This window comes from Genypterus blacodes, unplaced genomic scaffold (genome assembly GCF_046128005.1).
Source record: "Genypterus blacodes isolate CSIRO-AG114 ecotype Tasmania unplaced genomic scaffold, CSIRO-AGI_Gbla_v1 ptg000346l_1, whole genome shotgun sequence".
Lineage (NCBI taxonomy): Eukaryota > Metazoa > Chordata > Actinopteri > Ophidiiformes > Ophidiidae > Genypterus > Genypterus blacodes.
Window position 1 is genome coordinate 1 of NW_027467130.1, and position 68,590 is coordinate 68,590.

A 68,590-nucleotide genomic window follows, 5' to 3' on the forward strand; every position below is an offset into this window, starting at 1 on the left:
AGAGAGAGAGACAGACAGAGAGAGACAGAGAGACAGAGAGAGAGAGAGAGAGAGAGAGAGAGAGCTCAGTGACCTCAGACTGCATCTCATCCTTAACTACATCAACACAACAGCAGATTGATTGAGTGTATTTTTCTCTGTCTGAGTCTCAAACTGAGCTGAGCCTTAAGGATCAGACTCACCAGAGTCCCTCTATGATCTCGGCGCACAGCAGAGCGCTGCCCAGGCCCTGGACCAGGTTCAGTAAGGACAGGATGCCAGCGTAGACGTAGAAGCTCCGCTTAGCTGCACAGAGCAAACACACATCAGACACACACACACACACACACAGGGCGACACACAGAGCCTCAGAGTGTAAACAGGTGTGTGTGTGTGTGTGTGTGTGTGTGACTCACATGGCAGAGAGATCCTGTCCCTCACTGGAGTCTTAGGTAAGATCACGATCAGAGAGTAAACCTGTGGAACACAGCGTCAGACGTTAGTGATCGGTTATTGATCGAGTCAAAACTTCAGCTCAGCTCCGGCGATGTCACTGACCAGGAAGAAGAAGCAGGAGCTCGCCAGCCAGAAGTGACGACCTCCGTGACCGTAGATGTTAAAGTCCTCAGCCGACAGGTGCCGGTCCTGGGTACAGGATCTCCAGCGTGCCCTGACACAAGCACACACACACAACCAACCATTATACACCTCACCCAACACACACACACACACACAGAGGCAGAGTGCAGCCGGCGTGCTCACCTGTGTGATGGAGTAAGCCAGAGACAGGACAGCTGTGATGCCCAGCACACGCTTGATGCTGGATTTACTCTCCAGGTGACCTGAGAGAGGAAGGAAACACACACACACACTCAGCCTGTAGAAGAATCCAGGGCTGAAAGGGTTAAACACGAGCACAGCTGTTTCACGTTTCCTCAAATATCAGAAAAACAGAAGAGAAACCAGTGAGGAGGCAAACGAACCGAAGGCCAGACCGAGTATGACCACGCTGAGCTCTATGGCCAGGAGGAAGAAGCGCGTGATCTCCCACAGCACCTAGAGAGAGAGAGAGAGAGGGGAGAGAGAGAGAGAGAGGGGGAGAGAGAGGGAGAGAGAGAGAGAGAGAGAGAGAGGAGAGAGAGAGAGAGAGAGAGAGAGAGAGAGAGAGAGAGAGAGAGAGAGAGAGAGAGAGAGAGAGAGAGAGAGAGAGAGAGAGAGAGAGAGAGAGAGAGAGAGAGAGAGAGAGACACACATCAGAGGCACGTCCAACGATACTCCACAGAGACGTGACGGGCGGATCACAGGCCTCAGCGTTACATAACCACTGCTGCTTCCCAACAATGTAACAGAGTGTGTGTGTGTGCGTGTGCGTGTGTGCGTGTGCGTGAGGAACAGAGGGCCCGGCGCTCTGAGCTCCACATGGCTCTGTGTCTGGTATGTGAGGAATGTCAGCCTCTGCTTCCCTCCTCCAACACAAAGGGCCTGCAGTCTCTGGTCTCCGTCAGAGAGAGAGACACACAGAGCAGAGGACAGAGACACTCATGGGACAGAACATGATCCGCTAAGCTGTGTCCTTTATGACGGACGGACCTGAACGCACCACTGAGCAGACAGAGGCTCAGGATTCACCTTCATGTATACAAAACCATTCTGGAACTACTTTAGAGCTTAACGACGCAAACAGCTGTGAGAGAATGTGAAAGATTGTGGGAACCTGTAGCTCCGCCCACCTGCACGCACACACGCATGCATACGGTATTTCCTCACCTTGTCTATGATGGTGGCAACACTGGAGGAGCTCACTGTCATGGAGACGATGGCCCGGGTGATGCCGACAGCTGCTACAACAAAGACCTGAGACACACACACACACACACACACACACACACACACACACACACACACACACACACACACACACACACACACACACACACACACACACACACACACACGTTGTGTCATGGCAACACATCGTCTCCTTCAAGTGTTGTCAATTGATGTTTAGTGTAGTGTAGGGTGTGTGAGGCTGTGTGTGTCTGTGCGTGCGTGTGCTGGACCTCACCAGCAGGTAGAAGGTGATGAAGATGGGGCTGGAGGTGAGTCTGATCTTGGCCCGGGCCGACGGCAGCTTCCACATGAGGAAGATGAAGAAGCCACGTTGGGCACCAGCAGCAGGATGTCCCAGAACCTCACCCTGAGACAGAGAGGAGGAAGAGGACGAGGATGAGGGGGGGCTCAGCGAGGTCATGAGCACTGTGTAGGGGTGTGTGTGTGTGTGTGTGTGTGTGTTACCTGGAGTCCCCCACATCCTCGTACAGCACTCTGAGGCACTTGTGCACCTTTGTGATGTTGGTCTCAGAGTCGGGTTGCCAGGTTGGGAAAGCCGTGGTGTTGCCCAGAGGCGTTGGTGAGACGCTGCCATTGTACTGAGCAAACCTCACCACAGCCGTCACTGTGGGGAGCATGGTGACGCAGCCTGCAGCACACACACCAGCACACGTTAACGCCATCAACACACACACAAACACTCCTAATGTTTGTATACTAAAGGCAATGAAAGGAGACAAGGTTACACACATCAGAGCAGAAATGACGCCTGACACAACGGCCCTCCCCTGCTGTCCCTCTGCTGCTGGTGTTTTGCCTCAGGCAGCATTGTAGTGTTGCTGCTTGTGTTCTGTGCTGTTGTGATTGTGTAACTCAGTAAAGTTTGAGCTCCGCTGCGCCATTACGTCATCTCACCTTGTTGTTCTTATTATATGACGTGTATGTTCTGCTACTTCGACACAATGTTACCTCTCACTATCTAAAGATGCAGCAGAACATAAGACTATTACTCTCTGACTCGTCAGCATTTGTCTGCTAGCAGCATCAATAAAGTCTAATCTTTAACAAACGACATCCTCCTTAAGGTTTACCACTCAACGGGAGCCTCAGTCACAAACACGATGTAACAATAAGACATTAGACGACCCGCTGTGTTAAAAGTGAGCAGTTTAGAGTTTAAAGTGTTTAAACTGAAGCTAAACTCGTCTGTTGCGTTAGGAAGATGCGTCAGTAGCCATTTTAGCTAAACAACAACAGTCTGATTAACGAATAAAACGCTTCTAACCGGAGCCGTTTGTGCTGAAAGTGAATTAGAAGCCAACATGTCGCAGTCTAACGTCATAAAGCTCGGAGTGTTATTGTTTAATAGTGAAGGAGTCCGGGCGTCAGCTAGCTACAGCCGCTACATGCAGCTAGCTAAACACCTCAGAAGGAGTTAAGAAGGGGAAATGAAACCTTTAAGCTTCACAACTGACGGACAAAGTAGCGATGGCGACGCTTCTCCTTATGTTAGACGAATTTCATGTTAAATATGTGTGATTGGCAGCAGAGTCCCATCAACATAAACACGGAGCCTCGTCCCGGTCGCTGCCCGGCTCCGGGTCAAGGTCTTACCGGTTCGGACGCGTTTCACTCGGGGCTCCGTCGCCGTGAAGCTGCGTGACGTTCAGTTTAGGATCCACGCGGCGTCACGCGCGCTGTGATCGATCGATACATCGATCATTGACTGACACATCGCTGAGCTGGAAGCTTCACGGACCCAAATCTCCCCAGCGGTCAGCTGACTCTCGCTTCGCTGAATGAGAGCGGGAAATCTCGCGAGATCGGACTGGGGGCTTTACATTGGAGGCCTCTAGGGGTCGCTGCTGCTTCTTACATTGATAGAAGAGAAAAGCGGTGAGACGATCGATTGCTGATATTAGAGATGTTGATTTTATTTCTCAGCTGGAGTTAAGTAGTAAAACATTACAATCAAGAAATCACGAGTTTACAATGTCCAACTACGTGTGGCGTTCATGAATTGTGTCATTTCTGGACATCGTCAGTCAAATGACAAAGCTTATTTTAGTTTACATATACTGTAATTGATTGATTGATTTGATTGATTGGTATTTGAAATGTATGAAAATATGACATACAAATTATAAAGACACAACTAAGTTATATTAACCTCTTCAAACATTTTAACGGAAACCCTATAATTCCCTTTACATCGCCATCGGGAGTTCTTTCAATATGCTATTGTAAACTTTTTCACAACTGTTTTATTTTCTTTTTGTTGTTGACCTCAAGTTTCTTGCCTTATCTGCTGACGTGCTCATGAGCAGACGGTAATGCGAGCTTTGGGCTGCCCTGACATCATCCTGTAGGCCAGATGCACCGGCTCAGTCAGGTTGGCCTTGAATGTGTATATGTGAGTCCTCCCGCTGACGGGGCTGAGGTTGTAGAAGCTCAGCCTGTGGGTCTTGAAGCTCAGCCTGATCTCCAGTGTGCGTGACACCGTGGTTCTCTTCAGCGGCACATCGTGGCTTTGCTCAAAGGCTCGCAGCAGGTTATCGTGCCACATGAGGCACCAGGAGCTGCGGCTGCTCTCCAGGGCGGAGGGCAGCCCGCTGCGAGCCAGCTTCCCACTGTAGCACACACCGATGGTCCAGGGAGAACCTTCAAGCTCCACCTCCCAGCGGTGCTCCCCTCCATAGAAGCTCTGGCTGCTGAGCACCTGCAGGAAGCTGGTGAACCTCTGAGGAGATGGCTGATAGTGTTTCTTAGTGGCACTGAAGGTCACCGTTTTTAAGTCGTCTGAGAGGACCAGGTTGGGATGGGCTGTGTCTGGGTCAAAGGTCACCTCTGAGGGGTTGAGCGTGTTTCGAATGGACCTCTGAATCTCTCCGTGTCTTTCACTCAGCTCAGCTTTCAGGAGTTCCAGTTTGGGACAAACCTGAGCGGGGTTGATCTTTGATTCAACACGATCTTGGTCTTCTCCCAGAGGTTTGGCCATCAGCTCCTCTATGTGCGGTTGGAGGATCTGGATCTCCTCCCTGAACGCGTCCTCGTCCTCCTCAGTCAGCACGGACTCAGCTTGAAGCATAGTCCGTCTCAGCTGCTTGGTCAGATCTGAAGCTTTACCGACACGACTGCAGACGTCTGCCTCACCTGGATGAAGCTCTTCCTCAATCAGCTTCATCACCTGCTCACTGTAGCTCTGAGATGAAGCCTCCAGCTCCTTCAGCAGCATGGAAGCTTTCTCTCTCAGCTCAGCGTTGGCAGCGTTCACCTCCTCCTCACACTCCTTCTCTCTTCTCAGCAGCTCCTGTGCCAGCTCCAGCTTCAGGCTCAGCTCGGTCACATGAGAAGCCAGTCTGAACTTAGGTTCATCCATCTCTCTCTTGGATTTGCCACCAGAGACGGTGCACATTTTGGATCGTGACTCAGTGTGACCAGTATTGTTTCCCTCAGCTTGTCTAGACTCCTTAAAGTCCACTCTAGCACATCCTGGCGTCTCCTCTCTGACCTCTTTGGCTTTGTCTTGGTGGTGTTTTGGCTTCAGTCCTTCTGCTCCAGTGCTTTGGTTCCTCCCGGCTGTTACCCGGCTGACTTCAGTCTGGTTCATGGTGGAGCTGAGTTTCCCCACAGTGGCCTTGTAGGTCTCAACAGCGGTGCACATGGTGAGGTTCTCCACCAGGGCTTTGGTTCCTCCGTACTCTGCCTGGCACTCTGGGCAGCAGTGCTGGTCCAGGCCGGCTCCCATGGTCTGAAGGCAGCCAAAGCAGTAGACGTGACCACAGGGGAGAGAGACCGGCTCCCAGAAGAGCCGCAAGCATATGGGACAGGTGAGCTCTGAGACGGGGGCGTCTGGAGGAGCTTCAGAGGGCTCAGCTTCGGTCTCTGACATCATGACTCCACCTGCAGGAGCAGAGACAGAAAAGCATTTTAACCCTTTCATGCTTGTACTTTGAAAGATCCCAGTCACCATGAATCATCACTTTCTGAAACATATCTACATCCTGTTGATATAAGCCACGCCCCAAAAAGTATGAATTCATAAATTCACCCAGATTACTAGAAGCTTTAATCATAAATACTTTATAATCCAACACTTTTAAGCCTTTTTTATTTAGAAGACTAACAAACAAATGGTTTTGGTTCTGAAGAATCTTGGTCCAGTTTATCTGAAGACTAAGAGTTTATGTTCCCATCTTCTCTCTACTTATCGACACAAATGTTCCTCCAGACAGAGAATTCATTCCTTCTTGTTGTTTCTCTCCATGACCACACGCTTCCATCTCAGCTGTTTGGCAGGTTGCTAGGTCTAAACCGGTTCGACAGGTCCAACACGGTAAACAGCGTGTGTCGCGTCAAAACCCTGCAGGTGTTTTAAAGCATAAATGAACTAATTTGACTGTTTACTTCTGAGCGGGAGGTTAGATTTCCCGCAGCCTCATTAAGTGATCGGTCACTTATTTACTTCCGCACAATAAAACAAAGATAAAGCGCGCGGCTCGGATCAAAGTCCAGACTGATGACGGATGAAGGTCCGGGTCCTTCTGATCAGCTGGAGTTTCACTTTCCTGAGAAACGAAGCTGCTCTACGCCTAAACCCAAAGAAGCGTTACTGCTCAATGTAACGCCTCAAAGCTACTCTGATGTAGCGACTTTAAGTCCTTATTGGTCTCTGAGGCGATGTTGACTTCTGACATGTTGCCACGTGTTCTGATAAAAGTCTAAATGTCAGAATCTGCGTGTCCAAAACCAGGCTGGTTCTGGTCTAAACGGGCCCCGGTGCTGTTCGGTTCGGGGGTGGATCAGCTGGTTCCGGAGCTCCGGTCTTACCGGCGCTGCAGCAGTTGTTTGTCCGCCGTCGCCTCTTCCTGCTCTCGGGCTGTAAATCGCTCGTGCGCACTGATGATCTCCGCGTCCTCCGCAAAACAGCTTCAGCAGTGACATCACCACGTGTTGTAACTCACTGAGCGCGGCTGTGCGTAAGGGGAAGAGACACAACAACACACTCACACAGAGAGATTTGAACTGTAATGAAGTCGAACTATACACATTTAATTCGGAATGAACACCACAAACCTGTGTGTGTGTGTAATCCCTGAAGACACTGCACCGTCGCCACTCAGGTCCTCATATAGCCGCTGTCCGTCTCCCCCCTGCAGACCTGATCCCGTCATTACAGCATGGTTACTGTCTTCACCACTGAGTCTTGTTGCTCATATTGTTAAATGGTCAATGTCTTGTTGCCATGGTGTCCTGGCTGCTGAAGCTGTGTGTGATGATGTTTTCCTCGCTCTGCCCTATCTGCCGACGTGCTCATGAGCAGACGGTGATGCGACCTCTGGGCTGCCCTGACATCATCCTGTAGGCCAGGTGCACCGGCTCAGTCAGGTTGGCCTTGAATGTGTAGATGTGAGTCCTCCCGCTGACGGGGCTGAGGTTGTAGAAGCTGAGCCTGTGGGTCCTGAAGCTCAGCCTGATCTCCAGCGTGCGTGACACCGTGGTCCTCTTCAGCTGGACTTCTTCACCTTGCTCAAAGGCTCGGAGCAGATTTTGGAACCATACCAGGCACCAGGAGCTGCTGCTGCTCTCCAGGGCGGAGGGCAGCCCGCTGCGAGCCAGCTTCCCACTGTAGCACACACCGATGATCCAGGGAGAACCTTCAAGCTCCACCTCCCAGCGGTGCTCCCCTCCATAGAAGCTCTGGCTGCTGAGGACCTGCAGGAAGCTGGTGAACCTCTGAGGAGACGTCTGGTAGGGGAGCGTAGCAGCGCTGAAGGTCACCGTCTTTAAGTTGTTTGAGAGGACCAGGTTGGGATGGGCTGTGTTTGGGTCAAAGGTCACCTCTGAAGGGTTGAGGGTCTTATGGATGGACCTCTGAATCTCTCCCACTCTTTCACTCAGCTCAGCTTTCAGGAGTTGCAGATTGGGGAAAACCTGCAGAAAGTTGATATTTGACTCAACGTGATCTTCCAGCTCTCCCAGAGGTTTGGCCATCAGCTCCTCTATGTGCGGTTGGAGGATCTGGATCTCCTCCCTGAACGCGGCCTCGTCCTCCTCAGTCAGCAGGGACACAGCTTGAAGCATAGCCTGTCTCAGCTTCTCTGTCAGCTCTGAAGCTTTACCGACACGACTGCAGACGTCTGCCTCACCTGGATGAAGCCTTTCGTTGATCAGCTTCATCACCTGCTCACTGTAGCTCTGAGATGAAGCCTCCAGCTCCTTCAGCAGTATGGAAGCTTTCTCCCTCAGCTCAGCGTTGGCAGCGTTCACCTCCTCCTCACACTCCCTCTCTCTTCTCAGCAGCTCCTGTGCCAGCCTCAGCTTCAGGCTCAGCTCTCTCACATGAGAGGTCAGTCTCGATTTAGGTTCATCCATCTCTCTCTTGCATTTGCATTTCTTCAACGACAGAAACGGTTTTATCCCCGTATCATTGCGTCATGGAGTTGTGCTGTGAGGCCGATATGACATCGTGGCCCCGCACGAGTCTCCCTGCTGCGGCGGCAAGCTCGGGTCTCCTCCCCTGGTCTGGGTGAGTGTGTGTGTGTGATGATGGAAGAGCCACCGACACCATCAAACCTAGAGATGCGTCCTCTCTCACCGTGATGAGTCAAAGCTACATCGATGAGGTCACCTGACGCCAACAGTGACATCACTTCATGTTCTCACACACGACTGAATGATAGAGCGTCTAATAGAGTTTCTATCCTTCACCATCACATTCAGACAGGAGGAACACCAGGAGAGCATGTTTGTAGTTCAGTCTAGATTTATAAACATTTGGTTACAAAATGAACAGCAATGCTTTTCCAGTTTCCTCAGATTATGAAAGATCAAGAATTATTAGCAAAAATAAATATGAACAAGTCCACAGAACGGATAAGGTAGAGCAGCAGACACACCTCAGGCCCCCAGGTGTGTGTGTGTGTGTGTACATACACTGATTGTCAGTCTGAACCGCTTCCCAAAATTTAACTTAGCGTCAGAGAGGAAGACTGCTGTCATTCTCCCCCTACAGGCCGGATCCGTTACTACAACACCTGTTACCGTCTGCACCACCGTGTCCCACACACAAACGTCCTCTCACACTCATTTCAGGTCACACACACACACACACACTATCAAATAAAGTCTTACACCACATGATGACATGACATCACACGTGTTCACTCCTCACCCAACACAGACAGGAACACAGACAGGAACACAGACAGGGACACAGACAGGAACACAGACAGGCTATTTGGGTTTAGGTTCACCGTTTCCTCATAATGTTCATAAACTCAAACTACAGATTGCATACTTCCCCTCTATTCTAAGCTCATATAAAAGGTTTGATTTAGTATCTGACTCATTACATCATTATTAAAGGCCTCTGATGAGTTCAAGTCCTCTGCTTGTTTAGGATTTAAAGGCACTTTGAAGTGTCTGCACATCTTCCACTTATAAAGACAAAGAAACACCAAAAGGAAAATATTATGGAGGGAAATCAAACATACAAACATACACATACATGTGCTGCTGAGTCACCTTCAGAGTTGTGAGTCCTTTCATCCTGTGAGTGTTTGAAATGTTGTTGTTACATCAAAAAAAGCGTTGCATTTTAGTGTTTCTAGTTTGTTCAACCTCTCACAAACAGGCAACAAGCCTGGACATCCTGGTTATGTTAGTGTGTGTGTGTGTGTGTGTGTGTGTGTGTGTGTGTGTGTGTGAGAGAGGCTACAGTAGAGCATCCATGTCCAGCTCTGGCAGAGGTTCCTTCCAGTAGGAGAAGGAGCTGAACTCGGGGCAGTCGAAGGCCGAAGCTGTGCCTTTGACTGACAGCACGGGGAAGAAATGCTCCACCAGCTCACTGAGGTGGCTGTACCTGAAACACACACACACACACACACACACAACACATCACACAGCGTCCTCTTAAAGGTAAACACTCCCCCCCGTCCTCTACACCCAGCCGGCTCCTCCCTCCCCCCCTGAGCTGCAGACTTACGAGGACTTGTTCCCTTTGGTCTTCTCCAGGGTCAGCTCTCCTTTGGGGTTCACCGTAAAGGTCCTGGTCTCTGGCACCCCCACCTGCTTATAGGCGTAAGCGTCCTGCACAGAACAGAGCACAGCAAAGACGTACAGCTCATGAAGTCTGTAGTCTAGAATGGACCCTGAAAACAAACTCCACCTCCAGATGTCCCTTAGAGCCCAAACAGCTTTTTTGATAAAACGAGACACATGTCAATCAAGAGGCGGTGAAGCTCACGTTGGTCCTGTTTCCAAAGGCGGCGTAGAAGGGGCGGCGCTGAGGGTTGAACAGGTCCCTGATGTCGCCCAGACAGGCCACTTTGAAGACCTCAGGCTTCTTCTCAATCACCTCCCTGCACACATGAGGACATCAGGACTTCATCTCAGGCATACACACAAAGCAGCAGCTCTTCATGAAGCCACTAGAGGTCAGCAGAATACCATCTCTGTCCTGTAGATGATCTGAGCTCTCCTCAGTGGTACAGGCAACACAGACGTATGATGGAACCAGAGCTGAAGGTCCTGCTCACCTGTGTAGAGCTGAGAAGAAGCTGCTGGGAGCCAACAGCACCGGGCCCTTAGGCAGGACGGTGCCTCTGTCGTTGACCCAGTGCAGGTAGTCCTTAGTGATGCTGGACATGCCGATGGCCCGGGCAGAGCAGTACAGGAACTTGTAGCCGTTCCTGCAGGCAAAAGGAGCGAGATGTTAGCACTTCCTGTCCTGCTGTCCCTGTGTGTGGCCTGGTGTTTGTACCTACTGGTGGATCTTGTGGTAGAGCCTGGCGATGCCTTTGTGCGTCCAGTCTTTACCAAACTGAGGGAGGATGTGACCCAGAGCGTCGGACCTGAGGGGAGACAGAGAGCGACTGAGAGGCTGCTCAGGGTCACAGAGAGCCCAATGAGCTAAGAGGCACGGCGGCGGCGGCGGTGGCGTCTTTACTTTGTGATGGTGCCGTCTATGTCTGATATGATGACGTGGTCGTCCCAGTTCCACAGGTAGATGGTGGCCTCGCATCGACACGTGCCCTGGTACTGAGTGGTCACGCTGAACATCACCTTGTTGGCTCCTTCACGCAGGTTCAGATGCTCCTGAGGGACGAAGAAGAGGAGAAGAGGAGAGGAGGAGAGGAGGAAGGACACGTGAAGAAAAAAGGGCTCCTTTGGATGTTTACATGTGTGTGTGTGAGAGTGTGTGTGTGTCGTACTATCTGTTGGGAGGTGAGGCGTAGAGACTTGCAGTACAGCTGACTGATGCACTGAGCTGTGATGTCGTCCGTTGATAAGCTGACAGGAAGGACGGCGTGCTGACCGAGACCCGCTGCCTCGTCACTGTCCATGTCGTCCAGACTGGCTCTGTGGGGAACGACACGTGTGTCAGCTGTGTGTGTGTGTGTGTGTGTGTGTGTGTGTGTGTGTGTGTGTGTGTGTGTGTGTGTGTGTGTGTGTGTGTGTGTCTGTGTGTGTGTGTGTGTGTGTGTGTGTGTGTGTCTGTGTGTGTGTGTGTGTGTGTGTGTGTGTGTGTGTCTGTGACTCACTTCTCTATGGAGGGCTCACTGACTGGCGGCCCCTCTTGTTCCTGCTGTGAGTGCTTCGGCTGAAAAATGAGAAAGGCGTCGTCAAAATCCACCTTAAAATCCATTCCACCTTAAATATAATAAGTAATATGGACATTTAACTTGAAATAAGTGTAAGAAAATGTTCAAATCTAATTGTGATGTAAATGAAAGCATACTAATCTGTAATTAACTGTAATCAATCCACATTCAGGCTCAGCGTTTTCACTCAGTGATCACATTCCATCTAACAAGTATGATGTAATCCTCAGCAGCTACCTGGATGCTGTCCATGTCTCTCCTCCTCCTCCAGGAGAACCACCAGCGTCCAGACTTCTTGGGCATCTTGTCCTTCATCAGCCGCTCTATGGAGCTCTGTGTGGCAAATAGAGGGAGGAAACCATGGCAACAATGTGCTCATCAGCGTGCAGGTTCCTAAACATGTCAATCATTCTCAGGTTCATCTACGAGCAAACTAGATCTCTGCTGTTCCCTTTCCAGCTCTGTAGGTCTTTACAGATGTTCTCCTGTAACTCTGATGATGTCATAGCAGAAGGTTCCTTCAGGCCTTCAGAGCTGCTCACACACACACAGCCTCACACACACCTTTGGTAGACTCTTCTGGAAGGTAGACATGGAGAGCAGCATGGGAGCGGCGACGGCCCAGTTATAGTAGCTGTGAGGGAAGCAGACAGCTGGGATCAGAGACAGGAAACACAAGGAAACATCTGTTTGAAGCTGGAAGGAGACGTTAAGGGAAACAAGCTTTACTTGGCGTTGATGCAGATGACCAGGTTAGGATCCTCGATGATTCCTGGGTTACTGGAGAAGTCCTGATACGTCACTATGTGCTGCATGAAGCGCTCTGTGTGGAGAGCAGAGGACAAGATGAGACACACACACACACACACACACACACACACACACACACACACACACACACACACACACACACACACACACACACACACACACACACACACACACACACACACACACACGCACACGCACACGCACACGCACACGCACACGCACACGCACACACACACACCTTTGGTGATCTGGCTGCCGTCTCCCTCACAGCCGCAGAGCGACATGCTGACGTCCATGTTGTATGTTGTGCAGTCAGACAGGTACTCTGTGCCGCTGTCCAGGGCGCCGCTGCCCACAGACTGAGGCGACTGGCTGCTGCCCGAGCACGAGCCCTGCTCCGCCCCCAGCTCCGCCCCCTGCTGAGACGCTGCCTCGGCCTCACTGCAGCAACAACACAAGCCTCCATGATTGTACAATAACAACAATCACTCCCTTTACATGCAATCAATGAATCCATGCCTCCTCTCACCTCTTGGGGAAGTAGAGTGCAGCCACCTCAGGGTCCAGCTTGGTGAGGTCGTCCAGGTAGATGCCCGTGGGTCCTAGGTGGCGACTGCGTTTGCCTGGTGAAGAAGAAGAAGAAGAAGACGTGAAGGCGTCATCGTCTCCGCCCGCAGACAGAAGCAGCATGGACATGACAGACGGAGCTCAGAGGGACACGTCACCTTTCTTGTGCTCCGCTCTGGTGGCCGTCTCAGATGAGTTCTCTCCTCCTTCGGCAGCACCGATGTCTTCCACTCTCCCCGAGCTTCCTGCCGCCCCCTCTTCCTCCCCTCCCTCTGTGAAAGGGTCCACCCCGTTGTCCCCCTCCCTGGTGGAGACGCCGGCGCCTGTGGCTCCCTCCTCGCTCGGCTCAGACAAGAAGCTGCTCTCACCTGGAGGTCTGGTCCCGTTTGATGATTCTGTGTCTGGCCCAGGTTCTGTTACGGAGCTGGCAGCTGATTGGACGCCTATGTTCTTGTTGTCGGGTGCGTCAGCTTGGACTGAGCAGGCTTTGGTCTCTCTCACCGTCTCACTGTTTGTCCCTGTGGCGTTGATGACATCAGTCACAGAGCTAACAGACTCCACGCTAACCGTGCTTTCTTCACACGCTACAAAATCACCGCCATTACTCAGAGCAGCAGAGCGCCCAGAGGAGCTGAAGTCCGCCGGCGCCAGGCAGGACTTGAAGACGTCGTTGTTGGCAGATTGAGCGATGTGAGGACTTCTCTTCAGGGTCGGGGAGCTGGTTTCCATGGAGCTGCTACCCAGGTCCAGAGAGCGAGTCCTGGGGTGCGGCCTCACCACCGTGACCCGTCCCACACGCCCGCACCGGATCACGGGTTCACAGCCCATGTCGAAGGAGTCCTGACGCTCTATGGTGCGGAAGTGAGAGCTGGCTGAGGAAGGAACACGCTGCAACTCCACAGGGAGCTTCTCTGACTGACACAGCTGAGAGGAGGAAGAGGAGGAGGGGGAGGAGAGGGAGGCAAAAGGATGAGAGGGAGGAGGGGGAGGGGGGGAGGAGGAGGAGGAAGGAGGAGCGGGAGGAGAAAGGAGGAGAGGGAGGAAGAGGAGGTGGAGGAAGAGGAGGGGGAGGAGGAGAAGGAAGAGGGGGTGGTAAAAGAGAGAGACACTTGAGACACTCAGCATCTTTACACTTCACACACACACTCAATACAGAGACATGGAGGCAGTCAATAGGCGTGTGTGTGTGTGTGTGTGTGTGTGTGTGTGTGTGTGTGTGTGTGTGTGTGTGTGTGTGTGTGTGTGTGTGTGTGTGTGTGTGTGTGTGTGTGTGTGTCTTTACCGTGGGAAAGCCTCCCCAGTTCCACTGCAGCTGAGGCCCAGACGGCTTGCGGGATTTCACCAGCAGCTCAGAGTCGCTTTTAGGAGAGGAGGGCCGGCTGTGGAACACACTGCTGAGAGGGGACATGGGGTTCACTGGGTTAGACCGGGTCAGCTGAACCGGACCTGCAGTGATCAGGTGAAGGTCCCTCACCTGTCTGAGGGCGAGCGCTCCCCGTCTGAGTGGGACACGGTGTCTCTGCTGAGCCCCAGCTCCTCGTCTGGCTCCTCAGACAGAGAGTAGTACACAGACTTACTGGTCTGCAGGGGCGTGAGGGGCTCGTCCCTGGTGGGACTCTCCTGCTCCGCCTGATCCCTCTCCCAGTCTCTCTCCTCTGACGACGAGCTGGCGTCCTCCCACAGGCGAGTGTCCGAGCGGACGCGTTTACGTCGCCGTTTCTTCCTGCGTGTGCCTCCTCCGGAGACGAGGGAGCCCTCTGTGGTCTCCTCCTCCTCCGGGAGCTCGGAGGGGATCGGGGAGGTGCACAGATGAGCCGGGACCTGGGACTGAAAAAGGGGTAAGACGGTAAGACAACGTTTGTTTATGTTAACAGCAGATAACTACAGGCTGTTCCAAAGCAAACGTTTGGTCCGCCCTGTCCTGTGAGAAGACCCGGATCAGAGGACCTGGGAGTCCTGCTGGCTCAACATGGGGTTCAAAAGTTCACAAAGATAGGCGGCACCCTGATTATGGAGAGGCTTTAAAGTGAATAAGAGTGTTGACACCCGGCAGATCCTGTATTTGACTGGAAGGCAGCGCAGTGAAGCCAGAGCAGAGATGTGTGCTGGGTAACTGGTTCTGCTCAGGAGTGAACCATGAGTCTTCTCTTAGCAAGGCAGGTAAATAATGATGTCACACTGATACCTCAACTCAATATTACCACAAGTACCAGCACAGATCATGAATCCTTCTACTATCGGTCTCCTTACCTCCAAATTTTCATTTTCCTCCACAAAGAAAGCTTCCCCGTTGTCGCCCAGTTTCATGTGCAGGTCCACCACTTCTCCATTTATTTCAATATCCACCTAAAACGACATTACATGCAGAAAACATCATCACACAAGAGGCTACAGAGAGGATACGGAGCTACGACAGGTCCGGGTGAAGACGTACCACTTTCTCTTTGGAGCGCAGGACGCCCAGCTTGCCGAAGCGGACGTGGAAGGGGGAGCACTGGAAGGATCCGTCGGGCTGCCGGACCACGATGACATCGATGCCTCCGGTGAGCGTGGCCGGGTTCAGGCCGCAGTACAGCTCCTTCACCGTCACGTACACCGTCTCCGCCAGCTGGCCCACAATATTCATGGTTTGGGACTGGAGACAGAACACAGGAACACAGAAGCTGCTCAGAACCAAGATGGGGAGACCACCAGACGCCTTTACACCTACAAAGACCTGGTAAATAGTTCTAGGAACCAGGTCCATTCAGTATCAGGAGAACCAAGGTAGTCTCTAGCTCATCAATTCTCAGGTCCTTCTCAGGACCGAGAATGAGATTTCAGGGGTTCTGTACCAATTAAGTTCTGGTGAAAATGCTCAAAATCAGGCAAACTGGAACAGAACCAATTCTGTGTTAGTGGAAACGAGTCAACCGGGAATCTGCAGTGAGCCTGAGAGACGTGTCCTCACAGAGAGACGTGTCCTCACAGAGAGACGAGTCCTCACTGAGAGACGTGTCCTCACTGAGAGACGTGTCCTCACTGAGAGACGTGTCCTCACTGAGAGACGTGTCCTCACAGAGAGATGTGTCCTAAGAGAGACGTGTCCTCACAGAGAGACGTGTCCTCACAGACAGACGTGTCCTCACAGAGAGACGTGTCCTCACAGAGAGACGTGTCCTCACAGACAGACAGGTCCTCACAGAGAGACGAGTCCTCACTGAGAGACGTGTCCTCACTGAGAGACGTGTCCTCACAGAGAGACGTGTCCTCACAGACAGACGTGTCCTCACAGAGAGACGTGTCCTCACAGAGAGACGTGTCCTCACAGACAGACAGGTCCTCACAGAGAGACGAGTCCTCACTGAGAGACGTGTCCTCACAGAGAGACGTGTCCTCACAGAGAGATGTGTCCTAAGAGAGACGTGTCCTCACAGAGAGACGTGTCCTCACAGAGAGACGTGTCCTCACAGAGAGACGTGTCCTCACAGAGAGACGTGTCCTCACAGACAGACGTGACCTCAACAGCAACAAACGGAGGGACTGGAAGTGTTTTCACTCAACAACATTGACCTTTGGAACCCGATGGTGATGATGCCTAACCAGCTCCACATCAACAGAGAGGAGATCATGAGGAAGTTCCCAACTATGAAATCAATGAAAGTACTGAAGTGATGTTCTTAGCCACAACATGCCAGAAGAGACAGAAGTCCTTGGGTTGTCCCTCTGGACGTGTCCACGCCAGAGGGACAAGTAGAGCAAAGACATTATACTAAAGGAAATGATTCTTTTACTCCAAAGCGTTCCCTGCTCATCGTGCCAGAACGTGTCCAACTAATGAGCGAGTCCATTCACTCCCAATTCCACACTGATCACATCTGACCTAGTTTCTACCTGCATCAACACTGCCACATTCTCAAGACACGATTAACGAGACAAAATGCTTCTTTGAAATGGAAAACCATGGAAAACTTCCGATCTCACACTTGAACAAGAGTCCACTGTTCAGGTTAGCACAGACGACTGAGATAGCCACAGTATGAATACAATAAATCATGTTTCTCTTCTTCTTAGTCTTATTTCTTACTGCCACAATGTTTGGTACAACAAAAACAACTGTGTGCTGTGTGTTGTTGTTGTTGAGTCTTTGTGTTAACCTAAGCTTTGTGCTACTTCTCTTCCTGAGAGTGAACAAACACAAAACAGTCAGAAAAGCTGCGAAAGCGTACAGTAAAGCCGAACAACGGTCAGGCCTGTCCAAAGTCCCCTCCGTCTCCCTGTAGTTCTTACCCAGAGAGAAGGATGCATGCGTCCCCTCCCCACCGGCCTCTCGTCCCTTGATCTCCCCTCTGCCATAAGACTCCGCCGTGAGGACTTCACTACCACAGTAACCGTTTCGGGAACTAGGGAACCGTCTCACAAACTCCATTTCCACCAAGGGAATGTATTCCGCTCCATTCCCTAGAATCCTCAGCTGCCTCTCCGGGCTCAGGCCACTAAAACCCCCCATGTACAGTAGCTTAGCCCCAGTGCTAAGCTACCGCACTGGATCAGTGGTGACCAGCGGTGACGGTCCCTCCAGTCCTCTCTGCTTTGAGCCCTGAGAGAGTCCTGGTATATTCACTCACATGCCAGTGCTTCCTCTGTCGCCCACACTTTCACAATCACACACACACAGACACACACACACGTGCTCACGCCACTGTGAATTCATACTTCCCCACTCGCCCGGCACATGACAGCCAGACCAGCAGTTTCTGAAAGGCTTGTGCGTTCTATTCATGCACGCCGGGCAGCAACAGGCACGTACACACACTGACCCAGCCGACACATTCTGGGCTGGACCACAGCTTTCCCTGCTGAGATGAGAGATGAGGGACGCACCGGCCATCGTTCTCACCAGACGACACACCGCACGCTATCTCAAGCAAATCACTTGCAAATTCCAAAGGCTATAGAAGAAGGAGACAGCAGAGGAGGGGAGGAAGGTGAAACCCACACACACACAAACACACACAAACACACACCTCAAGCTTCTGGTGTTGTGTTCAGGTTCACCTCTGTCTAGGTCGCTGCCCGATCGGGCTTTTTGATGTGTGTGTGTTTGATTCAGATGGATTCTCCAAAGTGCTGAGTCAGCTGGAATAACAAGAGAGCACAGCGCCAACAAAATGGAGGTAGATTAGAAGAAGAAGAAGGGTTGATAAGCTAGATCAAAGGCTCCTATGCTATTTTAATCATTTGCAAGTATCCTGCTACTAAGACCATAATAAATCTACATAAAGCCCTGCAGGGTCAACATTTAATAAGATTGTTTTTTGGCAAATTTGCCTGTATTAAGGAAGTTCTTCTGTGGCTTCCTTGGGAGCTTTGTCCTGGGTTTGAAGAACCCTTTGAGTCATCTCATTCTCTTGACCCCTGACCTTTGTTTTTACGGCCTGACAGGGACCTGCTGCTCATGCTTTCTATGGTGATCCAGTTTCTGGCCTACAGAAACGTCCTGAGAGGCGATTGCAGGAATGCTGCTCGTCACAACTCCACACACACACACACACACACACACACATGCTCCAATGTCTCTGAACCCACCGACCCCTCAACCCAGTGGTGACAGGAAGTACATGTTATCTGACTTTAGTGCAGATTGCTTCTCTCCAGCCAGTCTTTGACTCATGCATGACAGAAGAGAGCAGAGCTTACTCCTAAAGTTGTGTTAAAGTGTGTGTGTGTGTTTCAGCTATATCGTCATTCATGATGTCATTAACTGTGACATCTGTCCTCGTGTCATTATCATCTGTGACACCATTCATGTCTCAAGATAACATCAACATCCCAGAGCCCCCCTGCATGCGTCTGTGACCTTTGACCTCCATCACCTCACACACTGGTACACCTCTAATCATGACTCAGGCTGTCATCCTGTCACATCATCACTAATGAGTCAAAGTCAAATCTCAGGGTTTATGACCGGAGCAGGCACAGCAAAGAGCTTCAGACATGAGGGAAGACAACTACACAACTACACAACTATAGCACCATAGAACTACACAACTATAGCGCTATAGAACCAATACATCAACCGGCTTCGTCCCATCTCACAAACACTCTCACCTGTAGGGCTCTGGTCGGACGTGTCAAACACTCGCTAAGTGCTAACTCGCTGCTAACGCTAACAGACTGAGGCTTTATCGATAAACTAAGTCAATGTTTTATCGTTTTAACTGACAAAGTTACTTATCCAGCGAACGGAAGTGAGATGAGCTTTGAACAGCTTGACGACTTCTTATCAGACGCCGAACAGAGCTTAAAGTGACGTCACACACACAGAGTAACTCTCGCTGAGCGCAGAAGTGTTTAATATCACACACATGTTTATTATTTATAAGTTTATATCATGAATGCGCGTGCACGGCTCTTACCTTTCCTCTCACTGCAGCTCACACTGAAGAAAACACCAGCTCCCAACGACGCTTCCTAGTTTAATGCGCATGCGCAAAGCAGAAGAAAGGGAAAAGCAATAGCTTCAGTAGCCAATCAGCGCGTTGGGAAATATAAAGCCCCGCCTCTCTCCTTTGTAAACAAAGCGTGAAGGGATAGAAGGCTTGAAGCTCCGTGGCGACAGAATATTGTGTTTTAATCATAGTTAGTAACTTATAGCTAATATAAACGATAAAATACAGTTATAAAATACAGTTATTAAGATAAATACGACAACAAATCAGCACATCTGTGACGTTTATAATCATCACAAAGGGATACGTGTGTAACGTTCACTGTCATGATTCACATCGCCGCGGGCAGGTCCTGATGTCTACTGAAAGACTGTGTGTTTGGGTTGAATAGTGTTGCTATGGTGACCTTACAACGAAGTACTTAGATGTTGAGAACCAGATGTAGAAACTAATCAGCTGACTGCTCTCTGCTTGTTGGTCTTAGAGGTGTTTCTTTACCTTCTTATGCTGCTTTGCTCTGTTTCACAGGTGCGGCCACGAAGAAGGAGAATGTGAGGAACAAACCTGAAGTACTGATGAAATAAATGAGTTTAAAAGAAGAGGAGGCATCATTTGTCCAGCAGAGGGCGTCAAACCCCCTCAGAGAGCTTCACACGCCTCCTCCCGCTGCTCTGCTGCTTTGTTGCTTTGTTGCTTTGTTGTATCCAGTTTCAGTTGTTAAATCTCAATAAAAGTGAGGTATCTTTTCATAACGTTTACTGTTTAATAAGACGCGACTATCTACACAAACACATGGAGCTATGAATATATGATAATATCATAATAGTTTGATCCGTGTGATCAGCTGTCTGTCACTGAAGAGGTCATATACTTATATTGGCAGTCTGTGCTGGTTAAATAAGGAATGAAATGTTTTTCAAACGCTGTCATTTTGATGGATCACGTGTTGTCAAAGGCCTACAGCTCATGAAAATAACATTGTGTTCTTTTAAAGATATAAAACCTAAAAAGAAGTGAGCACATGCTGAAGTGTAAACGTCCTTTTAAGGAGGCGACGTTACAAAGCCTGAATGTTTAATCTGTCTAATCTTCTCCAAACAGTGCAGCTTGATAATGATTTGACAGTAAACATGGTGTGGATTAGAGACACAGACGGATCAGAGCTCTGATATTTGACACAATCGTGTGTTTCTTTCCTTTACCACAACAGGAGAAAGTTTCTGCAGCACACACACACATCTGTTGCAGCTCCTCGGGGCCCAACACTAACTGCCTATTTAAGGAAACTCTATAGTCTTAACAACAGCCTCTGCCTCTTCAAACTGCTCTGCCTCTGCTCACATCTGCGAGCTCCTGCCCCTCTCTCCAGCGTGCAGAGCCTCCCCTGGATGTTTGGAGCCTTTTCTCTAAATAAGGCAGCCTTATCGTGGTTCCTGTCGTTTCATCCTTTTCCCCAAACATCCCGAGCAGCAGCGTGTGTGTGCTTCAGGAGCAAAGCTGCAGCCTGTGCATTCTTTTGCCTTGTATGGAGAAATGCCCTGGACTGGGACGCCTTTGTACGGGGCAGGCTGTCCTCTCCATTGGCCGGAGCAGAAAGGGGAGGGGCACACCGGGAGTCTGATGCTTTAAACAAACTTTTCAGTGCGTCTGCCTGCTTCCCTTCCCACTGCTGAGTCGGATCCAGACACAAGGAGGGCGAAGGACTCAAATCTTTTTTTTTACCTGAAGCCAAGGTGAGAGAGATTGCTGTTTCTATGTGTGTAATGCATGATGGGACACACACACACACACACACACACACGGTGTCCCCCAGGCTGGTGTGGATGTAAGTGTGAGTGCAGTGGCTGTGTAGCTTCTCTGGGTTCAGTGGTACAATGCCTAACTGTCAGTGAGAGCTGTGAGAGGAGGAGGAGGAGGAGGAGGATCGGGTTACAAGTTTGAGACGGATCTTTGGTTCCAGGCCGGATAAACTGTCATCAAGCTGCTTCATCTGCTGATCAAAGAGAGGAGCAGAGAGAACGTTCACCACCGAGCTGTGTGTACCAACAGTATGTGTGTGTATGTGTGTGTGTGTGTGTGTGTGTGTGTGTGTGTGTACATGTCCTGTACATGTGTGTGTGTTTGCTTCCACCTCATTATTACAGCAGATTAGACAGAGGAATTTCTGTATGCCTCTGACCCATTTAGGTCTCTCCTTCACACTCCTAAACACACACACACACACACACACACACATACACACACTTACAGGTTGCCAGGTTTGTCTTTCCATAGGTGATGAGTTCTTATGCTTCACTACGTCGTGTTTGCTTTTGGAATTCTTGGCCGTTGACCTTTGTGACCTGACGAGAGGCTGAGAGCTGACAAACTGACTGTTGATGTAATCAGTGTGTGTGTGTGTGTGTGTGTGTGTGCTGGACAGAGGGACTCAGTCATCCGTAGGGATAATGGGGGTTCACAGAGAGACTGTAACGTTCAGTATTGTCAGTAGAAGTCAGGCTGCGACACATCAGACAGACCCTTCTGAGGTCAGACACACACACTGACACACACACACACCGCAGAGAGAAGATCCTGGTGGTTTGATACCGTTGACACTATGAAGGTCTAACCTGTTTTCAGATACAGTACTTTAAAGTTTTGCCACCGTCTCTCTGAGCTCTAACAACATTTGACTTACTGAGACTGTAGCAACAAAACAAAAACAACAAACAGACCTTGAACACATCACAGCTGCTACATTCTGTGTTGCCTCTTCATTTATGGGAGTTTAGCTTTATTCTGCAGCTCCAGACTGTAGGAATGTAAATCAATGAGCTGTTGATGAGGAGTTAGAGCACCAAGCAGCCTCTCTAAGGAGACAGGGTCCAACATCTGGAGACAAACAAGCATGTAGAGATCGTTGGGACTTTGGGACATTCCAGTGGAGCTCGTCACATTGGAGTTGCCTATCCTGGGTTGAGTGATTGTTACCGTTAGTAACAGTGGTGTTGTAAGGAGCTTAAAGCGCCCGTGTGAGAGTGAGAGGCAGCAGAACGTAAGAAGCCTCTGCTCTGCTGAGAGACGGGCGTTCCGGGAGAAAAGCTCTAATCAGATTGTTCCTGAAATGGAGCTGGACGCTGTTTTTGTTCCCAGCTTCCTCAGTGACTGTGACACACACACACACACAAACACACACACACTAACTCAGAGAATAGATGGGCAGTGGGCCAGGAACACACACACACACACACCTTTCAGATTGCTTCACTCTCTCCTCCACGTTTTAGACTCAGATCACACAGAAAGGTCTCGTCTCACGTCTAATACCTTGTAGAAGTAAATACAAAGGAGTCAAACTCACTTACAGCGCTGCTTTGCATCGGCGATAAAAAATGACCGCTTCATTTGTGTAGAAGGAAGAAGGAATGAAGTGCAGAGTCAAGGGAAGGAGATAAGGACCTGCGGGTATGCAAACCTGCCCCAATGCAAAGAGACCTGAGGGACAGGAGAGCAGGTGACACAGAGGCGTCGCCGTGGAGACAGAGGAGACAGAGGAGACAGAGGAGACAGGAGCAGGGAGCTATTTATAACATGTGTTCAGTACAGCTCATGCAGGCTGTAATTGGAATGTTCAAATGTGTTTTGGTGCCAAACCTCCACAGAGTTCCTGCTTTGTTTGGAACAGAAGAAGAAGAGTTGCTTCATCTATTCTTCATATTTCTCTGTGCTCATGCTCTTACTGCAGCTTTAGACACGTCATACTTAAAGTTAAGGCCCGCTGCATCTAATTACTACATACACTGATGACACGCTGCTATTATAGAGCGTCTGACTGCTGAGCCCCTCTACATAGAGAGGAGACATGTATGAGAGGAGTAACGTAAAGATAAACTGCATTGGCTGGTAAATCTTTGTTAGGTTTAGTTTATATTCTGTCTTGTCTGACTGTTGAATTCGTATGTTGACTGTTTTGAATTGGAATTCCTCCATCATGACATCATCCCATCAACCAGGCAGATTACAAACATGATTCACATTTCGGAACGAGGAAACGACTGAGATCTGTGCCGAATCTGCCTCATGCTTCACACAACCAGGGTTCATTACAGAGGCCTGAGGTGTGTGTGTGTGTGTGTGTGTGTGTGTGGATTTGCAACTTCCCATGTGCTCTGATGTTGCTGCCATGAAACGATGAAAGATTTGTAATACTTAGACGTCGGATGTAATTTTCACATGCAAATGAAGGACAGAGAGTGTATGAAACCACACACACACACACACACACACACACACACACACACACACACACACACACACACACACACACACACACACACACCCACCCACGTACAAACCAACCATCCCTCTGAACCCTGATTTTGCCCCCTGGGTATAACACAATCACAGAACACACACACACACACACGCACACACACACGCGTCTTGTTAAGCCCATTCAGAGTGACAGGTCTATTTCTGGGCGCCTGGTTTTCACACTCATCTCTGCAGCAGCAGTGTGAGCGTCTCTGTGGAGACGAGCAGGCAGAGAGAGGCTGGAGGCAAACAACAGAGAAAAGAATGAATGAGAGGGAAAAAGATGCCTGAACATCCGAGACAGATCAACCTGAACAGCTGTATGCCTGTCAAGCTACACACACACACACACACACACACCACTACACAGCGGGTGTTATATTTGCTGTTACACTCGTATACATTGTTTTTACGATACTAATAAAGACTCTCTCTCTCTCTCTCTCTCTCTCTCTCTCTCTCTCTCCCCCTCTCTCTCTCCAGGACTACATCCAAACCGCCACCATGTCGAGCAAGCGTGCCAAGGGAAAGACCACTAAGAAGCGTCCTCAGAGGGCCACGTCCAATGTCTTTGCCATGTTCGACCAGTCTCAGATCCAAGAGTTCAAAGAAGCCTTCAACATGATCGACCAGAACAGAGACGGCTTCATCGACAAGGAGGACCTGCACGACATGCTGGCCTCTCTCGGTAAACCCTCAGCTCTTTAACACTTGACCATCCTCGCTCTAAGTGTGTGAGGATGTTGATTGCTTGTGTGTGTGTGTGTGTCCTCAGGTAAGAACCCTTCAGACGAATACCTGGAGGGGATGATGAGCGAAGCCCCGGGGCCGATCAACTTCACCATGTTCCTCACCATGTTTGGAGAGAGGCTGAACGGCACCGACCCGGAGGACGTGATCCGCAACGCCTTCGCCTGCTTCGACGAGGAGGGATGTGGTGAGACGCAAACAAACACAAACAAACACTCCTATTAGCAAATGTTACAGACGATATGAAAAGTATACATGTTGTCTTTGCTGAAAGTGACACATCGAGGCTTTTACAACATCAGAACTCGTTCACTGAGGCAGGAGATGATGTGTGTGTGTGTGTGCCAGGTGTGATCCACGAAGATCACCTGAGAGAGCTGCTGACCACCATGGGCGATCGCTTCACAGACGAGGAGGTGGACGAGCTTTTCCGCGAAGCGCCGATCGACAAGAAGGGGAACTTCAACTACGCAGAGTTCACCCGCATCCTCAAGCACGGCGCCAAGGAGAAAGACGACGAGTAGACAGGGGGGAGGGAGGGCACTGACTTGTGTCCCCACATACACACACACACACACATATACCCTCCTCGTAGGGCCCTTGAAGGACAGAGTGTTATAATGAGTGTTTTTACAGTGTGTGTGTGGATGTGGCGTTCACAGGGAATGAGGGTGTTGAGTTTATGAAGAATGGAAGCTTGGAAGTATTCTCTCACACACACACACACAACCTTCACATGTGGATGCTTAACCTGTATCACCATAAAAGGCTTCAGCCTACTTAACCTGCAGCTGTTCTGGCACTGAAACTGGGTACATGATGGAGATGATGTCTACGACTTCCTGCCATGTACTGATCCTGCCTGCACTGGCGCTCTTCTCAACCCTGTGCTATGGAAACCAATATTTCCAATTATACTTAATTTCACTTTGATTATTAATTTCTCATGACACAGATAAGAACATAATTTAACCCCCGACCCTCCTGTCAGCAGGTGTGTGTGTGTGTGTGTAAACGTACATACAGGTTGGCTGAGGGATTCAGCAGTGAAGTTAATGTAAGTTGTCTGCATCTCATCTGTGCCACCACACTGAACCACCGTCCTGATTTAACCCTGTAGTCTGCAAAATGAACAGATTCTAACCTTAAACTATCAGTAAATACACATCCAAATTTAACGTGATAAGATGGAAACTTTTCAAAAAACTCCCCTCAGTCCCGTCACCCTGCAACTACAACAAATAGATGAAGATAATTTAAACTGAAGTCTGCAGCTCTGACTTTACACTTGGAAGTATGCTCAGCATTGATTCAGTGTGTGTGGTGAGACAGAATGAGATGATGTGAAGGGTTAAGACTGTGATAGGTGTCATTTTTATAAAGTAAATAAAGTTTCCCTCTGATAAAGCTCTGTTGAATTCAGGCTGCAGCTGCACTTATTAACACAAACATCAAAAACCAAGAAAATGAAAAAAGGGACAGAGAAATTTTCTGTATTTAGAAAAACTTTTATTTCTTTGAAATGTTTAATACAAAACACATTAAAGTTTAAGGCGTATATTGCACAGACTATTGAAAGGTTTCATAGCAGAGGGCCGAGGTCGTCGGCCGCTCTGTCCTGGTTTAAGGCACAGCAGCCAGTCGCATGATGTCACCAGCTTCAACACTGAAATGAGTTGGAAAGAAACTACACAGCTTAAGACGAGTTTCATGCCAATACAAACAAAATGAAAATAATAATAAGAATAAGAAAAAAAAAACAAAAAAAACATCTGACCTTGAGGATATATACATCATCATCATCATCATCATCACATTGGAGCACTGCTGCCTCCTAAAACCCCACACATAAAACCTGCTGCCGAGGTCACCGTGGCAACATAAAAACATTTAATACTTAGTATTCTACATGCGACCCAAGCCTGACGGGACCTGTGGAAGTTTGAGGTATAATCTGTCTAGAGTGAGTGAGTACCTGTGACATGACGGCCTGGAGCGCCACAGAGCAGCACGATACACAGGGAACGGCAGAGGGCACAAACAGAGGAGTGAGAGCGTGAGAGAGAGGAGCAGGAATCAGTGCAGGGCAGGATTCTGCTGCGTGACAGACTTCCTGCTCCTCTGAAGCGGCGGCTGTGTGGCGGTCCCCACGGCGCTCTGCTACAGCGTGGTTCACACAGGAAGCATGCCTGGCCACACGGCGCCGCTGTTAGCTGAGATTTAGACAGTTTCATGGAAACTACAACTTTGTGAATGACAAGAAGATAAGAACACCGGGGGATTTGTGCGTTTGCGCCTCTGGAGAACAGCAACTGGTGTCGGCTACAACAGACGTCTGCTACATTTGATTTGCATGCGTAGGTTTTTCTTTACACAGATAAGACATCGGGTTTGAAACGAAAGGACAAGAGAATCAAAACAAATCTCTCCATCAAAATTAGACTGAACCTTTAAAAGCAGATTTCTGTCTGCAGGTTTCAGTCCCACAGCAGCTGAGCTGGCCGCTCAGGCTGCGATGGCACGTTTGTACCACAAAGAAACACATAAGATAAAAGGTGCCACATGTCACAGCAGGTAGAATGTTAAGTCTATGGATCTGAGAGCTGCCATCTCGCCGCCACTGTTGATTCGTTTGTAACCGATCCGGACGACAACAAAATACTATAGGTTCATAGTTCATAACACCAAACAAACAGAAGCTGAACAGAAGGTGAGACAGGACGAGCAGCGTCACTGAGACCTCCAGACCTCAGTCCTCCTCCATGATACACACTCATGTACACACTCACTGCAGGGAGGCAGTCCAGCCTGTGATTGAACAGAAGTGTGAGGTGCAGTTTCATCTACATTCCTGCTGTCCTGTGTGATCACGATTAGGCGACATCATCTGCCTATCTGAAGGAAACACTGATTGAGAAACAGAAACAATAAAAAGAAAAATAGTCACCGTGCGTCCTCCTCTGTCCAGGAGAGAGCTCAGTCCACCTCCACTCCTCTTTGTAATAATAATCCAGGAAGAGAAGAAGAAAAGGATGCACAAAAAAAAAAATAAAAGTAGCAGTTTGTCCTCTGCTGCCACAGAAACAGGGGCAGCGAGGAACTCCCAGAGGCGGAGAACAGGCTGGGTTAGAGATCGTCTAAATTGCACGACTAATAGAGTTCTGATGCTGGTGTGGAAGATAGAAAGAGAAACAGTCCAGTCCTCCTTTAGGGTCTGGAGGAGAGGAGGGGGGGCGTAGGCAGCTCGGCCAGTGAAATTCATCATCAATCCTTTTGTACATTCAAGAGGGTCTGGTCCTCCTGCGCTGAGGTCACCACAGGTAGTTTGTATAATTATGGGACATTCTTCCTCCTCCTCCTCCTCCTCCTCCTCACTTGGCCGAGGCGACAAATAACTCATCCAGGCCGCATCGAAAACTTTGTACAAAACTCCTGCACAGTGGAATGTTCAAGGTCCAAGTTCAAAGTTCATAGTTCTCCTCCAGGCGACGACTCGACTCAAACATCATCACGATAAAAAGCTGCGCGGGACAGCGAGTCTCTAAAACGCCTCACCTGACCGCTTTGTCTCAGTCTGAACATCTGGGCCGGCGCCGCAGGGCCCGCGGGCGTCACGGGGGGACAGGTGATGAAGATACATTCTTCTATATACACGACATCGTCCGGCCTCACTGCTCCCTGATGGGTGCGACATAAAAAAAGGGGCTCAGCTGCAGCTCCTAGTTCACAGGCTCGCTCACGCTCCTCAGGCCGTGCGTCGTGCCCCAGACGGTGGCCATGGATGTCTTGACCACGGGATGGGGGCCGGGTTGCCTGGCCTCGCCGTGGACCACGCCCCACACGCCGGGGACCACCGCTGTACTCCTCTGGACGCCGCTGCTTGAGGAAGAGGTCAGAGGCTGGAGAGGGGGAGAGACGCGGGAGGCCAAGGCCAGGATGGGAGCTGTTGTCGGTATGCAGGAGGAGGAGGTCGGGGAAGACGCGGGGAGAGGACTCAGGATGTGTGCTGAAGCTGAGGCTGTGCCTGCGATGATGGTCAGAGCTGTGGTAGAGACGGCCGACTGGCAGGTGGCTGTGACCGGGATGAGGGCGGAGCCGTGGAATGGTAGGTAGAGCGGGACCCCTCTGGATGGAGAGAATGGCGAGATGGCGGAGGTGGGGACAGCAGAGGGTGAGGCTGAAGGCTGGGCCAGGGGAGGAATCAGGACCGGAGACGACACCAGAGCCGGGACCAAGGCTGGCACCGCGGCAGCTAGTTTCTGAGAACGAGTCACGGAGCGCTGGAAGGCTGGCACCACGGCTGACGGGTGAGCGGGGATGAGCTGGGTCAGGCCCGGGCTGGATGCTGTGGCGGGGTCCTTCTCAAACGGAACCCAGGGGGCTGCAGGTGGAACAGGAGCAGCTGAGGCTTCTGAGGAAAGAGAAGCTTCATCTGGAACTGGAGCTGCCATGGCCTTCTCCATCAGACTCTGCACTCTGGAGGGGTCCATGACCTGCTGGCTGTCCTCTGGAAGCGGCGTGGGCCTTGTGTCGCCGCTCTGTGCCCCTACCTTCACCTGTTTGCCTTGGATCTCCTGCAGTCTCATCTGCTCCTCCTCCGCGGCCCTCTGCAGAGCCGTGTCCACCAGGAGTCTCAGGTCGCTGAAGTCCTGAGAGGGGTACAGGTCCGGAGGGGTCGGGGGCGGCGTGTTGAGGCCGTTGGTGGGAGGGCCTGATGAGGACAGGCTGCTACCGGAGGCGATGCGAGCCCTCTCCTCCTCCTCCACCTCCCTCAGCAGACTCTCAGTGTCCAGCCTCAGCAGGGCCTGGATGCAGCTCTCCCTGCAGGGGTAGATGGTTCTGGTCAGGATCGTCGTGGTCCCGATGAGGCTAAAGTCCAACACCGGGGCCGGGCGGATCACGGAGGGGCGTGGCAGAGCGGGCACAGCGGCCGGGCGTCTGTCTGGGGAGGAGGACCCCTCTGTGGCGGACGGAGGACCCTCCATTTTCCCCCCGGCCTTACGGGAGATGGTGAACTTGGTGGGGTCCTTCCCATCCTTGCGGAGCAGATCAGGCAGGAGGCGGCGCCGTGCATTGATGAACCAGTTACAGATCTGAAAATGAAAACAATGACAACATTAAGTCAGCTGGTACAAACTAAAGTCTACATCCTAACACTGCTCCTGATCTACAAGTGGCTCCTTCACACCCTCCTCTCCCTCTGCACAATGGGACTCGCTCCCTCTAGTGGTGCTGCCTCCCACACAGGGAGAGCAGCGCCCAGAGCCTCCAGACAGCTGGCAATAATGAAGGTCTGATTCCAAATATGCTGAGCCACAGAAGAAGGCAGCCAAAGGCATTCCAGCCTTCTGACTACATAACAAACTGTACTGCAGCTCGCCAACTCTCTGTTTCATGCAGAGCCGTCTGCATGCGAGGGACGGAAAAGAGGAAACGTCTACTGCTGAATGAAATGAAAAGGGAAGGCTGGGGAAAAGTGATCTGAGCTGTCAGCTGGACGCCGTGTTGCTTCATCAAGCAGACAGGAAAGCTTGTGACAACTGTTGATACAAGCAACACGTGATTGATCCTAAACATTACAGGGGAAACATCAGATGGGATGGAGCCTAAGGCTTGGGTCTGATCTTACGGGCAAAGACAGGAATGCTGATATCTAAGAATGTGACAGGAACACAAGAGAGTCCTGTTCAGGTCCCTGATCGTCACACTTCTCACCTGGAGCACAGAGAGGCTGGTCTGTCCCGACAGGCTGAGCTTCTCCTGCTCTGACGGGTAGGCGTTGAAGCGATGCTCATACAGCCAGCTTCGCAGGATCTGCACCGCCTCCTTGGGCAGGTTTCCGCGGCGACGGCGTTTGGCGTAGAGCATCGCTCTGCCCGACAGGTCCAGCGGGGAGCTCTCGCCGCTGTCCGAGGACTGGTCCTGCTGACACTCTTCATCGAGGGCTGAGGGATGGAGAGCAGAGAGAGGAAGTCAGTGACAGGGTTCAGATACTGGGTGAGCTTAAATGCTACAAGGACAAATGCTGAGGTGTGATAATGGTGTGAGGTTTTGTGGAAGGGTGGGCCTATACACACAACTACATCTACACAACATTTTACATTTCAAGTTTACCAAATCAAAACAACAACAAATCAAGTAACACCAAAACAAAGGCAGCATGTTGGAGCAGACAGGTGCACAGTGCAGCTTCTGTGTGTCTGTCAGCTCTGAGCTGTGCTGCACTGAGGCCATGTGGGCTGCAGGAACTCTAAACAACGGCCCTGGTGGCTGGAACTTTGTTGTGGTTTTTTGTAATGTATGCCTGTGTGCCACTGGAGGGGAATCTCTCCTCAAAATGGAGCATGCCTGATCCCAGGGGTGGGCCACAGAATGCAGTAAATGTCTTTTCTCTGGGCCGGAGTGAAACCTGACCCCCGGGGCAGCGCCTGTCTTCACAAAGGAGATTGTGTGCATATCAACATCACAGTAGCCAGTGGCCCAGGAATCTATTGACCATGCAGAGGAGCTGCTTCACCTCATGCCACTGCAGCTCAGAGGGCCGCCACTGCAACTGACAAACCACACACAACAATGAGACCTGGCCCGAGACACAACTGGAACATGCATGTTCAATACACACATTACCATGCACACAAAATCAGGTGTCATTGTTGTTTGGGTGCCTGGGTTAACTCTGTATCAAAGTCAGCTAGAAGCCACGTGTGATGTTCTAGTGTTGACATAAATGACTGTGGCATTGGAAACTCAAAGAGGAAACTACCGTGATGTAATTAAATGAAGTCCTTTAAACGCTTTACTCTTCTAATGAGTGGAGCGCGCGACCAAAACAAACAATGTAAACAGAGAGTGACAGAGTGGAGCCACAAAGTTAACAGTGACGCATTTTAGGTTTGAAACCACTCTAAATGTGGCAAACTATTCAACCACACGTCAGGTCATTCTGTCACAACACTTTATCCTTGGCGGGACTTTAACAGCTGCATCTCTGCACCCAAGTGTCGCTACCTTTGTGTGAAGAACACAGCGTCTACATCTGCACGTACGCACGCACACACACTTACGGTTGAACCAAATGGCTGTGAGAACACTCGATTTTTAACACGCTGCTAAACTTCACAGCACACCGACTCCGCTTGAGGGGCAACAGTCTGATCGCTGGGTGTTCCGCTCACTCTACAAACGTAAACTCAAACTTTTCAACTCGACACGTTTCGTTCAATCGCCCATAACATCATCAAACTCGAGCCGTGTCAACAATTAAAGATAACCAAATAAAGCACAACGCCGCGTTTGACCGTACAAACCGTCCGGGTTTGCCCCCTTTTGTAACTGAGCCATCTGGAGAGCACAAAGGAGGCAGGCATGAGCGCACACCCGCCCTCCCTCCTCCGCATGTCGCTCCGCCAGATGGACACCATGCCTGCTGCCTCTCCGGAGCTCAGCGCTTTGCTAGCCCGTCCCTCCGCACTCCAACGCGGCCGCTACACGCTACATTTGCTCGCGACAAAAAGCCCCCAACATTCCTGACAAAACCAACACCGGAGCTGCGGCGGCGGGGCTCCCAGGCGGACACCGAACACACACACACACGCGGGCGGTGTTAGGGCACATGGCGCCGGTGGGGGAAACCCGGGGGAAGAGAGAAGAGAAGCGCGGCTTACCTCGTTTGAACGCCTTCATTGTTTGTTGACGGCTCGGCTGTAGAGCGCGCGGCTGTCCGTCCTCCTCCTCTGGGTCGTAGTTGTTGTACAAAGCGTGCCCGGGAGCCGCGCGCTGTGCTGGCTGACACAACGGCACTTTCTTCCGAAGACGCTTGAGGGGCTTGAGTTTGGTGTTGTCCTGCCGGGTTTAGGCTGCTGTGCTCGGGGCTACGCGGGCTGAGAGAGTCGGAGCGAAAGACTGCTTTCCATGGCTGTGCTCGGGGCTTTTTATCCTCCAAGTGTCGGCTGTTTGTGTCGCGGCGTCCCTTTACCTGCACGCAGCGGCTCGAGCTCTTTGCCAATCTTGACAGGCGCAGCCGAAACTGCCCCGCCCCCTTTGTCCGCCCTCGGCCAATCGCGGCTCTTCATCCCGCCCGCTCGCCAGTCTTCGTCCAATCAGCGCCCTTCCCCTCGGCAGCAGACGGCTCCGTGTCATGGTGACTGACGGGGGCTGGAGGTTTTCATTCAAAAACAGCGCAGTGATTGAAACAATGTTGTTTCGGCCGACATGGCGATGAAACACCAAATCACATCAGAACAATAAGATCACTTATGTCGATTTAGTAATCCATTCAAGCAGCACCGCCGTCCTTTGACGCTCGTGTGTGTGATGGAAGGAGCCACGCCGTGCCGAAAGGCTTTACGTAACGTCGAGCGCCAAACGATGTAAACGTTACATAAATCACAAACGTAGAATTCATCGTTTGACGGCTGAATGTGGCCAGTAAACAACACGAACACACCTCCTGACCGCGGGATTCACACACACACGCTCAGTTACTATCACTTATATCGAGATAATCAACAAGCAGACATGTGTTGCAGACTTTGTTGGTGTTGTAACGCTGACAAACGAGCTGCAGCAGAAACAACAGAAAGAGTGAGACTTTAATGGTGAAGTCACAATAAAAACCTGCCAGGATGTTCAACCATCTGAGCACTAAAGATATGTCTACCTTTAGATTTGAGCTGAGAACATTCTGATCCTGCTGAACCACAGTTTGGATCTATTGTGTATGCAGTCACTCAGCAGTAATTAGATCAGGATGATGTGTGTTCTTTAGATTTTACACCACTTTATTATAGAGAAAAACAACTGAAGCATGCAACTTTAAAAAAAAGAATGTGTGTGTGTGTGATTCCTACACTTTCAGCAGATAGTGTGTGTTTGTTCTTTTTTTGTTTACATTACATTTAAAATTTCATTATGTCACTATTTATCTGAGCTCCTCTGCTGAACCTGAAATACAATTCAATAAGCAGTTAGCATGCAAATGTGTCAACTTTGGACACATTTGCCTCAGCAAAGTCAACATATTATCAGATGAAAAGGTGCACTTCAGATTTGTTTTTACTGCTGCTTAAACATTAGGATTGACTTTAGACCAAAGACAACCACGGGTCAGTTTGTCATCTAACAGGAGCATCAATGTATGGACGCCACTCTTGCATTTATCATTTGAATCTGTTAGTAAATGCAGTATAATATCAGTTTGTTTTTGATGAACATGAATCATGCACAGTGAGCAATAGAAGCACAAGGCACTGTTTGAGAAAGTATTGTCTGCATTTTATTGAACGTTACACCTCTGCATTATACATCTGAACAACCTTCAAATCGTATAAATAGCTCTACAGCATTGTAAAAGATGAGCAGTTCCTGTTTGTATTTACAGAAGAGGACATTAAGAAGCACAGGGGAGGGGGGGAAGGAATGCATGATTATTAGTTTCATCTTAATATCAAAGAACCCATTTAAACAGTATTGCACATATACTTTTTAAAGTTACCGGTATATAAGGAAATAGTAAATCTCGTTTCAGGAGCAACGCCGTCGCTCGCCCGCGGCTTTGTCTCCTGTAGTCCTTTCATACTAAACCCCAACAAACCCTTACACACACATAGCCTATAGGTAGAATATCATATGGAACAAATCCTAGTCGTTAAAATATGTGCTTGGTTCATAAAATAGTTCTTCTAGTTATTTTTACAGACACTTTTTTTTGCTACATGGTATCTCTTGTGGTCAGAGCGTTAAAGTCCCCCTTTGCCCCTCACCCGTCTCCCAGCTGAGCCCAATACCACGGAACAAAGCAGAGATGCTAACTAAGGGAGCTCGTCTTGTTGCAGGCAGGCCTTTGGACGACTGTAAAGGAGTGGAGGCATTGTTCTCTCAGCTGAGGTGAAACCTTTTGTGTGGGATTAATGTGTTTCTCTTGTAGTATCTATGGCTGTGATGGCTCATCAAGGTCCTAGTGTTCAAGGGAAGGTAATCTTATGCAACTGGACCCGTTAGTATCTAGAGAACTAAAGTGACTTTGTTTACCAGCCCGACACACAGAAAGTATGGCTACAACGTCTTGTGACTTAAGTGTAAAGTTTATACGATGGTGGAAGGATGTGTCATCTAATCTTGTACTGATGAAATAAGATTTAAAAAGGAAGCCACAGGTGAGATGGAGAGATTATGAGTCACAGAGGAGTCAAAGCCACATCAGACTACGCATTTACAGGATATTGGCACCAGGGTGGAAGTTATGTGTTCCATTAGCTTGGCATTATGGGCGTTATCACATATTTGATCAACGTTGCTTAGACAAGTAAAGCGTGGCAGGATGCTGAAACAACCCCAGACTCTGAGCAACAATGCAGCTCTGGCTTTTTATATTCCAAAACCCCATCAAACCTGTGTGAGAGCGTTATTGACGGTTAACACTAACAAAATCCCCACAGTGTGACTGTTTTAGAACACAGAGGAAATGAAGCTAGGTGTGTCCCACTGATAGCTGTGCTTTGGCCCTGTGTGTTGGATTGGAGTGGAGTGAGTTTAGATGGTTGGAGTCGCGTCCCTTTCTCTCTCTTAAAGTGACATGGAGCCCTCTTGGTGTTTGACACGTTCAAGTTTTAGCAGGCAGGAGACGTATCGACTTTCATTTAGAGATATGAGATCATACAGACCCTCCTTCCTCCCCCCCATGCGTCTGAGATGCCACATTACGACTGATTTATGTCCCCAGTCAGGCTCAGACCTGGGAATGTTTGTGCCTGGAAATCTATCAGCAGTGGAAGAAAAGGTGAAGTTAGTGTGGGACAGAACTGTTTGTGTCAAAGGCAGAAAAAAGAAGGAAGAGCGACTAGAAGAGGCCGATTCTACTTCTTTATATTTAAATTGTAAGTTTCTACCACATAGAGATCATGAGAACAGTTGGTAAAGTGTGCAAAGCAGGCGCCTGACTCTGACCTAATCTGCATATCTGCCCATAGGAGCACAACTTGTCAGACGCTAATCTTCGTATGAAATTAAATCAAATCAAGCCAACGACAGTAGGCGAGCAACACAAAGGGCCTTCAGGTGCTAACGACGCCGTCCGCCGCAGTCAAATGGAAAGAGCTTTGACAGCAGCGAGGGAACGGGGCCATTGACACCCCCCGAGGCGTGTTCCTGCCCGAGAGTCATCCCCAGCAGGCAAACACAACAGCAAACAAAGGGCGGCCATCAGAGAAAGCTCTTGCCAAGATAGGGGGGAGAGTGGCGGTCATTGGGCTATTCCAATTCAAAGCCCCCCCCAGGCCAGGCTGGATTTTTCTGGATCACAGCAGGAGAGAGAGTGAGTGTGAGAGAGAGAGAGAGAGAGAGAGAGAGAGAGAGAGAGAGAGAGAGACACGTTACAGCGGCCCAAGATTAGAGCAGCATTTCAATAGTTTACCATAAATAAATAGTGAGGGGAAGTTAGGTTTTGTTTGCTTGCTGACCATTTGGAAGAAACCAAATGTGAGCTGGTAAAGAACACGTCAGGGGGGATGTAGAGCCAGGTGTGTCATATTTGGTGTAAGATTGGGAGGAAGAACAGAAACCAACAACCTTTCTGTCGTTTGGAATGTAGCAATAAATTCTACGAGATAACGTAAACACATTTTCTCTCAAATGAGTTCCCTCCTGCTTATCTCCTGTGTATCTGTGTGTGTTTTAATGTTCTAAAGCTGAAGAGAAAACAGGGCTCTCAGGTTACACGGCACACACACACACACACACTCAGCTGGGCTGGATGATCTGGGGATTTAAACTGAAAAGTACAGCAGCAAGAGTTCAGCTTCAAATCAAAGGCCCAACATGTGTGACAGAGACACTAGGGGGCGCTCCTGCTGGCTCAGGCTCAGTGAGAAGTGAGTGAGACAGACAGATGATGCTGCTGTCTCGTCTCCTCTCACTATGACTCTCTGTGGTCGACGGCACATGGAAGCATGCAGGCTGCTGTGCCAACCAGGCCCAAAGTGATGATGTCATTACAGCAGGGGAGGGGAGGTTTGATAGCAGGATGGCTCAAAGAAGAAGAAGACGTGAAGAACTGATTTTCATGCACTTGGAGGCTTTTTGGGACATTTTGACAAATCTTTCAATAACAAATGAAGGGATCTTGACTCAGACTAATTCAGGCCTGCAGACCAGACAGTGATCCGGTGCAGACCTGGACCAGGATCCATGTTTACAGCCTGGGGTCTCATCCTGAACATATGTAATGTGATGCACCAAACAGGCACAGGACCACAAACCATTCAGTCACATTGTCATCAATACTAACGTATGTATTCAGAAAACCAATCAACAGAACTCATCAACTGTTAAATGTCATCATTGAGGACTGTTGGGCCTTGGCAGTGGTATGAACCCTTAAGAGGGCCCCTCTAGTTTAGTGAATGAAAGGTGATCGTTTGTTTTCATGCTGCTGTCTCTGTGTTTGCTGTTTCAGTGGATGAGATGAGTGAACGATGAGTGGATCCATCTTTGGCTTCTGCAGTTTACATTAAGAAGCAAACAGCGTTTATGAAAGGATGAAGACACAACGGCTAAATGATTTAATGCTTTAATTAAATATGTTACTTCCAATAAAATACAGGGGGACTTAGATGTTTGATTAGAATAATAATGTTTGGGCTATCTGAGACCTGACTGTCCCCACGGCCCACACAGCTACACAGACAGACTGCTCCTGACTGCTCAGCCTCAGCATGATGGAGTGACTGCAGTGTGAGTACAGATTCATGAGAAAAGAATGAGATGAAGCTGCTGAAAGAATTTACTTTTGAGTTTCTAAGAAGGAAGTGCAGTGTCACATATGTGCAGTATGAGTGCAAACACAAGACCCAACGTTATCAGAGGGCAGAGAAGCCAAGGAGCCTGAACAGAGCTTCACTTTGTGGCTCCTGTGTTTATAATAACTGAAAGTCTGGAGATTTGAGATTTTCATTTATCATTTCGGGATGTGCTTGAATGAACCTTCACCCTACTTTGACAGTTTGGACACTTGTTTTATATATTCGCCCTTCAGATGACATCACTCATCAATATTCACCGTGAGCTCTGCAAAAATGGAGATTTATATAAAAAACGATGACTTAAAGTGAGCAAATAAATACAGGGAAGACGTAGATCCTTGTGAGTCATGGCGTGCATGTGTGTGTGTGTGTGTGTGCAGTGCGTGTCACGTCCACAGGGCGGTGCTGTGCAAAGCTACAGGAAGGCCGAGGCTCTGGGACGAGAGGAGGACGAGAGGAGGACAAGAGGAGGACGAGAGGAGGACGAGAGGAGGACGGAGCAGCCGGAGTGCCGTGACCTTCTGTCTGCCTAGAGCAGCTTATCACCCATATAGAGCGACGTCTAAAACAGTCTGAGAGAGTATTTAGGATAAATTCGGTTTTAACGCAATAATATTTTCATGATGAACGACTTTATGAGATCAAGAGAAGAAACAAGAGGAGACCAAAGTTCCTCGTCTGAGGTTCGTCGCCCCGGCAGCCTCGGATAAGAAGTTTCCTGCTTCAGAGTCAAGCCCAGAGAAGCTCCCTGTGTTTGGTGGCACCAGGAGCAGAGATGACCCCCCCCCCCTCTCCCCCCACACACCCTCACCCTGCCCCCCCACACTGAGCCCTGAATGTCCCTGCCCCCCCCACCCCCCTCTGTCTCTGCACTCTGAGCAGCTCAGCTCGTTTGCACTACAAAAGTTCTCCAGCTCTTTTTTCCAGCGACACTTATCTGTCCTCCTCCTCCACCCCAGGTTCTTCTCCCCTCTCAGAGGCGAGTCTGGGCTTCGGGGACGTAGATCTCAATGCTGTCCGCGCTCTCCGTGGCCGAGTTCTGGCGAAACGAGGCGGCCTTCTTGGCAGCCAGCAGGCGCTTGCGGGCCTCCTGCCTCTGCTTTTCCGCCGATGCCGAAGAAGAGGTGGACGAAGAGTCGGCGCTCTTTTCGCGCCCCAGCGTCGGCCGGCCTTTACCGGGCTTCTTTAACGCCGGAGGTCCCGCCTTCTCCTCGTCCTACAGCGGCGGGAGTGATGACAGATGACAAAGAGAACAAGAAGACAAAGAGAAAAAGGAGCAGAGAGGAAAGAGAGAAAGGAGAGATAAGACAGTGAGAAGTTGTCTTATTAGGATCCTCTTAAACAGGTTCTAGGTCTTTAAACAGATTTAGCAGACGTTGGACTTTGACAGAGACATTTGGACAACGCAGCTCCTCTACATTAGAGCTCTGGATCACATGTAGAGGGACGCTGACAGCAGAGACTCAAATAGAGCTCCAGACAAGCAGAGCGCTCTCAGACAAAACAATCATTAGTGTGGACAAATGCAGATTTCAGGGACAATCGATGGCAACATGTGAGGTGAGGATCAAAGTGAAGACGAGGAGGAGGAAGGACACACATGCAGGCACTACGTTTGCATTGTCAAAGCCACACGGTGTTACAGCAGCTCAGCACTCAACCACTTAGGCCCAACAGCAACATCAACTCACTGTGTTCCTGCTGAGCTGACTCTGGCACTCAGCATCACATGTAATACCTACATTGTAGTTTTTAGGAGACCCAAAGTAATAAATAAATAAATTCATGAATAAAGTGAGACTGAAACAAATCTGTATTGAAATGTTAAACTTTTTGTCAGCACAAAAAGTTTCCTTTAGGTGTTTTGGAGGGAGATACTTTATCTGGGTAAGGACAGTACCCCCCCCCCCCTATAATGATCATCAATGCCAAAAAAGTTTTATTAAAAAAATGGTAGTGGGCCTGTTTGGGCTTATGTGGCTAAAAGACACACACACACACACACACACACACGCACACACACACACAGTACTACACAGACACACACACACACACACACTACTGCACAGACACACACAGACACAAAGACGAGCACAGACATTTAAACACACTGTAGGCGGAGCCACAGCTGGACTGTCACACTGCAGCCATGCTCCACTGCAGAGCCGTCACTCAGGGACACATGCATGCTCAAAGCTGGCAGCCCCCTTTGAGATGGACGTCTCCATGCATGTCTAAAGGGATCTGTGGGCCCTGTCTGCTGGACTGGGAGGTCCCTGTTAGTGCTCTCCCCACACGGGCATGGGGAAGATAGACTGAGTGGGAGAATGGTTGTGGTGGTGGTGGTGGGAGGAGAGAGGCCGGTTTCGGCGGCTTTCCTACCCCAGCCAGGGCACTGGGCAGCAGGGGTTGGAAGTACCTTCCGGTCAGGGGGCGACTGGGCAGCCGCAGACGGCACGGGCTGCCAGTCATTGGACTTGAGATGGTAGAGCTCGTCGAACTTGAGGCTGATGTCCTCGATGGAGAGCTGCAGCAGGTCCCAGAAACCAGCCAGGTCCTGGGCCGAGGGCCGCGGGTTGGCGTTCACATTCTGACAAAGAGAAGAGGTGGACATGAATGAGTGAGGAGGGAGGGATGAGACGTGGGGACATGTGGGGACACGAGGGGGACAGTTAATGTATGAGGTGATGAAACGATGTCACCACAGAACGTGAAGAAGAAGAAGAGAGAACACTGAGGAGGAGAAACACAGAGAACATTTTGTGAAATCGTCCCCGTAAGCTTTGCTGTAAATACCAGTTTCCCTAAACGTGCGTCTACATTGTGAGAAACGGGGCCGATGGGTGGAGCCTCTGTGGGTTTGTTGCCGTGGGCGACCACTTTTCCCTGGGTTCTTGGTGTAATTCCACATCTTAACGCTCCGTTCTGTTAATTCCCCTCCAGCAGCTGAGGCCGTGTGGAGGGTTGCAGATTGCTGTGCTGCCTCAGATGCAGAGACCACAGCAGGGGGAAGAGGCTAAAGATGGCTCATGTGGCTCTGTGGCTCCCGGGGCTCTGAGGCTCTGTGGCTGCTGCTCTGTTTGCCTCCAGCTTATTTTAGCTGTGTAGTGTGGCGAGAAACAAAAACGTCTATAAATTGAAACGCAATAAATTAAACCTCACTCCAGATTTCCATGCCTTCCTTCCACAAATTGGATTTCGCAGAACTTCAGCGGGTAAGAGACCTAAACTCAGGAGGAGAGTTCTCTTCAGGCAGCAGCAGCTCGGCTCTGGAGCTCTGGATGTTTGCTGGCTTGAGGGATTTCCCTTCAGCTTCCCAACGATGGGAAACCAGGAATGATTACGGTCACTCTCCACATTCAACACTAGAGGGAGCTGTGGCACCGCGCACGTCTCTGCTGGAGCTGAACTCCATCACAGGAAGCTTTCTGCATAACATAACATAATAAACAGTATGAGGCCAAGTCTCCAAGTCTCCCATCTGTCTCCATCTATAGAACCAGATGAATCCACAGGAGGAAGTTCAGGGACAGGAGTTCATTCATCCACACTGCAGATCGTTATCGGCAGATTGAGCTCTGATTTGTCTGCACACACTTCTGTCTGCCTGTGGGACGATGTCGGAGAGATGAGAGCTTAATCCTGCTGCACACACACACACGCACACACACACACACGCTCTGTTTAGCTCCGGGCAGAGCGGCTGTTGTTCCTCTCTGCTCTGTGTGTTGAAGCAGCTGCAGATATCATTGATCTGAACTCAGGAACAAACACACACTGCACCCTCATTCTGTCCTGCTGCTTCACCTGTCAGGACCACAGACCAGCAGAACCTCAGAACCAGGGAAGAACAAAGAAATGGAGTCTGGATCCTTCTCACACAGGAGGAAGTTTACAGGTGAAGATTAGACTGCTCTGCTCTTTCCGCAGAGCGATTGACAGGAGGAGCAACAGGTTTAATAAGCGACTGTTGGTTGTGACATAAAGGCTGGAGGTCCGGCTGAGCAGAAGCTTTGTGTGCAGGTAAAGCTGTAAGGAGTGGAGAGGACAAAGAGAGAACAAAGGGAACGCTTCACTCTGCTGTGACATCTGTGCCGCCGCTCAGCTGAGGGTTAACTCTCTGTCTCACTCCCTTTCAGATTAGCAGCTACTGTTACACTCAGTGTGCACAGAAACGCTCAGACGCTCAGACAGGTGTCATCTCTCAGAAGTGGGAGGAGTCTACAGGCTCCGTTGCTTGCTGAGTGCGAGTGTGAAAGACAGATTTGACTGAACTGACTCACATCTGAGCTGCATGAATTCCAGTGTGAGGTGATGGATACGGATCAGAACACGGCCAGAAGAAACGTTTAGGCATTAAACATCTACCGGTTTCCAGTCGGGGGTCAGTGAGGTCATGTGACAGTGTTTCCTGTGCTGTGGAGGTCACACAGAGGTCACACAGAGGTCATACCCACCACGTTTTGGTCACACAGACCCCGAAACTGCTGGAACTTCTGGGACATGAGCAGCTGGGCGCTTCCCACCGCACTGCGCACCTTCCCCAGCACTGCAAAGGAAACAAAACCAATCAATGCGGCTCACACACTTCCTGTTATGACTCCCAGCTGAGAAACACAAACCTTTACTTCTATTCTGAGCCTCTGTGGAGGGGAATGATGTCAGAGCCAAAGATCTGGGCCTCCGACTGAGACACAGAAGCTTCAGCTGAATCTGTTCCGTGTCATCAGAGCACACACACACACACACACACACACACACACACACACACACACACACACACACACACACACACACACATCCGGCCTTTCCGATACGAACCAAGCTTCCGAGGCCTTGTGTGTGTGTGTGTGTGTGTGTGTGTGTGTGTGTGTCTCAGGCCGGAGCTCTAATCTAATCTGGAGGTTTAATGGAGTGCAGAGTGGATTAGTGTTAACGGGGGGATTACAGTGTGAATCTCTTCATCCCTTCCTTATTGTGTTTGTCTGATCGATCAGGAGGCCGGAGGAGGAGGAGGAGGAGGAGGAGGAGGAGGAGGAACATGATAACCACACACACACACCTCTGGATATGAGCTTCATCTACTCTGCTCTAATGTGACTCCCAGGCTCCTCCAGGTAAAGGAGGAAGTCTGGTCCTGGACTCACCCTCCTCAGTCAGCTGGTTGTCTTTGGTCTCCTGCTCCATCTGCTGGCACCATCCCTCCATGCGACCCGTCTCCGCCTGCAGCAGCTTCAGGAACCAGTGTCCGTCTCTCCGGCACAGCGTCCCGCCCCCTCTGCTTTGTGGGGCGCTGCTGCTCCCGTTCCCGCTCTCCAGCCAGGGGTCCGGCGGCGGCAGCGACGAGGGGTCCAGCGCCGGGTCCAGGCTCTCAGAGAAGGAGGAGGAGCTGCTGCGTGTGGTGGAGCGGTTGAGGATCTGCCTGGGCGGCGGCGGTGACGAGGCTTTGCCCGCGTTGCCTAGGGAGTCCCGTCTGGGTGGGGAGCTCACGGATTGGCTGGAGCTGTTCACCATGACTTTCTTCTCAGTGGGTTTGGCGTGGTTGATGAGGGAGATGATGGAGATGTCCTGTGTGTCTGAGTCCGTCTCCTGCTTTGAGGCCATGCTACTGGAGCGACTGTTCCTGCAACAAACACGTCAGAAAGTCACAGTCAGTGCTTCTCACTGCTGCATCAGGATGACATCATCAACAACCAGGAGGAGGATTCTCTCATGACTGGAAGCTCAGACTCAGTTCTGGACTCTGAGCTCCTCCAGCTGATCGATCCAGACATAAATAAACTGAGAGGCTATTGATCGCAGGTCCGACTTCATTTGTGTACAACTGAAGTCTGCAACCTGTTCAGTGCAGCCACTCACACACTCACACACTCATATGGAGGAAGATGAAGGTGAACCTGAGCTCAGTGGAACCGAAACAAAATGTTCTGAGGGCGTTGAACAGGTTGCTTGACCTTCATCTATGAGGTCAAACTGACTGAAGCTGTTCCCCTGTTTTACATTATCAACAAGAGGCTGTGAGGATGAGGAGGATAGTCACAGCCTGTAGGGAGGATGTGAGGAAGGTCAGGTTAGGGGACTGGTGAGGTGAACGGTCACGATGGAGGGGTCGTCACCAAACAGGATGTAAACAGACAGGCGGGCGGGGCGACGCTGCTACTTACAACACTCCAGACGCAGCATGCAACAGTGAGAGAGTGAGAGGAGGAAGGTTGCATCCCTGAACTTCATGCAGAACATCATGAGAGTGAAACGCAAACGGCAGCGGGAGTCTGGACGCTCCCGTCTGTTACTCAGAGTCTCCACACACGCTTAACTCGTAAAACACCCACGACAGGAAGCTGATATGAGTCCATGACTAGAATACAGAAATGTACAGTGTGTGTTCCTCACAGGACAGGAAGTGGACTTACTGCCACCCGTCCTCCACCTGAACGCCGATGGACTGGAATCTGGCGAAAGGAGGCGGAGTCTCCTCACGCTGAACTTCCTGAATGCAGTCAACCTGAGAAGAAACAAGAAACAACAGATCTGTTGAAATGGAGGAGGAACTGTGGGACACACACACACACACACACACAACATGCACGTGCACGCACGCACGCACGCACGCACGCACACACACACTCTGGTTGAGGGGGAATGAGGGGAATGTGTTGTTGGATCAGCCGCAGACGAGTCTAATGACAGGAAGCAGCTCGGGCTGATGAGACGTTTAGCTTGAGAGCACACACACTCACACTCATACCCACACACACACACACACACACACTCAGACCACAGGGATTAACGTGAAAAAGCCTCTTTTTCCTGGATTCAGTTCCAGAGGGCAGGAGGACCAGTAAGTGGCTCTGTAGCTAAAGGAAGGGTCCGGAGGGTGGGAAGTTACTGTCCTTACCCAGAGAGAGTACCCTCACATGGGCGTGAAAGGAGAGGCAGAGCAAACAGAGCCGCAGGTCTGCTCTACTCTGGACCGGGCTGATAGAATCCAGCAGAACTTCACCAGTAAAGGTGCACGCTCCAGGATGTATTATGTGTGATGCTGAGTGGCACAGTGAGCCCACCTGGATGCCGATGGAGGAGAGCTTCCTCCTGGGTACTGGAGCCACCTGGGGGTCCTCAGCTGCCAGACTCCTCTTGGCCTCTGCTCTCAGATGTTCACGCTGGCTGCTGAAGGTGTCGGTGGAAGCGTTGCAGACGGAGCTGACCGGCTCTCTGGTGATGGCGGCGGGCGCGGCGAGGATGTGGGCGGGCCTGGAGACGCCCCGGGCCAGGCTGTTGGCTCGGGTGCTGTCCAGGCTGTCGGAGGAGTTGCTGTGGGCGTGGCTAGACTGGCTGTTGGCGTCGGAGCGGCGGTCCTGCTGGTCCAGGTAGTTATCCTGGGCCGACTCGGTGCTGCTCTGCACCGTCACAGAGATGTAGGGCTTGGAGGTGGTGCGGGGCGGCACGGGCGGGGGGGCGGCCTTCTTACTGGTGGTTATGCATGTGGACACTGAGAGGAGGAGGAGGAGGAGGAAGAGGAAGGAGGACACAAGAGAACAAGAGAAATAAGAGAGAATACAAACCTTTGAAATTCAGCTTTTCAGAGCTTTTTTGTATTTTAAAAACTACAATCTATCTCATGAATCTTTGTCTCAGGACCCAAATCACTGAAACCCAAACACTCCAGAGAGAGAGAGAGAGAGAGAGAGAGAGAGAGAGAGAGAGAGAGAGAGAGAGAGAGAGGAGCTTTACTGTGAGCAGCAGCAGGAAGGAGCTTGAGACATTCCTGCCACAGATTAGCAGAGTCACTCCAATAACCGGCTAACAAGTTAACTCAGCAAGTCAAAGGTCTGCAAACACACACAGACTCACACAAACACACACACAGACTCACACAAACACACACACAGACTCACCAGGACGGCTGAAGGCAGCATTTAAGTGGAAAATGAGATCAACAACACTGAGCAAACACAGGTGACTGAATGAATACACACACACACACACACACACACACACACACACGTCATACTTCAGTCTAAATCAGGAGGTCATGAAGTCAAAGGAGGAACTGTTGGACCTTCAGAACCCTGAAGACTGAAACTCTGTCTGCCATCTGAAGACTTCCTCCCCTCCACTACACAACACAGACTTGATGTTGTCCCATGACATCATCCAGAGTGTACAGGGTTCAGATCTCCTCACAGTGGGAACATCATGTAGGATTAGGTACAGTAAACATCCAGAGCACGACATCAGACCGTGTCCTGGACCCGGACTCTTTGAGGACACACATGCTCTCCTCTCTCCTCTCTCCTCTCTCCTCTCCCTTCAGGCCACGCTCTGCCATTGTGTGAGGAGGAGGATGGACCTCATCTCCAGCCTGGACCGGATCAGAGCAAACAGGCCTGAATGGCTTGTGTGTGTGTGTGTGTGTGTGTGTGAGTCACAAACGTGCGCAAACAAACAGAGGATCACAAAGGAAGTCAGAGGAACAGGGATGAAACGAGTCCAGAGGAGCTGCCAGATAAGAGCCCTGTGTCTCAGCTCATTGATACAGTGTGTGTGTTTGTGTGTGCGTGTGTGTGTGTGTGCATGTTTACAGAGGAGTAAGGGCCTGAAGTTTGGCCCCTGGTGCTCTGTAGACGAAGGCAGAGAGCGATGAGGGGGAAAGCTGAGACCTCCAACCCAAACAGGCCAGGAATCCAAATGGAACCTGACGAGCGTGCGGCTGCCATTTAATGCCTCAAACAGAAGCTCTATTAGACGCCACTCTGGAAGGAGCAGCGGAAAGTAGAAGCCACAGAGCAGCAGGGCCGGGCCGGGCGGAGGGAGGTCAAGGCCAGCACGGAGAACAGGAGCGACCACCACAACATCAACATCAACTCTCGTGTGAAGCATTCTGAGCAGAACACAGGTGGGGACTGAGACGCCAGCAGGAATGTGTGTGTGTGTGTGTGTGTGTGTGTGTGTGTTGTGCTGCTCTGGATTGTAAACAAGCCGGGCAGCAAACATGTGAGCTGCTGAGGAACACAAAGGAGCTTTCTGTTCACTGCAATCCACACTTGGTAGCTATAATCTGCGGCGTGTAGGCGACCTCACCTAAGGATGAACCCTGATGACCTCATGCCTCACTGTCACCTAAGCTTCACACTTCTGTCACTCAGCTGGGCCACAGACACACAAAGCCTCCTCGCTCACAGCGCAGCAGAGGCGAAGTCGAGGGACCATATCTCCAGAGAGAGAGTGTGTGTGTGTGTGTGTGTGTGTGTGTGTGTGCTTGGCTGGCTCTAGGGTTCCTTAAAGAGCAGCTAACCACTTTCCTGGGTTTGTTCCCACCTCACAGTTGAAGTTCTCCTGCAGATGCTGTGGGCTGCAGAGGGCCCGTGGTGGTCTGGGCTGCAGAGGGCCCCTGGTGGTCTGGGCTGCAGAGGGTCCCTGGTGGTCTGGGCTGCAGAGGGCCCCTGGTGGTCTGGGCTGCAGAGGGCCCCTGGTGGTCTGGGCTGCAGAGGGCCCCTGGTGGTCTGGGCTCTGGTCAGACCGGCTGCTGATGGATCGGCCTCTCATTAGCTGCTGCTGCTACACACCACTGACTATGAGTACGGATGAGGAACTGCCACTGAAACAGGAACATCATGAGGGCTTCTATCCTCATTTCATCTCTTTGACCACGAAGTTAAACAATCTAACAGCTCCTCTCTCTGTCAGACCTCCCACACAAACACCAGGTGGCTTTGTGTCCACGTTTCTTTATTTTAACGTTGACAAATTGAATAGAAAATACTTGAGGGAAATAGGAAATTCTGTATGATCACTTAAGGTGGATTAGTTAATACAAATTGTGTTTTCACTCATAGAATTCATCGCACAGTGGGGAGACGTGTCTCCACAGCAGCCAGGTGATATGTCGGAGCACATTTTGTTCCTCTACACACGTCAACAGACAACAGTGTCCATGCAGCAACAAGTAGAGCAGAGCAGAGGATCAACCATCACTGGAACCTGCTGACTCAGCCTGGTGACTCTGATGAAGGGGCTGAGGAAGATCAGTGTCACTGTGCTGTGGCAGCCCTGTCACCGAACCTCTCCACGCCCACATTCCAGGGCTGCAGGATGACTGGAGGCTGGTATAAGTGTGTGTAGGTAGGTGTGTGTGTGTGTGAGCGGTTACATCATGGTCTCAACCGGCAGGAAAGTCAGAACAATAACACCACACAGAAGAGGAGGGGTCCAGCAGTGTGTGTGTGTGTGTGTGTGTGTGTGTGTGTGTGTGTGTGTGTGTGTGTGTGTGTGTGTGTGTGTGTGTGTGTGTGTGTGTGTGAGTGAGTGAGTGTGTGAGTGAGTGAGTGTGTGTGTGTGTGTGTGTGCATGTGTGTGTGTGTGTGAGTGAGTGAGTGTGTGTGTGTGTGTGTGTGTGTGTGGGTGCATGTGTGTGCGTGCAGCAGAGGTGTGTTTGAGTCCACAGTCCAACATTCATCTGGTGATTAACAGGTGATTGAAGGGAATTAGAGCTGAACAATGAATCTGATTGAAGTCGTTATATGAGTTATTAATTATATGTGTGTATGCAGAGCAACATGTGACAGAGCAGCAGGTGACAGAGCAGCTGGTGACAGAATTGAGTTATTTGTATTCATGTAAACATTCATAAAAAGTGTGATATCAGAGCGACTTCATGGATTTCAGCCCTAAACAACAACAACTAAAAGGAAACTATGAAGAACAAAGTCCAGATTACAAACTTAGACTCTTAACACCAGCAAATCCCCCCCCCCCCACACACACACACACACAACCACACACACACACACACACACACACACACACACAGACACACACACACACACACACACACACACACACACACACACAGCAACAAGCTGGAGCCTCCAGCTTAAAGCTTGAGGGTGAAGCTGGAGTGGAAAGGTTTTCCTGCTGTGTGGATGTCGGCACTGTCGACCTTCACACAGGCTCAAGGTCACAGTGTGTTTACAGGGCAGAGGACTCCAGCTGTGAGGCAGGAGCACACAGATGATCTGAGGCTCTGCTCTGATGATCATAAGTCTGAACTCAGCTTTAAGTTGCTCTGCTCTGAGTTAAACAGTTTGCTGCTGGAGCACTGGAGAGATAATTAACCAACCACAGCTCCACAGATGACATCAGTGAAGTTAAAACACTTCATTATGCCTTAAGTCCCACAGTCGGCTTTAAAAAAAGACATTTGTGCAATTTTTATAGAATTGTAGCCATTTCTGCATTTGGGACCTAACCCTAACCTTAACCCTTTAAACTCTTCATCCTTCACTCATCACTCATGTTGGACCTAAATCCCTTATAGAACCTTAGATCCTGACTGTCCAGGTGAACACAGACTCACACTCAGACTCACACTCACACTCAGACTCAGACTCATTAAGCTGACGGGGTGAACAAACTGGAGTCTAAACAAACAGACTCACCACCTGCTCCAGAACATGACAGGACGCTTGTTCAGATCCCTGCAGGCTTGAGTGACAGCCTGCTCCCTCTCTCATCACAACTGTTGACAGCGTTACCATTGACAACATGCATGTCCTCAGCAGACAGGTGTGTTGTTGTGGCTGGAGCTGGACAACACACAGAGACATTCAAGGACAAAAGGTGGACACAGGTGGATTTTCAGGCTCTACTTCTTCTCTCTCTCACGCATGCATGTATGAGTTTGGTTGCCAGGTCGGCTACCAGCTGAGCAGCCTCCATTGTGTCCTGTAATCACAGCCACACCGTGCCGGCGCCCTGACCTGTGATGCTCACCACTCCCTCACTACCAAAACAATTATCTTCATTAAATAAGATTTAGAGAGAACAATGGAGCCAGAAACCAATCAGGGCTCTGTGTTGATCGAGTCCTGACATTAGAACACAAAGAGCACAAAGGTTTAGGCTCAATCCAACACCACAGAGGAGCTGAGGCTGATTCACACAGTCATGAAGCTGAGGCTGATCCTCACAGTCATGATGCTGAGGCTGACTCCCACAGTCATGAAGCTGAGGCTGATTCCCACAGCCAAGAAGCTGAGGCTGATTCCCACAGACAACATGCTGAGGCTGATTCCCACAGTCATGAAGCTGAGGCTGACTCCCGCAGTCATCATGCTGAGGCTGATTCCTACAGTCATGAAGCTGAGGCTGACTCCCGCAGTCATCATGCTGAGGCTGATTCCTACAGTCATGATGCTGAGGCTGATTCCTGCAGTCATCATGCTGAGGCTGATTCCTACAGTCATCATGCTGAAGCTGATTCCCACAGTCATGAAGCTGAGGCTGATTCCCACAGCCATGAAGCTGAGGCTGATTCCCACAGACATGATGCTGAGGCTGATTCCCACAGTCATGAAGCTGAGGCTGATCCTCACAGTCATGATGCTGAGGCTGACTCCCAAAGTCATGAAGCTGAGGCTGTTCCCACAGCCACGAAGCTGAGGCTGATTCCCACAGACATCATGCTGAGGCTGACTCCCAAAGTCATGAAGGGAGTCTTGGGAGGCAGTGGCTCAGTGGGTAGAGCTTCCGCTTGGGAACCGGAGGGTTGCCGGTTCGAGCCCCTGCCAAGGTGCTCCTGAGCAAGGCACCGAACCCTCAACTGCTCCCCCCTCTGCGAAGGGTGGTAACTGTAATGTAAGTCGCTTTGGATAAAAGCGTCTGCCAAATGATCGTAATGTAATGTAATGAAGCTGAGGCTGATTCCCACAGCCACAAAGCTGAGGCTGATTCCCACAGACATCATGCTGAGGCTGATTCCCACAGTCATGAAGCTGAGGCTGACTCCCGCAGTCATGATGCTGAGGCTCATTCCTACAGTCATTATGCTGAGGCTGATTCCCACAGTCATGATGCTGAGGCTGATCCTCACAGTCATCATGCTGAGGATGATCCTCACAGTCATCATGCTGAGGCTGATTCCTACAGTCCATCAGCAGCAAAGCACTTTATACTGATGCTCAGCAGGGAGTAATCAACAACTGATAGAGTGGAGAGAGAGCAGACAAACAAGCAGGTGGAAGATGTAAACATTTGCAACTTCCTCTTCCTCCACACACACACACACACACACACACACACACACACACAAACACACACACACACACACTGATGATGCCCCAAACTTCAAAGTAGTGAATGAAACAAAGCTCGACCACATCAAACAACATTAACAGCGCGACTCATTCATTAAACTCTAAAAGTATAAACCATGTTTCTTCTTCTTCTTCTAGTTTGTCACTCACCTTCCTGTCAGACGCGGAGCAGGACAGTGAGGAGTAAAGTGGAGTGAGTGCAACTGGAGGCGGAGTGTGTGTACGTGTGTGATTGTGTACGCGTGTGTGAGTCTTTATCTGTGGGAGGAACACACTGCCGATGCCTTCAAGTACCACTCGGAAAATGTAAAGTTACGCTTCGCCGACGGAATCTCTGCTCGCGAACAGAAACTGGACAGAGCGGTTTCCAAAATTGTACATTAATTAGTGTACATTAAAACCTCTAACGGGCCTCCAAAGACCTGAATGTATGAAACTCACTTCCTAAAGAACGCGACCGGCACCGGTTACCGTCCCATCACATAAACGTCACACCTGCTAAAGGCTCCTTACAGCTTCATCTGACACACAGCGATGGAACATTCAGACAACCCTTCCGGTATTTAACACTATTCTGCAACGAACGTATCTCCAGATGTGAACAAGAAAATATCCTGATGGACCTGAAGGCACCGCGTGGCCTATGGCTGATCTTTGGTGTGTCTGGTGAAGAGCGCCCCTTTGTGGTGGCCATCTGAGCATCACGCAGTGTGGAGAGAGACTCAACATCCTTCAGCTCACTGATCACACAGCCGATAGTGTGTGAGTGTGTTGGTCAGAGTGTGTGTGTCGGTGTGTGTGAGCCTTCCTGACATATGTAATTAGCCTGATCTATACTGACAGAATGAAGGGACTGAGCCTGAATGAAACATTATGGAAACCTTCCATCTTCCCTCAGAGCCTCGGTGTGTAGACGCACACGAGGGAGGAAATCAGAGCTCCATGGCAGCACTCCATCTCTGGCAGCAGGCCCAGGTGTTGGCCGCCTCCCACCTGACTGACCCAGAGCTGCCAGGGCAGAGAGAGAGCGCCGCCCTCTCCTTAGAGCCGCTCTATTAGCTGATTACAGGAACATTTGCTCTGTATTCTAGCTGGTGAGCGTCTGGTGAACAGTAAAGAAGCAAGTGCGTGTGTGTGTGTGTGTGTGATAACGAGCCGGAGGTCTCACCAGTGCTGGTGCTGTAGGTGCGAACAGTGGTCTCTGTGGGAGGTGGGGAGCCTGAGTCTATGGAGGCGGTGTCGTCGTCTTGGGAACAGCCGGCCTGGATGGCCCTCAGGTAGCTGTGGCTGCGGGAGCGGAAGCATGTGGGCATGGGCAGATCTGGAGGCTCGGGGTTATCCTGAGAGTGCGGACGGGAATCTCTGTATGTGGACTCGGAGCTGCGGTCTTCATAACGCTGACACAGTTCCAGGTCCCGTAGCTGTAGGCAGGAGAAGAGAGCGAGAGAGAGAGAGAGAGAGAGAGAGAGAGAGAGGAGGTGCAGAGGGTTAATAAAGCCGGACTGAAGCTCCAGCAGCTCTGCAGCGCCGAGCAGCCGGCTGTCTGTCTGCACCTGTGAGGGACATGGGAATGTGATGAGCACTGAAAAGCGCCAAGAGGGGTCAGAAGTTTAAATGTGTGGAGATCCTCAATTTCTCCCGAGTAGAGCGGCGTACAGAGCAGCGTACAGAGTTCAATTCAGAGAGAGCTGCATTCACCTCTGTGACTGCTGTGAATGGAGGAGCTCTCACCAGGAAAGTGCCTCTGTTATCAGTGTATGAGTGTGTGTGTGTGTCATACAGCAAGAACATTCTCACAGAGCGGAGGAGAAACATCTGAAGAGGAAGAGGCAGACGTGAATATGAGCTCACAGCTGCTTCAGAGGGAGAGGGAAGACACATGAAAGGGTTAAAATGCACTCGGAGCTAAGTCGTTTTTGGTGAGGCAGTGGGAGGGAACAAGGAAGGAAGGGAGAGAGTGAGCAAGTGTAAGAGAGTAAGAGAGAGAGGGAGGGGGGGGAGATTGCATGGAGTAAGAGAGAGAGGGAGAAGAGAGAGAGAGAGAAGGAGGGAGGGAGAGAGAGAGAGACACCCAGAGAGAGGGAGAGAGAGAGACAGAGACAGAGATTGAGATTGAGAGAGAGTGGGTGAGAGGGAGAGAGAGAGTGACAGAATGAGAGAGAGCGAGAGGGAGAGTGAGAGAGAGAGAGAGAGAGAGAGTTTGAGTGTGTGAGAGAGAGAGTAAAACAGAGCGCTGCACACTTGAAACGTCCCCACAGGGAAGCAGCAGGAGCCGGGATGAAATTGACATCATTTCCCGCAGGAGCAGCAATGAAATGCGTGTTATCTCCATGGCAACGGGGGGGAGCCATTATCACAATGGGTGAAGGTGAGATCCTCACACAAGCTGGTGTGTCAGGTCAAACAGAGGGTGTGTGTCCTATTATCTCAAACATCAAGAACTGTTTAGGTCTGTAGCTGTAAGCGATGATGTCATGGGCTCACAGGGATGATATGAGACGGAGACTCAGGTTGTGGATAAAGTGATTCCGGGTGTCACACTTCATCTCCCCATAGTTAAATTTGAGGAAAAAGTGAACCTATTGAACCAAGCAAGCTCTGAAGTTTACTGCAGGTTGATTTTCTCTCTTTTTATTATTCTGATCATGCAAAGTAAAGTGAATAATGTTTCTGTGCTCTTCATCCTCTGGGAGCAGTCGAGGCTCTAATTGCTCTTAACGCTTCATTTAACAAACCAGCTGTACCGGAGCAGACAGGCGTGTTCACCTGATCACCGGCCTGACCCGGTCACCCGATGAGCTAATGGCTCTTATGTAAGCGGGTGAGCTGAGCCTGAGTGCCACCTGCGTCGCTCAGTCAGCGTTCAGGCTCAGGACGTCCATGAGAGAAGCATCGGGGCGATTGCGGCTCTTTGTTCAGCTCGCTTCATTAATGTGGTCTAAGCTGGAAAAATGCAAATTCCTTAGCACAGAAGTGAAGGAGTGAAGAAGCTTAAGGCTCTGAGACTGACGGGCGGTTTAAAGTGGGGAGTCTGCTGCAAGCTAAGTGATGTAAATTATGAGCAAGCGTTACTGAGCTTTTAACTCATTATCTACAAAGAACACACACACACAATCGTAGAGAGAGAGAGTGAGAGAGAGAGAGGGACAGAGAGAGAGAGAGAGAGAGAGAGGGAGAGAGAGAGAGAGAGAGGGAGAGAGAGGGAGAGAGAGTGAGAAAGAGAGAGGGACAGAGAGAGACAGAGAGACAGAGAGAGAGGGCGAGAGAGAGAGAGAGAGGGAGAGAGACAGAGAGACAGAGAGAGAGAGAGAGAGAGAGAGAGAGAGAGAGAGGGAGAGAGAGAGAGAGAGAGAGAGAGATAGGGAGAGAGAGAGAGAAACAGAATGTCGTCAGAAATGTAATATCCAAGCTCAAACATTTTACAAACACCACATCTAATGCAAAATCTCTGGCTGTTGCCGGGACGACGGCTGACCTGTCCCATACAGCTGCTCCTGCCCAAAGTGCTGCAGGCCTGGCTGAAGTCGTCGTCGTCCCAACGAGGGAAAGACGAGCCCGAGTCTTCAATGCAGTCCAGGTTGTCCAGGCTTCGGTTATTGGAGAGCTCTCTGAGAGACGGAAGACAGCTGGACAGGGACGGAAGACAAGAGGACAGTCAGGATAGAGACGTGTGAAGGACATGATGATGGGGACGATCAAAGGCCATGTGAGGGAGAGTGTGAGGAAGAAGAGAGTTAGAACAGGAGAGGAGGATGACAGGATGATGATGACATGAGCAGCAAAGATGAGAGACACATGGAGGACAAGGCTGTTACTGAAATGTTGCATTTACACTTTCATGTTTGGCTCCTGAACCTAATTCTGTCTCTATTCTGATCTCATCATTCAGCATCTCAGCATGCAAAGCCAAAGATGTCCGGCCACACACACACACACAGCTGACAGTGCCTTCAGGGGACCAAAGCAAAGAGCGCCAGGCTCCTCTGGCCCCTGTTCTTTGTTGGCCCTGGTGACGTCACGCTGCCATGGAATGGTCTCTGACCCCCGATGACCCCTGACCCCAGGATGGATGGCGTCATAACTTAAGGAAGGCTGGCAGCTGTCGGTAGCAGAGGCATGGAGTTGGCGTTTGGCGTTGCCACCGACTTTACAGAAAATCTAAGGCGGGCGGTGCAAAGTCATTGATCGGAGGCCGTCCAATCAGGAATCAGCGTTTTGCACCACAGCGCTCACTGACCCGGCACTGACCTGCTCATGGACCTGCCCAGCTGCTGCAGAGAGGGCACACTGTGGAGCGGAGACCACAGAGCGTCCAGCTCCCCGTGAAACAGGGAGGGGTCCAGGGTTCTGCTGCTCTCAGGCCCGGCAGGGGAGAGCAGAGCGGCATCTTTAAGCATTCTGGAAGGGCCCGGCCCATTCTTACATCTCTACACAGACCTAGAGGCTGATTAAACTCTACTCCTGCCTCTGTGAGTGTGTGTGTGTGTGTGTGTTGCAGAGGTGCATCATGGGCCAAGGAACATTCAAATGAATCTCCAGGCAGATCCAGATCAGCGATGTGTGTCTGTGTGACTCATGTTGTCTGTCTCTGAGAGAGACTGACGACATGCAGCGGTCGAGGGGACTGATACCACTTCATTCTATACAGCTTAAGATTACCTGTGTGTGTGTGTGTGTGTGTGTGTGTGTGTCTGTGTTCTTCCCTTTAGCACGAACATAACAAGGTTTATTTCACTTTATATTCATATCTTTGTCTAACTTTTTGAGTCAATCCTTCGTCTTCCCTTGCGTCTCTGTAAACACAAACTGAGTTCCCTCGTCTTGTTTACACATTGACATAATGCCATGAGGTCGAGTCTCCCCCTTATAAGCTGGAGCCCTGAGTCTGCCGGTCTCTTACTTGCGTGGCGGTAGCTGGTCGCTCAGAGACTGCTGCGTGGCCCGGAGGTAGCTCTGGCGGCGAGCGGCGCTCTTGGGCGAGGGTTTGGGACTTCCCTCCGAGTCGTCGCTGTCCTCCATGTCTCCCATGGCCTTCACGTAGCTGCCGCTGCGCATCCGCCGGCAAGGGATCTCATTGGCACCCCCGCTGCGGCCTAACGTGCTGCTCCAGTCACCCTGTAGGGGGCAGCAAAGGGTTAAAATCAGTATGAGGTCATCATCATCTTCTCCCTTTGACCTTTAGATGCATCTGCAACAACTCACCCTCCGCCCGACCTGCAGGTAGTTGCAGGCGAGCTCCTGTTGGCAGGACTTGGACTTGAGCATGGAGCGGTCCATAGTGGCTGAGCCCTTCTGGATCACGTGCCTGGGCTGGCCCATGGTCAGCGTGGACCAGGAGTTTCCTTTCAGGAAGTCGCCCTCGTTCATTAACATGCTCGCTCCTCCAAACCCGCTGCCGCCGCCGCCGCCCCCTCCCCCTCCCCCTCCCCCTCCCACCTCCAGCCCAGGATGCAGCTGATACTTCATGTCGCTGCTGCTCTTGGAGGAGCTGATGGTGTTGTAGCCGCTGTGGATGTATCTGCTCTGCCCCCCCTGGCTGTCCAGGCCAGTGGGTCGCCCCAGAGTCATCATGGCCATGGTGTTGTGGTAGCTGCTCAGGTCGCTGCTGTCCAAGTCATCCGAGCTCCAGTAACCCGACATGTTGGAGCGCGGCCGCCGTTTGGCCGTCGCCTCTGATTTCGTTCCTCTGTCTTTGCTTTTGCAGCGACGGTTCTGCTTCCCGCCGTCCTCGGTGCCAGACGAGCCGCCGCCGCTGCCAGAGGAGCGGCCGTTGACGTTCCCTTTCATGTTTTGCGTCTCCAGTGATTGGGACTTTGCAAAGAGCTTCTGGACGGAGTGCAGCATGTAGCGGATGCGTCCGGGGCTGTCTGTGCGCTGCTTGGAGGCGGCCACCGCAGACGTCCGATGGAACTGCAGCGTGCTGAAGCCGTCTCTGCTGCTCGGTCGCTGCTTATCAAACGGCTCCAGTAGATTAGGTGGGACCTGGTTCTTGGTCATGTGATGTGAGATGGTCGCTGAGCCGCTGGTAATCATGGGTGTCCGTCCACTCATCCCCGCCATGCCCATGCCTGTCCCCATGCCCATGGACATGGACGTGCCCATGGTCCCCATGGTCCCCATGGTCCCTGTTGTGATCCCCCCGATGCTGTCCTCAGGCGGGGAGAAGTCAGACGGGTCGTAGGAGTTGTAGTGGATCCTGGGGAAGGTGCTGCTGTTGGAGATCTGGTTGTTGAGGGACAGCATGCAGTCTGGAGGGAGGGAGCTGTGGTTGGCGGGCTGGTAGTGATGGGGGTCCATTGTGCCATAGTGGTCCATCGCGGGGGTCAGCAGGTAGGGGCTGCGGGGCAGCGTGCTGGTCTTCTGAGGGTACAGGGCCTCTGGGTGGCCCAGGGAAGGATCACAGGCCTCAGACAGGTGCCTGTTACGGTTTGCTCCCAACCCTTTCATGGTGGCTCCGTCCTCTAGAAGACCACCAGGCTGAGGACAGAGGAATGACGATCACCACCTCCTGAGAGACAAGAGGACAGAGACAAGAGAGGAGAGTGAGAAAACACAACATGTGGACTATGAAGGACCATGTGACACAAACACACACCGCAGGCTTATGAACTCTTATCAGCTGGGCCACACTAACACACCCACTTATGTCCGGACTCAGACTAAACTCCGGCTGGCTGCTGATCCTTGTGAGGGAATCACAGCGCCGCAAATCAGAGAGACTTCCAACTTCCTCCCACAGCTGAGTGGACGAAGGAGAGGCGACATGTTGAACAATGAGCAGCTGTGACTCCAGGGTCAGAAGAGCCAGAGAACAACGGCAGACATTCATCCGTCACTGTAGACACCTCCACAGTTATGTGTTTAAATGGAACGCACCCAGAGGCAGAACACAAATGCCTCACCCACACACACACACACACACACACACACACACAAACAGAGACAAACACAGAGACACTCACTCACACACAGAGACACTCAATCACTCACTCACTCACTCACTCACTCACTCACTCACTCACTCACTCACTCACTCACATCAGCTCAGTGTGTGTATCACATAACACACACACACCGGCATCTCCATTCTGTACATGGATCCATATGTAAGCTTCAATCTAAACATGTGTGTATCTCCCTCCCTCTGCCTCCCTGTGACATCATCCTCCTCCATTATCTTCTCAGCTGAGTTGCATCGTTGCCACTAGAGCAGCTTGACTAAGAGGCCAAGGAGGAGAAGCTGCCAGCTCCCGCCGCTCCGGCCCTCTTTACTGCTTTACACCACACCGGTCTGGGCACGCCACGCCTGGCTCAGCGCGCCCAGACGGGACAGGAGAGACTGGCAGGGACGGACACTGTGAGGGGGACGGGTGGCAGGAAAAGGAAAGGAGGAGAGCGACTGAGAAACAGATGGAGGTATGGGCAGAGACTCTCCTCCACAGATCAGCCTGAGCAGCAGCACCACCAACCTGTGGGACGCAGAAGAGACGCAGACGGGCAGGGAGACGGGCAGCTTCAGAGGACAGATTGATCTCCAGCCTGAGATGAGGGACGTGTGTTGGTGTGAGGAGGCTAAACTACAACAAGGTGCCTCTTCCTCTTCCTCCAGTCACACCAGTCCAAGAAATAACAACAACAACAACAGCAACAACAGAGAAACTACTTGTAAATGTAAATTCCCTAAAAAGTCATGGAATTTTCTGAGAAAGTATTGGACTGAAGGTAACAGACACATGATCGCCCCCTGTCACACACACACACACACACACAGAGGACCCAGATGCTTCATGACGCTTCCTGTTGAGCCGACAGCAGCAGCAGCTTGATTCATCGGCGCTCTGAGGGAGGATGTGTGTGTTATGTCTCCCTGCTCTCACCTTTGCGGAGCTAAAACAGCAGAGAATGAGATAATTACAGGTTTCCAGAGCGCTGATGGCAGACAGAGAGCGTCGGGGAGCCACAGAGCGCCGGCTGATTCACAGAGCGCCGCCTTCACTGATTCACTGATGCTGCTGCAGGTGCGGCGGCGGCGGCGGCGGCGGCTGCGTCGCCTTTACACGGCGTGCGTACATGTACACATTAAGTCGCCACACAATTAGCTGTTAGCACAAATCTCCATAATAATGAGGAGCCTAACGTTTGACGGCGGCGGCGGCATTAGCATGCTGCAGGCCGACTCATTTAGTGTCATTAACTGAGCCTCGCTGAGCGCCGTCTCCACTGATAGGGTCAAATCCTCTAAATCCTTTTACACCACATTAGCTAACTGCTTTGTATCCCGCCACGACACGCCACTCAGCCGAGCTTAGCGCTCCCGCCTCCACGTGTCAGGCAGCACAGCTCGACACTAACAAGCACACGATTAATGGAGGCAGCGCCGCAAACCGCACCGCCGCTCTCCAGGCTCCAACACGACGCCTTCCACTCCTCTCTCCTCCACGCCGCTCGCCGTAAACATCCTGCCGCCGTGTTGAGGTTTAGCAGAAGGAGACAGGAGAGCGAGCGACCCTCTGATTGTATTTTTGGGAGGCGACCTACATGTGCTTGGCGGTGGCCTGGATCTTCATCACTAATGAGACACCTGAAGCAGAGACGCTTCATGGCTTCATGCTGCATCTATTTTAACACACGTGGGCTCAGCGTGTTGACCTCTCTGCTGACCTCAGCTTAATAATGCTCTAATTAAGAGCCTCATTAGGAGCTCACACCTTCAGAATGGACGGCTGCTTCAAGAGGAAGTCTGATTCCATTAGACATCCAACTGTCACAAGAATGAAGTCAACTTTACCTCAAATATTACAACTTTATTCTCATGACATTACAATCTTGTTCTAATTCCACAGCATTGGTCGACTCAAACCCTCATGTTCAGGTTCCCTGGTTGTAAGAGCGTGATGATGATGATGATGATGCTTGACACTGCAGCGGGTTGAACCAGATGACTGAGTCGTGGACGTCCTGCCGGGTCCACTTCCTGTCAAAGAGCAAATATTTCCCTCCTCTATGCATCGAGTTCACTCAGCGATGAGACCAAACTGCTCCAGCGTCTCTGGTGTGTGCAGGAAGGAGCGACAGGTCAGGTGAAGCTCTGACCCTCAGACAGGAAGCAGAACCAGCAGGGTCACGCTGCTGCATACAGGACGGACCTGAGCGCCCGTACAGTCCTTGTCCTGTATGTGCTCATACTACATGCATGCACACATGACTGTAAGCTGTGTGTGTGTGTGTTGCCGCCCTGAGAGCAGCGTCTGGCTGCAGCACCTCCCCTCCTCGTGCACCGGGTGAGCGGCCATCTGCTCCTCTGGCGGGGAAGAGTTTGGCACGGCGTCTGATTCTCGACCTTGGTGGTTTCCCCTCAGCGAGGGCCGGGCCCCGGAGCCAGAGGCAGTGCGGGCCGACGCCCAGCAGAGGGCGATCACACGCAGCACAGCCACTGCTCTCCTGCTCCTGCTCTCTCTCTCTCTCTCTCTCTCTCTCTCAGAAGAACATAATGTCTCCGTTCTAGATTCACTGTATTAAACACTCACACGTTCTTTACGCGCCGCAGAAAGAACGCAGTGATTAAAACAACAACCAGTTAAAGAACGAAGCTCCCAGAGGCCTGAGACATTATTGTGCTTTGACTGATGGACCTCCGGCAGTGTTTTAAGTGTTGACTTTAACAGTTTTATGCAGATTTGTCCAGCGTCCTAATGTGTAATAATGTGTTGGTGCAGAGGGAAGAGGAGTTTCTGTGACGATCAACATCAAATCAAAGCTACTGCAGATCATTAATACAAATAAAAGAAACAGAAAACAATGCTGAGCCACATGAAGGCTTCATCATTAGAGCCTGCTCGTCTTCCTAAAGCTCCCATCTGTTAGTGTTTAACCAGGAAGAAGGCCTGACTGAAAACTTTTGTCATTCTGACTGAAACCCTGTTTACACACTGCAGTCACAACGTCCATGTCCACTAAACACACACCCAGGGCTGTAGAATGTGGACACAGGCTGCTGGACTCAGACCCACAGAGGCTCGCCGTGGCCCGTGTTGTCGCCCGCAGGCTGCCAGATTTGTTTCCATCCACCGTTTGCCAGATTGGCCGGTGTGGAGCCTGAAGTGTGCCAGGTTGAGACGGGACAGCGAGCCCAGGACGGCCTCCCTTCATCCAGGCTGCACTGTACAGACAGGCACCCAGTCAGAACACAGCCCAGTCACTCAGCCTCAGCCCATCTGCTCCAAAGGCTCACAGCGCTGCCCTGCGAGATAGTGGAGCGGCAGCGAGTGTGTGTGTGCCTGTGTGTGTGTGTGTGTGTGTGTGTGTGTGTGAGTGTGTGATGGGACTGAAGCTGCGAGGAGAAAGGTGTGGGTTTGGATGGCAGCGAAAATGAAAGTGATCTAAAGGGAATGAGAACGTGTGAAAATGAGCAAATGTGTTGTAAACTCGGCTCGGGGGGGAAAGAAGAGAAAAATACGAGGAGGAGGACAGGGACAAGATGGAGAAAAGGCACAGCACAAAGGAGAGGGAGATGGAGACGGCACAGCAGGAAGAGTCTGAGAGAGAGAGAGAGAGAGAGAGCACATGGGCACAAACACAACCAGGTGTGTGTGTGTGCAGGGCTGAGAGGGTGGAGATGAGTGTGTGTGCGTGTGTGTGTGTGTGTCTTCATCACCCAGACTAGCTCAGTCTGCTGGTACCAGGCGTGTGTTCTTTGACGCGTCTCTGCCGTAAACGTTCATGTTGGAGTAATTGAATCATCAGATCGGTGATCGGCTCTTAAGTGTTCCCAAGTGAGGACACACACACACACACACACACACATAAAGGCATGCATGTGTGCCACCTAATGAATAATATATAGAGTGTGTGTGTGTGTGTGTGTGTGTGTGAGAGGCAGCCTAACCTTGTCCTAATTACACTCCATCTATTCCATCAGCGCTGTGCTCTGGCCTATTTTCACAGCGATAAATTTACCGCCTCCCCTCCTCTGTTGTGATAGATGGCCGCCTCGTTTTAGCCTCTCTGAAGACTTCCAGCCCCAAACCCAGCCGCCGTGTCACACACACACACACACACGGCTCCACTTCACTGCTGCTGCTGCTGCTGACGAGGAGGAAGAGGACGCAACTTTCCATGGCCTCAAAACACATTTATGTACGTGTGGAGTCTTTGTTTGGAGGAAAGGAACAGCATGAAGGATGAGAGAGGAGGATCCTGAAGACTGAGTGTTTTTGTGTTTGATATGTAAGGACGCAGCTCTTCTAAATGTTTATATGTTAATTTATTCAATAGTTCTGCAGATCATAAACTGTTGACAGCAGTTGGAGCTCATATTGATTCCGTGCATGTTTATGTATTTAACTTTAGATGGCAGTAGTTTACTGGACTGTGAATGTATTATATGTGATACTGACTGCTCTCGGAGCCTAAGTGGTTAATGGCTTAATTAATTAAACATGATCATACCGCATTTCTGAAACATCCAAACCGGTTCTAAAGGGTTAAAGCTCAACGCCAATGCAGCTGTCAATCATCAATCAATCACTGCAGTCAATAACTTTAAAATCTAAGTAAGCAATCAGCCTCAGCCTCTTGATGTGAGCGCCCAGATAAGTTCTTCTTCCCTTCTGTACATGAAGGGAACCACGTGTTGATCCTCTGTCCAGCTCTTCCTCCGTCTGTTTAATAATTCAGGCGGTGAGCAAACACATGAGAGCTGCATAAACATTTGTGCAAGCGTTCAGCTCCGGAGCCAAATCTGACTCTACATAGAGACGCAACGTGATGAAGCAGAGCGGCTGCAGAGCCACGATAAACCAGAGGGGATGACTAACGCTCGCTCATTAAGCAAAGGCAGGGAGATTCAGCAGCTTCCTTCATCTTCATCTGACCTTCACCTCTCGTTCTGGATCCTCTGGGACGGCCGAGGTGTGAAGGCGACCACACACAAGCTCCGCTCAGCCAATCAGCAGCCAGAGTCCAAACAAACACAGAAGCCCAAACGCTCACCGGCTCCTGGACCCTCGCCAACATCTGTCATCAACATCTGTAATCAAAGCCGGCAGAACGTGACGCTGCCTCTCTGAGGTCGGAGTTCATGAAGGCTTCTGCTGTGGCTGAGCCGAGCTGCTGCTGCTGCTGCTTTAAAGACGCCACCACAGCAGACGGGACAGCAGAGCGCACAGTCTCCACTCAGGCTGAGTGATTGATCTGAGCGAGTGAAGACTTCCTGGAATTACAACCAAAGATCAGTCTGGGAGATTTGGTGGCATTCAGAGAGAAAGTTTAGACCGACAAGATCTCTGCTGTGAATTGATTAAGAATCAATATGAAATAAATTATGGATGAACTGCAAACTAATTAACAAGTGGGGGAGGAGAGATAAAGAAAAGAGCTGAGAGAAAGATCTCTCTCTCTCTCTTCCTCCTCTCTCTCTCTCTCTCACTCTCTGTCTGTCTGTCTGTCTGTCTGTCTGTCTGCCTGTCTGTCTCTCCATCTCTCCCTCTCCCTCTCTCTCTCTGTCTCTCACTCTCTCTGTCTCTGTGTTTTTCTCTCTCACTGTCTCTCCCTCTCCGTCTGTCTCTCTCTCTCACTCTCTCTTTGTGTGTGTGTGTCTCTCTCTCCCTCTCTCTCTCTCTCTCCCTCCCTTTCTCTCTCCCTCTCTCTCTCTCCCTCTCTCTCTCTCTCTCTCTCTCTCCCCACTCTCTCTCTCCCCCCCCTCTCTTCCTCATCAACTTGTTTTCAACAAGCCCAAACTCTCCATCTTCTTCTCCCAGCAGCTAAAGAAGCAGGAGCAGTTTCCTCTCCTGCAGTGAGGATAAATCTGTTCTGTGTATTTGAATGAATCTCCGTTCCCTCCTCCCATATTTCTGTGTTCATACATATGGAAACACAAAAATACATGGAGCATGAAGTCAAACAGTGTTTTCAGCAGAGACGCTCCTCTGTCATTGCAGTTAGTTTGTAAATATAGAGACGAACGATTCCGCCTCTAAACCGCAGCAGAGAGTAAATCCAGCTGAACCTGAACCTAAAGCCGACCTGAACCCGCGTCCAGCTGAAGGACGCGGCCTGGCAGAGTGTTTCAGAGGGTCGTCTGAACAGTCGGGGGGGAGATACAGATGGGCGTCTCTCTGCGGTTGAGCGAGGCACAGAGGGAGAGCCGGGCTGCAGCTGTGGCCTCTGTCTCTGGATTCAGGGCGAATCAGAAGCACTAATGCAAACAGACACGCAGACACGCACACCAACACACGCAGACACACACTCTGGTGCTTATATGCGTGTGTTTAAGAGGCCTGGATGCTAAGACTCAGTCACACTACGCTCTCACACAATGTGTCACCACCTCAAACACACACACACACACACACAAACAGTGAGCTCAGCTGCAAAGGCCAAAGCAGCTGCATTCTCTCATCACGACCGTCACTCACTACAAGAGTACAGTAGCTTTTGCTGAGCTTCTCGATTTCAAAAAAGCTCAGCTACTGCTTAACTACTGACCCCAACAATGATGTGGAGTGAGTCTGAACAAGTCTCTCTCTCTCTCTCTCTGCCTGTGTCTCTCCCTCTCTCGCCCTGCCTCTGTTTCTCTCTCTCTGCCTCTCGCCCTCTCTCTCCCTTTCTCTCTCTCTCTCTCTCTGTCTCTCTGCCTCGCGCCCTCTCTCTCCGTCACACTCTCTCTCAATCTCTCTCTCTCCCTCTCTCTCTCTCTGTCTCTCTCTCTCACTCTCTGCCTCTCTCTCTCTCTGCCTGTGTCTCTTCCTCTCTTCCTCTCTCCCTCTCTCCCTGCCTCCCTCTGTTTCTCTCTCTGCATCTGTTTCTCTCTCTCTCTCTCCCTCTGTCTCTCTCTGTCTCTCGCTCTGCCTCTCACCCTCTCTCTCCCTCTGTCTCTCTCTTTCTCTCTGTCTCTCTCTCTCTCTCTCTGTCTCTCCCCCACACTCTCTCTCAATCTCTCTCTCTCTCTCTCTGTCTCTCTCTCTCTGTCTGTCTGTCTGTCTGTCTGTCTCTCTCTCTCTCTCTCTCTCTCTCTCTCTCCCCCCCCCCCTCTCTCTCCATCCCATCAGGGCATTATAATGTGAGGCTGTGTCCGTCCTCTGGCCTCAGCTCTGCCCTCTGTTTGACCTCTCAGCACGCAGCATGCTTAAATAATGGACTAAGAGACGGTTTGATGCTTTCATAATGAATTAACTTTTACGAGCTCTGGAGGCTTTGGTGGCGTCTCTCTCCACACTGCACTCCTGTGATTGTGCTTGGTTGCAGCGCTGGACGTGGGTGGGAGCTGAGCAGAGCGGCGCAGGATGGCCATCAAATCCCAGCAGGCTACACCTCACACACACCTCACACACACACCACCTTGGCCCGTCACTCGCCTAGCCATACTTCAGTCTTAACGCTGTCTCACGTAGCCACAATAAGGTCAGCGTCTTTTCCTGCTCGGGACAGAAAAGGGCGAGGAGCCATTTCCTGTCTCCGTCCCTAATCTAAGGGACGACATGAGTGACAGGGGGGGAGAGTGGGTCAACCCCGCATCCACTCCTGACTCCTGTCAACGTGACGTCACAGTAATACCCTAATGGCCGTCTGTCAGCCCATCACCCATCAAGCGTACGGAGGATGAGCTGTTGCCATGGAAACAGTCATAAAGCCATCAGGACAGGCAGAGATGGTGTGGTGGTGTGTGGTGGTGTATATAAATACGGCTTCACATCACGCAGAGCACTGACATTTAGGAGAAGGGAGGTATGGAGCAGCTGCTGCTCTGAGTCACATGGGTTACAGATACTTAATGTTACTGCAGCATACACACACACACACACACATATAAACAAACACTCAGGGTGGTAACATTAGTTAGAGAACTGAACCAAAGTACTACAGGACACCGCTATTAAGTTTTAATTATAAGTTAAGAAAGAGTTTCCTCATCTATCGGGGAAGTTACTCATAAATGGAGTCACGCAAAAACTAAAACCTGAGTCAGTCTGAAGGTAAATTTAGGTCAAATTGACATCGAAGCCATTCAGTTGATTAGTCACTCTATTTATTTGTTTAGATCAGATCCGCTGTAGTTGAGCTGCGTCATCGCGTCAAACAGCGCCCCCATGTGGCGGGGCAGGCAGAGACGGAGACGACGTAGCGGTGTTATGACTGACGCTCCACACTGACAGAGTCCAGCGCTGACAGATGATAAAGAATATTTGGATGTATAATAATAGCAAAGATAAAACCCAAGGTTCTGCCGACGTTCCAGCGATAAAACAGAGGTCTTTTCCCTGCACTCAGGTTTATTCTGCTGCTGATTTACAAATGAGAGGCACTTTGATGGCCCCGCCGCTCTGCTTTACCCAGAGAGCTCCCACGAGGTTTAGAACCAACTGCGCTTTGATTGTCACCACGGAGACTTGTTACCTTGTTACACGGCACTCAGGCAGGTAAATGCGTCGCTCTGGTGATGTTTGTGGAAACACAGAGGGGGACGTTTAACACGGAGCGGCGAGGATTTGTGAGCGGGTCTCTCCCTCCCTCCCTCCCTACCTCCCTCCCTCCCTCCCTCCCTCACTCCATCCAACCCTCCCTCCCTCCCTCCCTCTCTCCCTCCATCCCTCCCTCCCTCCCTCCCTCCCACATTCACTTCCTCACTCACTCACTCACTCCCTTCCTCACTCACTCCAACCCTCCCTCCCTCCCTCCCTCCCTCACTCACTCACTCCCTTCCTCACTCACTCCAACCCTCCCTCCCTCCCTCCCTCCCTCACTCACTCACTCACTCACTCCAACCCTCCCTTCCTCCCTCCCTCACTCACTCACTCACTCACTCACTCACTCACTCACTCCCTTCCTCACTCACTCCAACCCTCCCTCCCTCCCTCCCTCCCTCACTCACTCACTCACTCCATCCAACCCTCCCTCCCTCACTCCCCCCCTCCCTCCCTCCCTCCCTCCCTCCCTCACTCACTCACTCACTCCCTCCCTCACTCACTAACTGACTCCATCCAACCCTCCCCCCAGTGTATCTTGGTACAGTCCAACATTTAAACATTTATACATGTTGAGTTTCAGAGGTTGGAAGACTAGAGGAAGTCTCACTGCAGAGACTGAAGCTCTGCTCTCAAGGTTTAAAGGACAAAAGCTGGAGGAATAGATTTCACATCTTCAGTCTTTGTGTGTAGAGCAAATTAAAGTTGAAGACAGTTGTAAATGTTGTGAAATAATCCTTCAGAAATGAGCCGGGCTATTGTGTGCGCTCACAAAAGGCTTAGGAACAGCCGAGAACGATCAAATACCAAGAGAGAGAGAGAGAGAGGAGAGGAGAGGAGAGAGAGAGGAGAGGCGATCGAGAGGAGTCGCTCTGCATTGTGACTGTCTAATTACCACAGACTCCTCTTCTTTGTGTGGAAACAGAGAGGAGAGAGTAAAGCATCAATCACCGCCGCTGTCCTCCAGCCTTCTCACTCACTCTCACACAGCCAAGCCCACTTTGATCGCCGTGTCTCAATAATGACTTTGAATCCTCTCTGCCTCTGCCTGCAAATCTATCAGCGCTCAGGCAATTACTCCTCCTGTGGAGCGCCGCGTATCTCACCTTGACCTGTTCCTGCGCCTTACACACACTCCACGCCTTCAAGGAGAACAACACGCAGAGCTGGGATACACTCCTAATGAGCACGCAGGGTGGGAAGAGGATTTACTCAGACTTCTTTCACTTAAAATAGCTCTGCAATCAGCAAAAACGTGGGGGGAGGGGCTCTGCTCATTAGACTCATTAGGCCTTATTCATCAACCAAACTTTAGCTCATCCTGGGCAAATTCACAACATTAATGGGATTCATTAAAGGAGTTCATACTGGAAGAGAAGTATCTGTTCATACTCATAACAACGCCACAGGGAGATCAGACATAAGGGATTCTATCTCTAAGAAACAGAAATGTAGTCTTTGTATTCTTCTTGTCAACTTTGTGTGGTAACCATCCCTCCCTCCCTCCATCCGAGCCTCCCTCCCTCCCTCCCTCCCTCCCTCACTCCATCCAACCCTCCCTCCCTCCCTCCCTCCCTCACTCACTCACTCCATCCAACCCTACCTCCCTCCCTCCCTCCCTCCATCCGAGCCTCCCTCCCTCCCTCCCTCCCTCCCTCCCTCACTCCATCCAACCCTCCCTCCCTCCCTCACTCACTCACTCACTCCATCCAACCCTCCCTCCCTCCCTCCCTCCCTCCATCCTTTCTTATTTTGCTCCTTTGCCTTCAGGTACCCAAAAAAATGCAGGAAAACAAAATGCAAATCCTGGTGAATGTGGCTCGTTCTCTGTTATCTGTGTGTGACAGTCTGAGGAACAGATTCATGGTGCAAACCAAAAGAGAAACTCTGGAAAGAAGATAAGAGAGAGAGAGAGAGAGAGAGAGAGATGTCCCAGATAAATCAGTCACACTTTATAGAAGTTGTACAGTTTGAAATCACGCCGTATTAAAGCTTCTGATTTAGAACAAAGGTTAATGTGAAACAAGAGCAGATCCGTCTCTAACCCAGCTGTCAGGCCCTGTTGTGAGTGTGATGTCAGCTACACCAGCTCACTCTGCACCCCGGGGAGAGACCCTTCAAAGCCCTCACAGGAAGGACTGAGAGGAGACCTGCAATTGGAGCTTCCTCTTATCTCCCAACCACAGCAGCAGCACGGCTGGCAGGACCCACGTTTCTACAGGAAGCTGGAGATCTGTGTGTGTGCGTGTGCCTGTGAGGGTCTGCAGAGGAGGCGGCATGTGTACACAGGCCATGTATGAGAGTGTGAGGCAGAGGGTGTGGATTTCAATAAGATGCAACAAAAACATGGAGCTGTGTGTGTACAGGCGGTGAATATGGAGGAATAGAGGACGGGGATATGTGGCAGTGTGTGTGTGTGTGTGTGTTTGTGTGGGAAGCAGCGGTGCGTGTCGCTGTAATCCTGCAGGACCGCCTCGTCTATTACAACGATACGATAGAGAAGAAGAAGACCTAGAAACCTTTTATGTTCATGTCAGGGGTTTAAGCCTGCCGGGATCCAGAACCCAACTAGCAACAAAGAATCCTGCAGAAATCTGTGACGCATGACAAACAAATGCTCCCAATTCAGTTATTACATTACACACACACACACACACACACACACACATACACACATACAACAAAACTATGTTTCTCTCTCTGTTGCTCTAACGCTCAAATCAATCGTTCCTGGACACATTTGTCTTTTACAGATCTTGATAGAAACATGATTAATATCTCTTTGTTCCTTTCTTCTGGACAGAGCTCTGGAGCTGCTGAAGATCCATCCAGCCTGTCTCTCCTTCTCTGAATCAGCTCCATCTCAGCTCCATGATGCTGCTAGTTGATGTTTGTAGCTCTGCTAGACACTCGGCTCTGCCTGGAGACACAGAGCTCCTATCTGAAGAGGACTGAGGGAGCACCAGATCCTGATCCTACTGATCCAGGTCCTACTGATCCAGATCT

At 50.7% G+C, this 68,590-nt stretch overlaps 7 protein-coding genes across 10 annotated transcripts; 1 reads left to right on the forward strand and 6 right to left on the reverse strand.

Moving 5' to 3' along the window:
• Positions 1–157: 157 nt before the first annotated feature.
• tpra1 (transmembrane protein, adipocyte asscociated 1) lies at positions 158–3,611 on the reverse strand. Its single transcript, XM_076137968.1, is given in 11 exon segments — positions 158–285; positions 396–456; positions 538–624; positions 626–649; positions 742–821; positions 963–1,035; positions 1,747–1,833; positions 2,045–2,136; positions 2,139–2,176; positions 2,275–2,458; positions 3,424–3,611. Coding segments are annotated over 10 exon segments (822 nt in total). The 5' UTR covers positions 2,448–2,458; positions 3,424–3,611; the 3' UTR covers positions 158–178.
• Positions 3,612–4,101: 490 nt separating this feature from the next.
• On the reverse strand, positions 4,102–6,819 carry LOC142988733 (nuclear factor 7, ovary-like). The gene is made up of 2 exons (XM_076137966.1): positions 6,640–6,819; positions 4,102–5,712 (listed from the first exon to the last, which is right to left on the reverse strand). The coding sequence occupies exon 2, from the start codon at positions 5,702–5,704 to the stop codon at positions 4,127–4,129; it is 1,578 nt and encodes a 525-aa protein (XP_075994081.1). The 5' UTR covers positions 5,705–5,712; positions 6,640–6,819; the 3' UTR covers positions 4,102–4,126.
• Positions 6,820–7,056: 237 nt separating this feature from the next.
• On the reverse strand, positions 7,057–8,475 carry LOC142988734 (zinc finger protein RFP-like). Its single transcript, XM_076137967.1, has one exon. The coding sequence runs from the start codon at positions 8,182–8,184 to the stop codon at positions 7,123–7,125; it is 1,062 nt and encodes a 353-aa protein (XP_075994082.1). The 5' UTR covers positions 8,185–8,475; the 3' UTR covers positions 7,057–7,122.
• A 1,050-nt stretch (positions 8,476–9,525) lies between these two features.
• LOC142988732 (phosphatidate phosphatase LPIN2) lies at positions 9,526–19,233 on the reverse strand. 2 transcript variants are annotated; one of them, XM_076137965.1, is made up of 19 exons: positions 19,151–19,233; positions 15,187–15,387; positions 15,003–15,098; positions 14,227–14,579; positions 14,035–14,143; positions 12,911–13,676; positions 12,715–12,808; positions 12,424–12,626; positions 12,144–12,237; positions 11,979–12,048; positions 11,652–11,747; positions 11,355–11,413; positions 11,025–11,172; positions 10,760–10,908; positions 10,578–10,664; positions 10,350–10,502; positions 10,058–10,172; positions 9,797–9,900; positions 9,526–9,673 (listed from the first exon to the last, which is right to left on the reverse strand). In XM_076137965.1, exons 2-19 carry the CDS (start codon positions 15,376–15,378, stop codon positions 9,526–9,528), a joined length of 3,036 nt encoding a protein of 1,011 aa, XP_075994080.1. In that variant the 5' UTR covers positions 15,379–15,387; positions 19,151–19,233. The 2 variants fall into 2 exon arrangements, with proteins under 2 accessions (XP_075994080.1, XP_075994079.1); XM_076137964.1 differs by having other exon boundaries at positions 14,035–14,146.
• Positions 19,234–20,766: 1,533 nt separating this feature from the next.
• myl9b (myosin, light chain 9b, regulatory) lies at positions 20,767–25,647 on the forward strand. Its single transcript, XM_076137969.1, has 4 exons — positions 20,767–20,916; positions 23,963–24,167; positions 24,255–24,416; positions 24,578–25,647. The coding sequence occupies exons 2-4, from the start codon at positions 23,984–23,986 to the stop codon at positions 24,751–24,753; spliced, it is 522 nt and encodes a 173-aa protein (XP_075994084.1). The 5' UTR covers positions 20,767–20,916; positions 23,963–23,983; the 3' UTR covers positions 24,754–25,647.
• A 1,565-nt stretch (positions 25,648–27,212) lies between these two features.
• Positions 27,213–30,097, reverse strand: tgif2 (TGFB-induced factor homeobox 2). Its single transcript, XM_076137970.1, has 2 exons — positions 29,945–30,097; positions 27,213–29,322 (listed from the first exon to the last, which is right to left on the reverse strand). The coding sequence occupies exons 1-2, from the start codon at positions 30,095–30,097 to the stop codon at positions 27,949–27,951; spliced, it is 1,527 nt and encodes a 508-aa protein (XP_075994085.1). The 3' UTR covers positions 27,213–27,948.
• Positions 30,098–37,889: 7,792 nt separating this feature from the next.
• Positions 37,890–56,570, reverse strand: dlgap4b (discs, large (Drosophila) homolog-associated protein 4b). Of its 3 annotated transcripts, XM_076137973.1 has the most exons (12): positions 55,326–56,570; positions 55,024–55,238; positions 54,372–54,473; positions 53,599–53,749; positions 51,280–51,544; positions 49,625–49,642; positions 44,091–44,518; positions 43,440–43,531; positions 42,174–42,649; positions 41,484–41,575; positions 39,446–39,616; positions 37,890–38,242 (listed from the first exon to the last, which is right to left on the reverse strand). In XM_076137973.1, exons 1-12 carry the CDS (start codon positions 56,568–56,570, stop codon positions 38,000–38,002), a joined length of 3,498 nt encoding a protein of 1,165 aa, XP_075994088.1. In that variant the 3' UTR covers positions 37,890–37,999. The 3 variants fall into 3 exon arrangements, with proteins under 3 accessions (XP_075994088.1, XP_075994086.1, XP_075994087.1); XM_076137971.1 differs by lacking the exon at positions 49,625–49,642 and having other exon boundaries at positions 51,292–51,544; positions 55,024–55,248; positions 55,324–56,570; XM_076137972.1 differs by lacking the exons at positions 49,625–49,642; positions 54,372–54,473 and having other exon boundaries at positions 51,292–51,544; positions 53,551–53,749.
• Positions 56,571–68,590: the final 12,020 nt, after the last annotated feature.

What these genes read in the sequence shown, in the direction of transcription:
- LOC142988732 (XM_076137964.1), bottom strand. Translation starts at nt 15,378, where the DNA reads ATGAATATTGTGGGCCAGCTGGCGGAGACGGTGTACGTGACGGTGAAG. An exon ending in ACTGGGGAGGCTTTCCCACG is followed by an intron (nt 13,677 to 14,034) that starts GTAAAGACACAC and finishes TCCTCCTCTCAG; the next exon opens with CTGTGTCAGTCAGAGAAGCT. An exon ending in TTCTTCTCAGCTCTACACAG is followed by an intron (nt 10,173 to 10,349) that starts GTGAGCAGGACC and finishes TCATGTGTGCAG; the next exon opens with GGAGGTGATTGAGAAGAAGC.
- LOC142988733 (XM_076137966.1), bottom strand. Translation starts at nt 5,704, where the DNA reads ATGATGTCAGAGACCGAAGCTGAGCCCTCTGAAGCTCCTCCAGACGCC.
- LOC142988734 (XM_076137967.1), bottom strand. Translation starts at nt 8,184, where the DNA reads ATGGATGAACCTAAATCGAGACTGACCTCTCATGTGAGAGAGCTGAGC.
- tgif2 (XM_076137970.1), bottom strand. Translation starts at nt 30,097, where the DNA reads ATGCTCTACGCCAAACGCCGTCGCCGCGGAAACCTGCCCAAGGAGGCG. An exon ending in CCAGCCTCTCTGTGCTCCAG is followed by an intron (nt 29,323 to 29,944) that starts GTGAGAAGTGTG and finishes TTTCATTTTCAG; the next exon opens with ATCTGTAACTGGTTCATCAA.
- dlgap4b (XM_076137973.1), bottom strand. Translation starts at nt 56,570, where the DNA reads ATGAAAGGGTTGGGAGCAAACCGTAACAGGCACCTGTCTGAGGCCTGT. An exon ending in CAGGTGGAGGACGGGTGGCA is followed by an intron (nt 42,650 to 43,439) that starts GTAAGTCCACTT and finishes TGTTTGTTGCAG; the next exon opens with GAACAGTCGCTCCAGTAGCA. An exon ending in CAACCAGCTGACTGAGGAGG is followed by an intron (nt 41,576 to 42,173) that starts GTGAGTCCAGGA and finishes TTTCCTTTGCAG; the next exon opens with TGCTGGGGAAGGTGCGCAGT.
- myl9b (XM_076137969.1), top strand. Translation starts at nt 23,984, where the DNA reads ATGTCGAGCAAGCGTGCCAAGGGAAAGACCACTAAGAAGCGTCCTCAG. An exon ending in CGACATGCTGGCCTCTCTCG is followed by an intron (nt 24,168 to 24,254) that starts GTAAACCCTCAG and finishes GTGTGTCCTCAG; the next exon opens with GTAAGAACCCTTCAGACGAA. An exon ending in CTTCGACGAGGAGGGATGTG is followed by an intron (nt 24,417 to 24,577) that starts GTGAGACGCAAA and finishes TGTGTGTGCCAG; the next exon opens with GTGTGATCCACGAAGATCAC.